This window comes from Ascaphus truei, chromosome 14 (genome assembly GCF_040206685.1).
Source record: "Ascaphus truei isolate aAscTru1 chromosome 14, aAscTru1.hap1, whole genome shotgun sequence".
NCBI lineage: Eukaryota > Metazoa > Chordata > Amphibia > Anura > Ascaphidae > Ascaphus > Ascaphus truei.
Genome location: NC_134496.1, coordinates 20,183,211 through 20,254,994, shown reverse-complemented (window position 1 = coordinate 20,254,994; position 71,784 = coordinate 20,183,211). Strand labels below are relative to the sequence as shown.

Sequence of the window (71,784 nt, the reverse complement as noted above, 5' to 3'; positions counted from 1 at the left end):
TGAGGTGCCGAGCCATATACTATGTCTGCATAGTCAATAATTGGCATTACCATCTGCTGTGCGATACGCTTTCTGACCAGGAGACTTAGGGAGGATTTGTTCCTGTAAAGTACCCCTAGTTTGGCATAGGTTTTGGTTGTCAGGGTATCAATGTGCATCCCGAATGTTAAGTGGGAGTCGAACCATAAGCCCAGGTATTTAAAACTAGTGACAGGTGTTAGGGTGGTGTTAGCGTTGGTTCTAATCAGGAGCTCAGTCACTGGAAGCTTTACAAATTTAGTCTTGGTCCCAAATACCATTGTTACAGTTTTGTCAGTGTTTAAAAACAGTTTGTTTTGGGAAATCCAGTTTTTGAGTCTCAAAAAGTCAGACTGAAGTATGTGTTGAAGGTCAGAGAGGCTATGGCTGTGTGCATATAGGATTGTGTCATCTGCATACATGTGTATTGAGGCTTCCTTACAAGCTGTGGGAAGATCATTAATGAACACTGAGAAGAGTAGGGGCTCCAGAACAGAGTCTTGCGGGACACCACAGGTGATATCCAGGGGGTTGGAGTTAGAGCCTGAGATGGACACATGTTGGGATCTTCCTGATAGGTAGGACTGAAACCAGTTTAAAGCATGCTTCCTTATTCCAGAGCTCTGGAGTTTGTTAAGCAGGATAGCATGATCAACTGTGTCAAAAGCCTTTGCAAAATCTAGGAATACTGCACCAGTGAGTTGTCCCCGTTCCATTCCACACTGGATTCCATTGCAAACTTTTAGCAGGGTAGTTACGGTGGAGTGTTTGGGACGAAAGCCAGATTGGAATTGGCTAGGGAAATTTGTCTTGGTATAGAAATCGCTTAATTGGGAGTGGACACATTTTTCCATGACTTTGGATAGAATTGGGAGAAGTGAGATTGGCCTGTAGTTTGAGACAGTGTTTTTGTCCCCACTTTTGAAGACTGGGACAACTCTGGCAGTTTTCCAGGTCTTAGGGATATGGCCTGCAGACAGGATTGAGTTGACTATGGACGCAATTGGTTTGGCAATGGCTGGGGCACCAAGTCGTAGGAACCTAGATTGTAGTAAGTCGGGTCCACATTGGCTGCTTAGTTTTAGTTTGAGGAGCACTTGTATAATCTCCTCTTCAGATACTGGGCCAAATTGAAAATTGTGGGCAGTGTTGAGAGGGGGTGGGACTATAGGGGTACTCCCAGGATGAGATTCAGGTTTGTGGTTTGGGCTGCGTTTCGCTAATAAGTTAGTGGCACACCCCACAAAGTAATCATTGAATGCATTTGCGATGTCACTGGGGTTTGTCAGAGTAATATCCCCCTTAGTGATATTACTTGGTTGTTGATGGTTAGGAGGCTGGAATATATTGTTGATAACCTTCCAGAAGTTAGCTGGGTTTGATGTATTCTGGTGGAGATTGTCAGAGTAATATTGGGCTTTTGCATGCCTTGTTTGCCTTGTGCACATGTTCCGCATGCATCTGTAGTGATTGAGATCCTTGGTTGCGCTAGTTACTTTGTAGCTTTTCCACAAGGCATCCCTGAACTGGTAGAGTGCTATAAGGTCAGGTGTAACCCATGGAAGGTGGGCCCCCCGTACCCTTATTTTGCGTAGTGGAGCATTGGTATCACAGAGTTTTAAGAACTCAGATTGGAAATAGTCGAGCGCAGAATCAGGGTCGGGAATTAAATCGATTCTGTGCCATGGGCAGTTGGTAAGGTCATCCAGAAACTGTTGTGGGTTAAAGTTTTTAAATGTTCTAGTGAGGAGAACTTTAGGGCTTGAATGGGGCGGTTTAATTTTCCTTAAACAGTACACTATTGCATGGTCACTGAAAATATCAGGAAGGATGCCAGAGGATTGGATTCTGCTGGGGTTTGAGGAGAGAATCCAGTCTAGCAAGGAATGGTTATGCGATTTCAGGTTTATCCGTGTGGGTTTGGAAATGAGTTGCGATAGGTTAAGTGACTTAAGTTGTATCTGGATTTTGTGGTTTTTAGGGTCAAGCCAATTGAAGTTGAAATCCCCAAGAACTAGCAGCTCGAGGGGGCGTGGCCAGGGGTCTGAGCGTGCTAGTCGCAGCTTGCTCTGCTCCTAAGGAAACCGACACCTATACCCGATCAAACCCGAAGATCGGGAGGCAAAACACCCCAAAACACACTTGCCACGGTGTGGCACAAGTTACAACACCTTTGGGCTCTCCCCAGCGTAATTGGAACTGGCCCCGCGGCTGCCAAATCGATCGCAGGTTCCCCCTCTGCCTCCAAGCTGATCCCAAGATGGCCGCCGGGACCGGGAGGCTGCATTAGAAACAGCCGATTCCGGACTCACGGAAGGAGGTGAGGGGTGTCCCTGCGCTTCACCGAGCTAGGCGGAGGTGCGCCGTTGCAGTCGGGGGTCGCCGCTCGCCCCCCCCTCACATAACCCTCTCTAATAAACTTATCCCCACACGCCCGTGCCCTGCCGGAGTAGCAAGATGGCGCCGGCTAAAGTGTGAGGCGCCGACAGCTGCCGATCGGAGGCGCGGCGGAACCGGAGTGGGTGCCTTCCCTTGTGGCTCCAGGGCCCTGTGAGCTCCGTGGGAGGAAGGGGGGGGACGATCCACCCAGAGAGGGGAAGACTTACCACTCAGCGCGGCCCTGTTTGAGTGGTGGCCGGCGGCCATCTTGGTTCACCCATCTGGCACATCACTGCTGGGAGTAGCCGGCGGCCATCTTGGTTCACCCATCTGGCACATCAGTGCTGGGAGTAGCCGGCGGCCATCTTGGTCCACCCAACCAACACAGACACTGTTAAGAGATGGTTGGCGGCCACCTTGCTCCTCCCAAACAGCACAAACTGCATTTAAGTAAATAAAAGATAAAGTGACACTGAAAATAAAGAGCTGGAAGAAAGTGTTAATGAAAATTCACCCACTCTCCCTCCCCTACAAACCATTTTCACTGGGAGTCCCAACATCCTCCATTAACTTTCCACTGGGCCCAGTACAGTCTCTAAAATCGGCCCAGATGAGAAGGGGGAGAGCAAAATCACATGGAACAAAGGCTCAATTAAAAGCAACCATGGAACCGCTTCCAATGCTTGTGTGATCAGGTCTCCATAGGAATGAGGGGGCTTATTCCAATTTAACTTTTCTCTTTTTTTTTTTTTTTTGTGCTACATCACCTAAATATATTCAGCTCTATTCAAAGTCAAAAAACTTACCAAGAAAAAACAACAAACATGCCATCCACTAAACAAAAAAAACCGGTGGCCAGACGTGAGGCATCCCTTTTCTTCAAAAAACAAAATACCAAAGATCAAGAAGCGTCTACCGCAGGCGGAGACGCAGATTCAGATCTAGACTCTGGAGAAGAGACGGACGCTCCACTTACCCGCAAAGAAATGATGGGGTTTGTACAAGAACTAAAAAGCTCTTTCCACTCTGAGATGCAGAGCTTCCGCCGCAGCATCAGAGAGGAGATTGCGTCCATAGGTGACCGCATTGTGGACTTGGAGGAGAAAGTGGATAACACCGCCCTTGCACAGGAGACCCAAATGCGAGACATCGAGGAATTAAAAACTCAAGTCAAAACTATCTTCGAAAAACTGGAAGATACGGAGAACCGGTCAAGACGCAATAACCTGCGGATCAGAGGTATCCCGGAAGAAGTGGACAATGCCCAATTGGATGCTTATCTCACTCGGCTTTTCATGTCCCTGTTACCCGAAACATCGGATGAAAAACTTCAGATGGACAGAGCCCATAGGCTTCCTAGGCCGAAAGGCCTAGACCCAGCAAAGCCACGAGATGTGATCACTCGCCTACACTATTTCCGTATTAAAGAAGAAATACTGAGAGCCGCTAGAACCACCCCAAAGATAGAGCAGGATAATGTTCCACTCCTCATCTTCCCGGACTTGGCTCAAACCACGCTGAATAAACGGAGAATGTTCACGCAGATCACCAACTCACTGCGGAACAATAAAATCCGCTATCGCTGGGGTTTCCCGTGCAAAATTTTGTTCACTCATCAAGAGACGATGTACATCCTACTCTCACCTGAAGAAGGTGAGGAAAAACTACGATCATTGGGCTTACTCGAACCAGAGGATCCGGAGGCCTCTCAAAAGCCTCGTCATTCACCTAAGGCACAACGCCAGGCATGGGTGAAAACACCAACCTCTGGGCGAGCAAAGACCCAACCCACTTGAAGAACTAGAGCTGGATACTTATTTAACACCCATTTAAGATGGCAGACAAGCCACAACGTGGTCTGGACTTAAGGTACTCACCGAGACGTGGCCCACTCCAGTAACCCACCTAAAATCTAACCAACACTTGAGGTACCTGGAACACATCGACCAACTCGGTCAAGCCACAATGACCACGACAAGTCCCAAAATCTAGGTTATTTCCTTGTTCATAGTGAAACTATTCTCCCAAGTTATCCACAAGTTCGAATCATTCAAAGTTGGACAATCAGTTTGAACTAACCCGAACACTTAAAAGGACTGACATACAATGTTTGTTTGGAACTGTTTTCTAGACAAAATTGTATTTGTAATATAAGTTTATATGTTGTCTATAATAGAATTGGTCTCCAAAAGTTCAGCTACCAATTCTCTATTACAGGTTGAAATATTAAAGGTTACGTTTTAGGTAATTTTTCCATGTTATTTATCCCTCTCCCCCTGTAAAATACGAATGCAGAGTCTGCCAAACTATAGTTGCCAGTCAACCCTACTCAATGCCTTTAAAATTGAGAAAAGACATGTTGCTGTAAACAGTTATAGCGTTTAATGCCCCCCATTCTTGCTTTTACTTCCCTGATGTGTAAGATCACACACACAACCCACCCCGTACTCTATGGGGTGATTTTGTTTTCCCTTTTCGAAAGTTTAGCTCCTAAACAACGGAGCACTGCGACATCAAGCCGCTGGGCCACTGCCCGCCCCCCTCACGTTCATTTAACCTGTGAGTGCGAGAGACTTGCACCACAGGTCCTACCATGGCTGGTCCCCCCAAACAATGTTTGGAAGCCGGGGTCCTCGGTTTACCCCTCCCCTCCCTCTCTATCCCTCCCCTCCTCCAAGTTTTGCAAGCATTTGCCACTACCATGTAATAATATGTATATCTCTCGTTGTATATGTTCCCATACCAGATTGTTTCCAAAGACGGATGTACCGACTCTTCAGCTGTATGTAAGTTATCACTCTGTTCATTTGTATTATAGAACCTTGAACCACTACCATGCCGATTAATATAATATCCCAAAACACCAAGGGCTTAAACACCCCCCGAAAGAGACGTATTGCTCTCTCGGAAGCCAAAAGACTGGCAGGAGATATAATCTTGCTACAAGAAACTCATTTGAAAAAAGAGGATCAGTCGCTGCTGTTCAGCAATGACTACCCCCTAATCTACCACTCATCAGCTCCCACGAAAAAAAATGGCGTAGCAACACTTTTCCATAAAAATTTAAACTTCAAAGTAGACAAAATTAAAAATGATCACGCTGGGAGAATTCTAATTATTACAGGGTCACTGGACTCCACTGATATAACAATAGTCAACACCTATGCCCCCAATGAAAATCAAGAGTCCTTTTTCCAGGAACTAACAAATTTAATTCTCTCTGTCCAGAAAGGTCTTTTAATTTTAGCAGGAGATCTAAACGCAATTATGGACCCAAATCTAGATAAATCTCCCAGTCCCCCCCCGCCACAAAAAATAGCCCCCCCCACTCGGGGACTTGTATCTATGACCAAGGATCTATTGTTGGTAGACTCCTGGAGATTAGTCAATAGCAATGTAAAGGATTTCTCCTTTTTCTCTCACCCCCATAATAGCTATTCTCGAATTGACTATATCCTAATAGACCAACAAATTAGCAATAATATTTCCTCAGCAGTAATTGCCCCCTCTGCTTGGTCAGACCACTCTACGCTTATAACCAAATTGGCTGGCCTCACGTCCAAAAATAAAACAAGGTCGTGGTCCCTGAATGAATCCCTACTACTGAACCCACAAAATCTCCAACTAATAGAAAAAGAACTGGCCCAATACTTTGAATTAAACAATACCCCAGAGGTTTCCTCTTTTACCCTTTGGGAGGCCCACAAATCAGTGATAAGAGGCAAACTGATTGCCCTGGCTTCTCAGAAAAAAAAAGAAAAAACAAAACAAATTGAAACACTAACACAAAAATTATCAGAACTAGAATCTACCCACAAGTCAAATCCATCTCGGAAAAATTATAGGCAGATAATCTCAGTGAGGGGCGAACTAAACCTTTTGTTAGTGTCAAACGCAGAAAGAGCTATAAGATGGAGCCAACAGAAGTACTATGAAAAAAGTAATAAAGCAGATAGAATGTTGGCACGCAAATTAAAGCAAAAACAAGCTAAGGCTAAAATTCACAACATCTACACTAAAAATGGCTCAGTATCTCACAACCCCAAAATCATAAGCGATGCATTTAGGGACTACTACGCATCCCTTTACAATCTACCAGGCCCAGTGGGAGACTCGGCTAAAGAGAAAAGAGCAATAAAAATTCGAAATTATCTAGCAAAATGCCGACTCCCTACTCTAGACCCAAACGACATCACAAACCTTGAAAAAACTATAGAGCCCCTGGAAATTATGGAAGCAATAAAATCCCTGAAAATTGGGAAGGCCCCTGGTCCGGATGGATTCTCTAATCTTTATTACAAGAAATATTCCACAACTCTCCTCCCATTTCTTACCAAAGTCTTCAATGAGATGACACTAGGCGCTCCCCCTCCTAGAGACATGCTTCAAGCTACCATAGTGGTAATCCCCAAAGAGGGGAAAGATCCCCTACTGTGCTCTAGCTACAGACCTATTTCGCTATTAAATACAGATTTAAAACTATACGCAAAGATTCTGGCCAATAGATTAAATAGTATCCTCCCTAAATTGATTCATCCGGACCAGGTGGGGTTTGTCCTGGGCAGACAAGCCCTTGATAACACAAGGAGGACAGTGAATCTAATACACGTAGCAAATCTCACGAAGTGCCCATCTCTATTACTTTCTTTAGACGCTGAAAAAGCGTTCGATCGATTAGATTGGCAGTTTATGTCAGCTACGCTTTCGCAGATGGGATTCACAGCCAAAATTTTAAATAGTATAAACACACTATACTCCACACCAACGGCCACTGTAAGGACGAACAGCTCTCTGTCTGACCCCTTTCCAATATTAAATGGAACCAGGCAGGGTTGTCCGCTCTCACCTTTATTGTTTGCCTTAGCCATAGAACCATTAGCATGCCAGATAAGGATGAACCCCAATATTGCGGGTATTTCTGTTGGCCAGGAAGAATTCAAAATAGCTCTTTTTGCGGACGATATTCTATTGACACTTTCAAAACCCCTCACATCCCTCCCTAACCTTTTCCATGTATTATCAGAATTCGGCTCACTTTCAGGTTATAAAATTAATCATTCCAAATCCATGGCCCTTAGTTTAAACCTCCCTAAAGAATTAGTAAAATTACTCCAACTAAATTTTGACTTTAAATGGAATGCGAACCATATTAAATATCTAGGGGTGCAACTAACAAAACATTATTCGACCCTATACAACGCAAATTTTAAACCCTTTTTTGAGCAGATAGTCAAGGACTTAGCCAATTGGAACCCATATATAATATCCTGGTTTGGGAGAATAACCACTATTAAAATGAACATTTTACCTCGACTCCTCTACCTCTTCCAAACCCTCCCGGTTAAAATCTGTCAGAAAGATCTAAACAATATTCAGAAGAAAATTTTGAAATTTGTCTGGCAAAACAGGCGACCTAGAGTCCGCAAAGATATTCTTTATAAGTCCAAATTAGAAGGAGGCTTAGCTCTTCCGAACTTACAAAACTACTATAGAGCAGCTCAATTAGGGCAACTTGTTAGCTGGCATTCAAACACAACCGAAAGGAGGTGGGTCGAGATAGAGGATTTGATCTGTTCCCCATGCAAAATAAAAAATCTTCTCTGGCTCAACAAAAAGTCTAGACCACCCGAGAGTCTCAAGAACCCGGTGATATCCTTTGCCTGTAATCTTTGGGACTCCCTCAAATCCAAGTTTCAACTAACTGGTTCCCCTTCCCTCATGCAACCCCTATTCTCGGACCCCTCCCTTCCTTTTTACACAGAAAACCCACTCTCCCATACCTGGGTTCAAAAAGGACTCACGAGAGTCAAGGATATTCTCACTCAAGGGAAAGTCCCCCCATTCGCTTCTTTACAAACGAATTATGACATCCCCACGGCCGACTTTTTCAGATTTCTCCAGGTTAGGCATTATATCCAATCAGTCTACAAATCAGGTCAACCCCAGGCTTTGACTTTATTTGAAGACTGGTGTCTACACCAGCCCCATATGAAGGGCATTACCTCCAGAGTATATCAAAGTTTATCCTCTATCAAGAGCAACCAAACCCCCGATAACTATATGGTATCCTGGGAAAAAGATCTTAATGTCTGTATAGATCTCGATATTTGGAAAGACATCTGGGAAGCTGCCTCCAAAAATTCATCGTGCGTTGTAATAAAAGAGAATATTTACAAGTTAATATACAGATGGTACATGACTCCTGCCAGACTGCACTCTTTTCTCCCAGGGGTCTCCCCACTATGCTGGCGTGGTTGTGGCGAAGTTGGGGATATTCTGCATATATTCTGGTCATGTCCCAAAATCCAACAAACTTGGACAGAAGTGTTCACCTTAATACACAAGATCCTAGATATCACTGTCCCACATGACCCAGTATATATATTGTTAGGCAAGCCAATAGCCAATATTCCCCGAAAAAAAGCTAGAGTACTAACCCAAATGTTAAATGCTACACGGTGTACAATTGCCAAAAATTGGAAACAACCTGCCCCCCCATCCTTAAACCAAATAAACAATAAAATTTGGCATATAGTTTATATGGAAAAACTCTCAGCCTATCTGAATGGCTCGACCTCACAATTCTCTGAGATTTGGGCTCCTTGGCTTCGCCATGCAGGTATATCCCCATACATAGATTAGAATACTTGGAACAGAGTGATATATGTGACAGTTAAATTGTTGTGTACAATGCTATATTTTTACAAATGCTATCCCTTCCCCCCCTCCCCTATCCCCCCTTTTATATGTTATATGTTTTGTTAATTTTTCTTTTGTATGAAAAAAAATGTTTAATAAAAATTTAAGTAAAAAAAAAAAAAAGAACTAGCAGCTCACTCTTCTCATTCAGAGAGGAAATGGAGCCAAGAAATTGGGTGATATCAGTCAGGGATTGTAGAGGGGCTTTAGGGGGGCGGTAGATGCCAGCAAGCAAGATGGGCTTAGAAAAGGGGAGGCAGATTTTGCCAACTAGAATTTCAAAAGACGGTGGGCTTGGGGGGCAATTTAACAGTGTAAATTGTAATGTGTCTGCAATATAAAATAACACCCCACCTCCTCTCTTTGACCTATCTCTCCTAGAAATGGAGTATCCCTGAATGGCGATATTTGCATCAGGGGTTTTAGGGGATAGCCATGTTTCTGTAAGAACGATGGCTTTGGGTTTATGCATAAGGCACCATGCCCTTAGTTCGTCCAGTTTGGGCACCAGGCTCCGGATGTTTATATGGGCGACAGATAGCCCTTTTTGGAATTTAAAGGTGGAATTCTCAGGGGCATGGGACAGAGCTGAAATGGGAGGACCTGGGTTAGGTTCAATATCACCTGCTAAAGAGAGTAATAGTATGAGTAGAAATTTGGGTAGTTGTTTGCAAGTTGTAAATTTGTGGTGTTTGCCATTAGAGTGAGCAGTGGTTGGTGTGCTGGTTTTTAGAGTTCTCCACCAACATTCAGTAGATAGTGCAAGGCTTTTGAGTAGTCCAGGGTGTATGGTGATGTTGGGTGCGGGCCAGGATGGAGGAGTTTGTAGTGGGTAGAGGGAGTAACATCTCCATGAGGCCAGGAGAAAGAAAAAAGTTGCAGGGACTTCTTCGCAGAGATTTCCCCCGTTCTCTCTTCTTGCCCAGTGCCTATAGGACTGGTTTTCGGGCCTGAGACCAGCACTGGAGTGGATACTGGAGTTTCTCCCTGTTGCTGCCACACCTCTGCAGGCTCTGTCTGCTAGGGGTCTCCCTCCCCACCTTTTTATACACTGAAAACATAATATTGCAAAATTCAGGGCCAGGTGCTGCCTACATGCCCAGGCACTGATTGGTGGGTAGGAAGGTGCTGCCTACATGCCCAGGCCCTGATTGGTGGGTAGAACTGCAACATGACATTTGCAATATAACAAGGATACAGGGAAAAGTCACAGAACAAGTTGCAACAATTCTTCTGCAAACATATTAACCCCTGATTCCTGAGGTTCTGGAACCAAGCAAAGACATACATATATACATAACATATAATACAACACCAATGTATTACTGACAGGTAGGGGTAATGGCAGGCTTAACCTTTATTAACAGCAGCCAGATTTACCCGTACCGTCACACCTCCCCCCTTAAGCGGAGAGCTCTGGGGTAGCGACCCCAACGGGTTCATCCCCAAGCATGACGCCTGAAGGTCAGAGCTAAGCCGGCCCGGGATCATCCTGCCGGGAAAGTCCATCGGCATTGCCGTGCTCACTCCCTTTTTTCTGCTGTACGGTAAAGTCATATTCTTGGAGGGTTAGACTCCACCGCAGCAGCTTGGCATTATCCCGACACCCGCTACAACCAGCTTTGGGGATTGTGGTCAGTAATGACCGTAAACGGACGGCCATACACATATGATTGAAGCTTCCTGAGGGCCCATACTATAGCCAGGCACTCTTTCTCTACCGTAGCATAAGCAGCCTCCCGATCTAATAACTTGCGGCTCAGGTACACGATTGGGTGTTAAACTCAATAGGTACAGTACCCATCTGACTCAACACTGCACCAATGCCAAAGTTAGAGGCATCAGTTTGAATCAGGAACCGCTTATCATAGTCGGGAACTGCTAGGATTGGAGCGCTTGCCAGGGTAGCCTTGAGAGCTGAGAAGGCACTCACACTCCGGTGACCAGGTTACCGTGCGAGGGAGCCTCTTTTTAGTCAGGTCAGTCAAGGGTTTGGCCACAGCACTCTGATTGGGTACAAATTTGCAGTAATACCCAGCGGTCCCCAAAAGGCTAGAACCTGCTTCTTAGTTCTGGGAACCGGCCACAATGGATTCCACCTTGGCGCCTCAGATTTGAGATGCCCCCCGCCTACCCTGTGCCCGAGATATACGACCTCTGCCATCCGTATCGGGCACTTAGCCGGCTTTAATGTTAGTCTGGCCTCCTGGATGCGGGATAAGACTGCCGCTACATGAGTAAGATGGTCAGCCAAGGAATTACTAAAGACCGCCAGGTCGTCTAAGTACGCCCTAGCATATCCCTGCATTCCGTCTAGCAGGCAGTTGACCAGACGCTGGATGGTAGCCGGTGCATTCTTCATCCCAAATGGCATGACGGAAAATTCATATAAGCCACTTGGGGTGATGAAGGCCAACTTCTCCTGGGTCAATTGGATCTGCCAGTACACCCGGCTCAGATCCATGGTAGTCAGATACCTTGCCCCGGCGATCTCGTCTAACAGCTCATCTATCAGTGGCATGGGATAGGCATCCGCCACTGTCTGGGCATTTAACTGCCGGTAGTCTAAGCAGAACCGGGTGGTTCCATCCTTTTTGGGAACAAGGACCACTGGCGAGGCCCAGAGACTCTGTGATCTGGAGATCACTCCGATCTCCAACATCTCCTCCATGCTCCGCTTTACCTCCACAGACACTCGACCAGCGGACTTATGAAGGGGCCTCTGATCATCAGTGTTGACCGGATGATAAGTGAAGTGAGTTCGTCCTGGCTTGCCCGTGAATAGAATCCCATACCTTCCTAACAACTCTCACGCCTGCTTCCGTTGGGAAGCCGCGAGCTGGGACCCTATCCCACGTCTTCTACAGAGCCTCCCTGCTTAGCCTCCCTTAGGAGATCGGACAGAGCTCTGCTTGCCGCATCTCCCGATTGTGGGCTACACACCGCCATGACCACCGGTCCACTTGCATGATATTCTTTTAACTTGTTGATGTGGTTGCTCCGATGTCTACTTAACGCCTGATCCAGAGCTACCACGTAATTTGACTCATTCACCCGCCGAATTACCAGATACGGGCCAGACCAGGCAGCTAGGAGTTTGTTCTGGTGAGTTGGCTTCAAAACAAGCACTGCTGCCCCAGGATGAACTCTCTACTATGGGCATCTCTATCATACCAGTGCTTCTGCCTGGTCTGAGCTCCCTTGAGGTTAGCCTGCGCTAAGCCCATCAGATCTACCAACCGATCTCTGAGCTCCATCACATACTGGAGCACTGTAGCATCCATTGTGGGGGTCACCCTCTCCCATCCCTCCTGGAACAGGTCGAGTGGTCAACGGACCCGACACCCATATGGAAGCTCGAAGGGTGAGAAACCGGTAGACTGTGGCACCTCCCTGTATGCGAACAGTAGGTGCTGCAGGTGTGCTTCCCAGTCCCCACCTTCAGCCTCCACAAATGCCCGCAGCATCTGCTTCAGGGTGCCATTGAACCGCTCACACAGTCCGTTGGCTTGAGGGTGATAGGGGACCGTGTGAAGAGAGGTCACCCCGCACGCAGCTCACTGATGAACTGTGTCCCCTGGTCAGTCAAGATCTCACTAGGAAAACCTACCATAGTAAAAATATTTATCAGCGCCTCGGCCACCTTCCTGGTGTCAATGGAGGAAAGAGCCACCGCCTCCACGTACCTGGTCGCAAAGTCCACGACCGTTAAAATATATATTTTCCCTGACCTACTGGGAGTCACAGGTCTCGATGATGTCTACTGCTACCCGCTGAAATGGTTTCCTATCATCGGTAGCGGCTTCAGGGGGGCCTTCGCCCGATCGCCTTGCCTCCCTACTCGCTGGCAGGCATCACAGGTGTGGCAGAACGCCGATGCCTCCCGTGATACACCCGGCCAGCAGAAACTCTGGGTCAGCTTGGTTCTCGAACGGGTAACCCCCTAATGCCCGGCCAGCGGGATCGCATGCGCTAAGAGTAACAACTGTAAGCGGTACTTAGGCACCATTAATTGACATTTGGCTGTCCATGGTCTCCCCGGAGCTGCCGAGGCTTTTTCCCGGTATGAGTCCACGGCGCCACAGGATCCGCTCGGATCCGGACTCGGGGGACGGTTCAGCAGCACGCTGCTTCATACCATCCAAGCTTGGGTCCATCCGTACGGCATCCTGCTCTGGCCCACTGGCCCTAGTCACACAGTCAGGGATATCAGTCTCAGTCAAGGCAGGCTCCGCTCAACCTTCTCCGGAACGTCTACGACTGGGCCTGTGAAGTGATGGGTTCAGGATTGGGAACCTGCAGGCTGCTAAAGAAGTACAAGTGCTGCAGGAACGTCTGATTACCCAGTGTGTCCCCGCAAAGCAGCATGAGGTTCTGAAGGCTACCCTGACCATCACCAAAGCATCGGTATGGGCTTAGCTTAGAGGCCAGGTGACTCGGTACAAGAGGGAGTACAAGAAGGTCCAGAAACTGAGGCAAGCAGCTGCTGCCCGAGCGAAGAAATCCACAGAGCTCCAAAATATAATGAAGAATGCATTGATGCACACTCAGAGCAAGAGTCAGAAAGGGGGGGGGGGGGGGGGAAGGAGCTCCAAAGGACGCGCAATGTTGTCAGTCTCCTACTTGGAGCTGCTTTTATGTAGTGCTTTGTAGTCTCCTGGCTCTATCTATGTAGACCTACTACTGGCTATATATTTTATCAATACTCTGTGTGTCAGCTTTCCTGCTCTCTATATGATACAGCATTGAGGAGTGTGCTGCATAATGATTCACTGATTTAAAGGCTGTGAACATTTGTTTCACTATGCTGTGAATCACCCTCCCCTCAATACCACAATATCAGTTGCACTATTACATTTATTGGATGGTAATATACTATTATCCTTAAGTGCTCTGTGGTTTATAGGTTAAAGCAGGACTGCCGAACTTCCAGTATATGATCACACATTGAGTAGGCCATATATATATATATATATATATATATATATATATATATATATATATATATATATATATATATATATATATATATATATATATATATATATATATATATATATATATATATATATATATATATATATATATATATATATATATATATATATATATATACTAACTTGGTCTCATAGGTGTCCCAGAGGGGTTCATACCCTGACTATTAGCGTCCTTTGTCTTGCAGTCTCAACTATATTCAGTTGTTTGAGACTATTCCAACGTATATTCATTAACAAGGATGCGTGGTATTGTCAATTTAATTTATTTTTAATTCACCATACACGGCGTTTTGGTAATATATGTTTTATGTAAATCTATTAAAAGTTAAATTTTAAGTAATGTAGGAGTGCAGCATAGTGAATTCTTTTAGGAGACACACCCAATTTGTGTTCTCCTTCCCCCCCCCCCCCTTTCTGATTCACTTTCAGTTCACAGTTTTGCACCCGCATATTTGATTACCATTATTATTCATTTATACCCTTTCAATTTGTGTGGCTCTGTGATCACTCCCTAACTCCCGCGTTTTCTCTAACACTCAGAGCAAACTCCAGAAACGGGATTTTCTCGCTGATGGGCTAAACTTCTTAAAAGGGGAGAAATTCAGAAGTACTACAAAAGCTCTTATCCAAGCAAGGTTGGAAAGAGAAATGTATGTGCGCAAACGCTCTGCAGCGCTCACCACACAGGCTGCCTACAGAGGAATGAAAACGCGTCGGCTAAATAGCCAGAATAAAGCAGCCTGCCTTCTCCAATCCATATGGAGAATGCAATGTCAAAGAAAGAAAGAATGATGAATATTTGAAGCAGTGTGTAATCTTACTCCAGTCAAATGTTAGGAAGTGTCTGCAGCAAAGAAACTACAACAAAAATGAAGGAAGCTGCTGGTGTGATTCAATCCAGATATAGGTTCTACATCACAACCACGCAAGCTGTGCGTTGCTATAAGCGCACCCGCAATGCCATCTCAGTACTACAATCGGCTTTCCACCAACCATACCAGGGAAGCGGAGCAGTCACCCACCCAGTCAGTCACCCATCCAGTCAGTCACCCACCCAGTCAGTCACCCACCCAGTCAGTCACCCACGCAGTCAGTCACCCATCCAGTCAGTCACCCACCCAGTCAGTCACCCACCCAGTCAGTCACCCATCCAGTCAGTCACCCACCCAGTCAGTCACCCACCCAGTCAGTCACCCACCCAGTCAGTCACCCACCCAGTCACTGCGAGGCAGGCGGCGCGTGCAGCAGAGTCCCCCGGTCTGCAGAGAGCTGCACGGGGAAAGACACGGGGGCGGGGGCACGGCCGTGACGTCACCCGGCAGGTTCGCCTGCATTGGCTGAACTGCCGGGGGGGCGTGACCATGCGCTCCATCGCGACTCCTACTCAATTGTCTTGAGAGCAGGAGAAACTGTCGGCGCGGCGGCCCCCCCTCGCAGCTGGCCCCGCCCCATTGTGGGGCGGCTTTTGTCAAAAAAGGCGTCCGCCACAGCGGGCGCTGCAGTAACCAGCGGGGATCTGGCCTTAGAATGGGCTAAAGTAAAGGTTTAGTTAATCTCCAAAGTGGAGTTAGCCTTTATTTATTTATTTTTTTGTATGTTTTTCCTTGTTAAAAGGAACAGGCGCAATAAAGCCAAGATATAATTTCACCCTAATCAGTCTCCATTAAATGTATCCCTGTCTCTGTATCGCACATCTCTTCCGCGCAGGGTCAGAGACAGATATACGCAGGGTCAGACACAGATCCGCGCAGGGTCAGACACAGGTACGCGCAGGGTCAAACACAGGTACGCGCAGGGTCAGACACAGGTATGCGCATGGTCAGACACAGATACGGGCAGGGTCAGACACAGGTACGCGCAGGGTCAGACACAGGTACGCGCAGGGTCAGACACAGGTACGCGCAGGGTCAGACACAGGTACGCACAGGGTCAGACACAGGTACGTGCAGGGTCAGAGACAGGTACATGCAGGGTCAGACAGGTACGCGCAGGGTCAGACACAGGTACGCGCAGGGTCACACACAGATACGGGCAGGGTCAGATATACGCAGGGTCAGACACAGGTACGGGCAGTATCAGATATACGCAGGGTCAGACACAGGTACGCACAGGGTCAGACAGATACGGGCAGGGTCAGACACAGGTACGGGCAGTATCAGATATACGCAGGGTCAGACACAGATACGGGCAGGGTCAGACAGATACGGGCAGGGTCAGACACAGATACGGGCAGGGACAGACACAGATACGGGCAGTATCAGATATACGCAGGGTCAGACAGATACGCGCAGGGTCAGACAGATACGCGCAGGGTCAGACACAGATACGGGCAGTATCAGATATACGCAGGGTCAGACAGATACGCGCAGGGTCAGACACAGATACGGGCAGTATCAGATATACGCAGGGTCAGACAGATACGGGCAGGGTCAGACACAGATACGGGCAGTATCAGATATACGCAGGGTCAGACAGATACGCGCAGGGTCAGACAGATACGCGCAGGGTCAGACAGATATGCGCAGGGTCAGACACAGATACGGGCAGGGTCAGACACAGATACGCGCAGGGTCAGACACAGGTACGGGCAGTATCAGATATACGCAGGGTCATATACAAAAATAAAGGGATGTGAGGAATGGGGAGGGAAGGAAGTGGGGAATGGACTGGGTGCTCCCAAATAAACCAATAATGTTGTTAGGAATACAACTTATATTCACAAATATAACACCAATAGTGAATAAGTGAAAGTGTAAAAAGAGCAGCTCAACTTCCTCTGATGGGACAGTTCCAAATCCCAGGATGGTAGATTTATGTTGCTTGGAGATGAGGAGGAGCGCAGGAAAGTGGTAATATATGTAAGAAAAAAATAACATATATAGTGCAGATTGTAATCCACTGTACAAATGGATAGAATCTATAAAATAGAACTCACAAAAATCGCAGAAAATATCACATGTCAGAGATCCTTCTCTCTCTCTGACTGGAGCCCTTAAGACAGTAATTGCCGGGATGTCCCTCAGTGCACAGGTATGCACTGACGAAGCATCTGGCGAAACGCGTAGAGTTTGCAGTGAGGGAACCTGTTCTGAAAGACTGGCAGAATCCAGGCAGAGGTCTCGTCCAGTGGGAACTTCCGCCCTTAGCCGTGACGCGATAGCGGAAGTGACGCGACGGCTGTGACGTATGCGGAAGTCACAGTAAGAGATCCCAAGACGCTGTGAAGCTGCCTGCATCTGCACCAAAAAGCGAGCAACGGTTCTCTCCCCCACCCGATTTTACATGACAAATGTGAGTGTGATATACTCTTGTTAATTGTGTGAAATACAATGTTGGAATAGTATGCACTATTGTGGCTTCTTTTCTTCATTCTTGCATACCCGTGCACTGAGGGACATCCCGGCAATTACTGTCTAAAGGGCTCCAGTCAGAGAGAGAAGGATCTCTGACATGTGATATTTTCTGCGATTTTTGTGAGTTCTATTTTATAGATTCTATCCATTTGTACAGTGTATTACAATCTGCACTATATGTTATTTTTTTCTTACATATATTACCACACTTTCCTGCGCTCCTCCTCATCTCCAAGCGACATACGCAGGGTCAGACAGATACGCGCAGGGTCAGACAGATACGGGCAGTATCAGATATACGCAGGGTCAGACACAGATACAGGCAGGGTCAGACACAGATACGGGCAGGGTCAGACACAGATACGGGCAGGGTCAGACACAGACACGCGCAGGGTCACACACACGCGCAGGGTCAGACACAGACACGAGCAGGGTCACACACAGATACGCGCAGGGTCGGACACAGATACGCGCAGGGTCAGGCACAGGTACGGGAAGTATCAGATATACGCAGAGTCAGACACAGATACGCGCAGGGTCAGACACAGGTACGCGCAGGGTCAGACAGATACGCGCAGGGTCAGACACGCGCAGGGTCAGACAGACACGCGCAGGGTCAGACACAGACACGCGCAGGGTCAGACACAGACACGCGCAGGGTCAGACACAGACACGCGCAGGGTCAGACACAGACACGCGCAGGGTCAGACACAGACACGCGCAGGGTCAGACACACGCAGGGTCAGACACAGATACGCGCAGGGTCAGACACAGATACGCGCAGGGTCAGACACAGATACGCGCAGGGTCAGGCACAGGTACGGGCAGTATCAGATATATGCAGGGTCAGACACAGACACGCGCAGGGTCAGACACAGACACGCGCAGGGTCAGACACAGATACGCGCAGGGTCAGACACAGACACGCGCAGGGTCAGACACAGATATGCGCAGGGTCAGACACAGATATGCGCAGGGTCAGACACAGATACGCGCAGGGTCAGGTACAAAGGGCAGGGATTTTCTTTCCTATTGTCTGACTTTGCTGCGCTTATTGTATTATTATAATTCACTGTAATGTCTTTGTGAAGCGCCGAGTACAGTGTGGGGGCTATATAAAGATATAAAATTACAGATACACACACATATACACAATGTCAGATACACACACAGCGTCAAAGCAATTTTGTGAAAAAAACACTTTATTACAAAAATATTTGAATACAGAGTTTGGGGAAAAAATGTGCTTTGTGCGTGTTAAGAGATTTCAGGTGTGTGTCACCCTGTCAGGTGTGTGACACACTGCATCACTATCTCTGTATGTAAGGTGCGTGACACACTGCATCACTATCTCTGTATGTAAGGTGCGTGACACACTGCATCACTAGCTCTGTATGTAAGGTGCGTGACACACTGCATCACTATCTCTGTATGTAAGGTGCGTGACACACTGCATCACTATCTCTGTATGTAAGGTGCGTGACACACTGCATCACTATCTCTGTATGTAAGGTGCGTGACACACTGCATCGCTATCTCTGTATGTAAAGTGTGTGACACACTGCATCGCTATCTCTGTATGTAAGGTGTGTGACACACTGCATCACTATCTCTGTATGTAAGGTGTGTGACACACTGCATCACTATCTCTGGGTGTTAGGATTATTTCCCCCGCACCATTAGGTAAAGTATCACACAACCCTTTGCCGAAGGACACAATTCCTTCCACAACTCGGATTTCTCCAGACACAGCATCTCCTGGGGAGAGAGAGAGTGTGTTAAACAACTACACAATTGCACACAACATTTGTATTCTGCTTCTCTCCGTCTTGAGATTAAAGTGGCAATACAGTGTGCGTTGTTTTAATACATGCAGCAGTTCCATGCCTTTAAGGCAATATAATTATCTAAGCTGCCAACCGATCCGTTCTCCCTTGAGCGATCGGCGAAGATCCTGCTTCCCTGGGCACACAATATGGCCGCCTATATCAAAAGAGGAAGTGCTGTGGCTTTGCAAATGGTTGCTATAGCAACACAAGGAAGTTTAACACATCAAAACGTCATAAAAATGCATAAAGATTGGGGGTTGGAAATAAATAAATGCAGCAAGTATCAAACACGGATTTATTTGGAAAAAAAGGAAGCATATGAATTTTAATGTATTGCTACTTTAATGGAAATTCAACAATTACAAAGTACTTTCTCGGGATAACAGCTGTATAACCAACTGGCGCTAACCATTTATATTCAAAATACCAGCTATGGCAGGCAACGTATCTCTGATCTACGAAGTCTACGGGATCCAAAAGGCCTATAATAATATAACGACACCGAGTGTGAATCAGGAAGAGCCGGGTTCAATTCCCGGTGTCAGCTCCTTGTGCAAGTCACTTTATCTCCCTGTGCCTCAGGCACCAAAATCACAAGAGTATAAGCTCTGGGACCAAAAACAGATTGTAAGCTCTGCGGGGCAGGGACTGTGTCTGCAAAATGTCTCTGTAAAGCGTTACGTAAAACTAGCCGCGCTATACAAGAACAAACAATTATTATTATTAATTATTATTTATCTAAAGGGCAATGTATTTGATCAGTGTGGCCCACCAGGGAATAGGAACAATGGGAGTTTTGTATATCCTACAGCTGCATCACTTTTAAAGAAGGTAACAGAAGGGACAAAATGCTACCAATATCTAAACCAGGGGGGCGGCCAACAACACGTCAGATTTTCCTGATATCCCTGCATCAGCACAGGTGGCTCTATCAGTGGCTCAGTCAACTGAGTCACTGATAGAGCCACGTGTGCTGAAGCAGGGATATCCCTAATACCTGTTGGTGACCCTTGAGGACTGGAGTTGGCGTGTGATGAAGCAGGGATATCCCCAATACCTGACTGGCTAGTGGCTCTTGAGGACTGGAGTTGGCCTGTGCTGAAGCAGGGATATCCCCAATACCTGACTGGCTAGTGGCCCTTGAGGACTGGAGTTGGCCTGTGCTGAAGCAGGGATATCCCCAATACCTGACTGGCTAGTGGCCCTTGAGGACTGGAGTTGGCCTCCCTTGATCTATACGATCATAAGGGTCTTGCAAATATATTCGCCGTGGTACAGGTAACCTGGCGATTATGGGGCGTGAGTAATGGGAGTATTTTATACTCTACGATACAATTGGAAATGAAAGCAGTTCTTTCTCCCAGATCATCCCGTCACAAGTGTGTCTCTGGGCAAGAGAAAGCGACATATGGGTGGCAGGACACCCCCCTACAGGCCTGTTAAGGCACGAATCAGAATTGCAGGGCAGGAGAATTAGTGTTTGAGCCACAGATCTAACCCGGGGAGCATTATTACAAGACGTTTGCTGGTAATGTATACGTTCTATTTCTCTCTGACCCTATATATTGTGAGTAATGGTGTAACCCATGTTTTCCTGTGCCAAGCACTGTGAGCCTTTTATTAGATACACGGCTAAGCGTGTACATGTCGCGCTCATATGCTCACACACACGGGTAAGCATCTACATGACGCGTGCTCATATTCACACACGTCCACACGGATAAGCATATACATGACACACGCACAAATCCACACAGGTAAGCGTGTACATGACACACGCACACGTCCACATGGGTAAGCTCGTATATGACACGCTCATATTAGCACACGTCCACACGGATAAGCATGTACATGACACACACACATTCACACAGATAAGCATGTACATGACACACACACACATTCACACAGATAAGCATGTACATGACACACACACACATTCACACAGATAAGCATGTACATGACACACACACACATTCACACAGATAAGCATGTACATGACACACACACACATTCACACAGATAAGCATGTACATGACACACACACACATTCACACAGATAAGCATGTACATGACACACACACACATTCACACAGATAAGCATGTACATGACACACACACACATTCACACAGATAAGCATGTACATGACACACACACACATTCACACAGATAAGCATGTACATGACACACACACACATTCACACAGATAAGCATGTACATGACACACACACACATTCACACAGATAAGCATGTACATGACACACACACACATTCACACAGATAAGCATGTACATGACACACACACACATTCACACAGATAAGCATGTACATGACACACACACACATTCACACAGATAAGCATGTACATGACACACACACACATTCACACGGATAAGCATGTACATGACACACACACACATTCACACAGATAAGCATGTACATGACACACACACACATTCACACTTGGGATGTCTCACCTCTTTGTCTATAAATATAATGTCAGTGGATTCGTGGGCCTCTGGGCCCCCCTGCAGGTATCTCTCCCGCACCTCCTCGGAGTTCAGACTGCACCTGGAACACACACAGCCCCCCCCAACCTCGGTTAACCGGGAGATTTAAAGATGGCTAACATAGCATCACGCGGCCAAGCGCTCCCGTTACCTGACGTAAAATTCTGCACTGGGGCGTCCGGCACTGGTGAGATTGCGGGCGATGCCCAGGAGGAGGGGGTCGCTGAGGGCCGACAAGGGCAGGTTAACCTGAAAGTACACAGGTACTGTAATACACGGGACATATTCCTGTGGGTGGCACAGTAACAGTGATACCCATTACAGCTGTATATTCCCTAGGAGTATCATGCAGTGAGGGGGACACCCTGTGGTCACTGTGTGTATTAGTTTTATATCTCTGGGTATCCTGCAGTGACACAGTGCGGTCATTGTGTGCATTATAAATGTATATTCGCTATCACAGTGGTGCGCAGCACTCTTGGGGGCCAGTGTCAAATTTCTGGGGTTTGCCAAAGGACTCCCGCTGTATTAATCTTCTGACCGAAACCACAGAAACGAACCTGCACTACAGCAGCAGCAGCCTGGCTCCCTCCCTCCGGGTCTCCCTCTCCCCTCCCTCCGGGTCTCCCTCTCCCTCCGGCTTTGGGTCTCTGGCTCCCTCCCTCCAGGTCTCCCTCTCCCCTCCCTCCGGGTCTCCCTCCCCCCTCCCTCGGGGTCTCCCACCCCCCTCCCTCCCGGTCTCCCTCTCCCCTCCCTCCGGGTCTCCCTCTCCCTCTGGCTTTGGGTCTCTGGCTCCCTTCCCCTCCGTGTCTCTGGCTTCGTTCAGTCAGCCTGAATGACGTCATATACATAGTCGGGCATCTACGACGTCAACCAGGCTGACTGAACAGAGCTACAGACACGGGGGGGGGGGGGGGGGGGGGGGGGGGGCGGGAGACCCAGGCTGCTGTAATGCAAGTTAGTTCCTGTAGTTTGTCAGAATATTAACACTGTGGGGGTCCCATTCAGAAGCAGGGACCCTGTGGGGGGCAGGGGGGAAGAGGGAGTCTTGTGTAGTGGACATTTCAATTTTAGGGATCACGGCTAAAGAACGGATTCGCACCACTGCCCTATCACACAGTGACGGTAACACCCTGGATGTGTGGCACTGTCCCCTGCAGTCACCTCGTCCCGTATCTCTGCGAGGATGGATGAGAACAGCTCTCTGATGACCAGCTCCGGCTGCAGGACTTCCAAGGACAGTTCCTCCTCTGGGACATTTGGGGCAACAACCTGGATAAAGTGACAGGGTCACAAGAGTTTCACCTCGGTCCTTCCAACGTCCCTCTCCCACTTTCTCTCCATCCCTCTGCTTCTCCCACCCAATCCTTCCCTCCCCCCCTCCCATCCCATCTCACCTTGGGTTCGGGGTGTCCGCCTGGCACATCCAGTTGCCCCGGTGCCTCCCCCACCTTCTCGCTCCTCTTCAGGAAGACGAAGTGCCCGTCCGAGGTCTGCAGAGCGGCCCCCACCCCCAGCGGCTGAGCCAGGTAGGCCTCAGTATCCCCGTGCTCCCTCCCCCCCCTTTCCTGCAGGTCCCCTACCTCCCCCGACCAATTAGTGCACAGGAAGTCCTTGTAGGAGGTAAGAGCAAGGTGGAGAGTGAGCCCTCTTTTCTTTTTCTTCCTCCCCCCCTCTCTCTTCCCCTTGTACGCTCCCTCATCCCACTCTCTCATCTTCCCTCCCTCACTCACTTTCCCACCTTCTCCCCCCCATGCTTCCCCCTCACCATCTCCCTCTACCCCCTCGTTCTGTCCCTTTTCCCTTCTCTCTCTCCCTCTGTTTTTTCCTCTATCCCCCATCTCTCCCTCTCTCCCTCCTCCGCTTTTTTCCCACCCTTCATCTCCCTCTGAATCCTCCTCTTCCTCTACGCCTTTTCTCTCCCCCCCTTCCAGCTGGATGGAGTGGAGTCTGAATTTGGCTCCGTTGAAGACCCATGGCTGCAGCCGTTTGCGCTCTTCCCAGGACTGCTGGATCCGCTCCTCCATTGGGGGGGGCAACAGGCGCCGCTGGTAGAGGGGGGACAGCTGTGCGCGCACACTGGCCTGGGGGAGGCCTTGCGGGGAGGGACTGAGGAACATGATGGAGATCTCGGGGTCCATGACTGCTGTGGGGAGATAAAGTAGGGGAGGGTATAAGATCCTCCTGTCTCTTGATGGCTTTCCTCTCCTCTGTCCCTCTTTACCCTACTGCAGTTATAAGTCCACCCCATGCACACCTCTCAGTCACGTCAGCTCTATCACCCGCCAGGAATGTCACCCAAGGTGTATGCATCTATAGGTATTTCCAGTCCCTGCCCCTCCCAGGACTCACTGTCACCCTGCAGGGTGTGTATAAATATATATTCCAGCCTGGGGAAGTGTCACAGGAAGGTAGGTCCCTGCGTCACACACACGCCCTCCTGACACGGTGAACCTAGGCGTGAGAGGGGTCACAGCAGTAGATTGATAGCTCTGCATGCAGGACCCCTAGGTGGGCAAAGTGAAATCCATACATAGAAATAACTGTGATCCGGGGCACACACTAGTTGCTGATAGTAGCACCCTTCGACCTGGACTATCAGAAACTACTGTGGGCCCTGGATCAGTGTGTGTATGTATACGTATACATATAGATGCTCCTATCAAAATACTATTCAAGTATGTATTATAAATCAAAGCGGCAGGGACACCATCATTGCAAATCCTCCAAGTTTCGGCTCTCAAATGTCAAGGAATAAAGAATCACATATTTGCCATTATGGAGTTCATATAACCAGGCTGAAGGAGCAGCTCAGTGAGTAAAGAGTGTGGGTGTGTGAGGGTGTGAATATGTAGAGAAGAGAGCATTGACATTCTGGGCCCACCTAAACAACAGTCATCTACAGTCTTAGGCTTTGGTCCAGCTTGCTACTGCAGCGCCCGCTGTGGCGGACACTGCAGGGACGAGAGCCCTCCCCTCAATGGCGCCGGGGCCGCACAACTGTGGCGAGAGTTTTTCCTGAGAGCAGGACTCGCGACGGAGCGCTAGGCCACGCCCCATGGCGGTTCAGCCAATGAGGGCGAACCTGCCGGGTGACATCAAGGCCACGCCCCCGCCACGCCCCCCCCAGTCTCTCTTCCTGCAGCTCACTGCAGACCGGGGAATCGGCTGCACGAGCCGCCAGCCTCGCGGGCGCGCGTGCAGCAGAGGCGCTGGGACCTTAGCCTTACTGCTGCAGAGCAATGAGAAGCCAGGACCTCCTCATTAAACCCTGTGCCATCAAACAACTTGTCCTCTCACTCCAAGAACAAAACCCCACACAGATAAACAACCTGCCGGAAAAACAAATCATCTCAACCGCCAGCGAAATGAAGGAGCAGTATGTGACTATGTGGGAAAATGATATCCAGCGCTCAAAGAAGCTGGAGACCTACCACAGCCTACAGAGAGACTACACTCCGGCACCCTACCTACTGAAGGTAAAAGACCCAAAACAGAGACAGACCTTGGGCCAGTACAGAATGAGCGCCCACAGCCTGGAAATAGAAACAGGCAGACACAGACAGAACTGGAAGCCCCGGGAGATGATACTGTGCCAGCGATGTGAGCTAGGAGAGGTAGAAGATGAAACCCACTTCCTGCTGCGTTGCACACAATACTCTGAAGTGAGGAGCGCCCACCTGGAGAAACTCACAGCTCTTATCCAGAACTTTAATAATATAGAAGAGAACCAAAAAATAGCGATCCTCCTGGGAGGAGATGAAACCACCGCAGGACTGGCTGCACACTATATCAGCACCTGCCAGAGGCTGAGAGACGCACACTAACCCCCACATCCCTGTGTGTAACTGTTACCCATGTACCATGCAATCATTATACCCTACCCCCAATAATTAATGTACTGTGTTATCATTGTAGCCCATCCCCTATTATTCACCCTTTGGCAATACTGAAATGCTCTTTCGTCGTGGCAATAAAGCTTATTTGATTTGCTTTGAATATGAGTAGGAGTGTGTGTGTGTGTGTGTGTGTATATGAGTAGAGGTGGGTGTGGGTGTGTATGAGTAGAGGGGAGTGTGAGTGTGTGAGTAGAGGTGGGTGTGAGTATGAGTAGAGGTTGGTGTGAGTATGAGCAGAGGTGTGTGGGTGTGAGTATGAGTAGAGGTGTGTGTGCGAATAGTGGTGGGTGTGAGTAGAGATGGATGTGGGTGAGGATGAGGTAGGTGTGTGTGGGTGTGTATGAGTAGAGGTGTGTGTGTATGAGTAGAGGTGTGTGTGTATGAGTAGAGGTGTGTGTGTATGAGTAGAGGTGTGTGTGTATGAGTAGAGGTGGGTGTGTATGAGTAGAGGTGTGTGTGTATGAGTAGAGGTGTGTGTGTATGAGTAGAGGTGGGTGTGGGTGAGTAGAAGTGAGAGTGGGTGAGTAGAAGTGTATGTTTGTGTATGAGTAAGGTGTGTATGAGTAGGTGTGGGTGAGTATGAGTAGGCATGTGAGTATGAGTCGAGGTGTGTGTATGGGTATGAGTAGAGGTGTGTGGGTGAGTAGAGGTGAGGGTGTGTGTGTATGAGTAGAGGCGAGTGGGGGTAGCGGTGTGAGTAGGGGTGTGTGTATGAGTAGAGGTGAGTGTGGGTGTGGGAGTATGAGTAGAGGTGAGTGTGGGTGTGTATGAGTAGAAGTGTGTGTGTGAGTGTATGAGTAGGGGTGTGTATGAGTAGAGGTGGATGCGAGTGCGAGTATGAGTATTGCTGCTCTACTCACATAACAGAAGCTCTATACAGAATTAAACGGGTAATTACATGTGTATATCCATATAGTGTGTGTGTGTGTGTGTGTGTGTGTGTGTGTGTGTGTGTGTGTGTGTGTGTGTGTGTGTGTGTGTGTGTGTGTGTGTGTGTGTGTGTGTGTGTGTGTGTGTGTGTGTGTGTGTGTGTGTGTGTGTGTGTGTGTGTATATATGTGTATATATATATATATATATATATATATATATTTATCCATCTATCTATACCATATTATTTAATACGGAAGCAAACAAACCTCTTACCCCTGTATATAAATCACACTGACCACCTCCCCATGCCCGGAAATGTGGCGGCCCCGCCCCCTCTGCAGCTATTGGCTACACAATACCGGCCAGTCCGAGTCCTCACAGCCAATCACACGTTGTCTGGCAGCGGCTGCGCATGCGCGTAGCCTCAAAGGTGACAGCGGAGGACGGTGAGCTCTATACCCCCCACCCCTCCGCGCTTGTTAGTTTGTTCCAGGCTCTTATAAGAGGCACCGGGGTGGGATGCACGAAGCGTGCTCAGTGGGGGGAGAGGAGGGGGCAACAGTGATAAAGACGGACCGTGCAGCGAGAGAGGAGGCGGGTGTTGTTATTCAACCACGGGCGCCACGCCTCCTGGTGACGTCCCCTCACAGTCGGCCAATGAGAACCTGAACGTAGAAGCCTGTGTCCAATCAGGCGTGTGAGGGGATTGTGAGTGACGGGTCAGGCGGCCCATGAAAGCGCAGGGACGGCTTATATGGGGCGTGACTCAAAGTTTGTGATCCAATCAGGACATAGGTTATGAATGGGGCGGTTCTTAGTTACTAATTAGAGCGACCAGTCAGAGCATACGCTGCTGTGGGTTGGTTCTAGGTGCGAGTTATTAGGGCAGCAGAGCCCTGAGGTGATTGTGAAGATGTCAGGGGGGCAATCAGATTAAAGTGTGTGCTGAGGTGGTCCCAGAATCAGAATGCAGTGTTGGAAGGAGGTTCCAGGTGTGAATTAACCATCCAATCAAAATACAGAGATGTGAGGTGGTTCTAGGTCAGAAGGGCCTGGACCAATCAGGGAGCAGAGTAGTTCTAGGTGTGAAATAAGAGGCGAATCACAGTGCAGGGTGTTTTAAGGTGATTGATATGGGGCGCACTCAGCCAATTACAGCTCAGAGGGTTGCAGTACCAGCCAATCACAGAGCAGGTGGGGCCTCGGTCTCAGCCAATCAATCACATCCCTGCGTGCTGATTGGTCAGCTGGGACCACCCAATCTCATGTCCTTCTCCCCCCGCAGGCTTGACATGTCCCCATAATGCTGTCTGGGAGAGTTTGCAGGGGCGGGGTGCGGCTCTACATGACAGGGGCTCAACGCACAGTGGGGACCAGCGCACGGTGAGGACGCCATTTTTATGTCACCCATGGTTTGCAGAGCAAAGTCTGTGTATGTGTGTGTTTATAGGTATATATGTAATACTGTAGTACCTGGATTGGAGTCCGACAGAAAGGAGACAGTACACAAGCATGAGATATCGAAAAGAGTATATTGTGGTAAGTGGCGCACACAGCCGACGTTCCTGTCCTTACAGAAGGACCTTTCTCAAATTAAAAGTTCATATAACCCACGAATCCAGCAGTTGCTGTCCATCTAGTGATCATCTGGTGGCCATTTTGAGCTAATTCGTCAACAATGTGAAGTCGTGTTTCAAGGAGTCCGTTCGCCATCTTGGTGTGTCTTGTAAACCTCTGCTACCAGCTTCATGGAAGCGTCTATTGGTTGCCATGGAGATAGTCTGTGTAGTGACGTAACAGCACATGCGCGCTGGGATATGTATGGCCAGCTGTGATCCTAGAGGACTGCAGTAATTGAACGTGGTGGGTACCATGGGATGTGAAGGTGAGTAGGGGAAGGGAGGGGGGTTTCTCCGGCACTGCCTGCTGACTCAGATGCAGTCGACGTCCTTCTGGACTCTCGCCTGGCATCTCCGACGTCACAGACACATCACTTCCGGGTATCCTGGGTCTGTTCTCAGGGCTCCGTTGGAGCTGCACCCTGTCAGCACTAAACTCTGTCCAACGCGCTTCCAGGATCACGTGAAGTCCTCTGAGTTGTATCCCAGCTTGTTTGTTTTTAATTTAATCACATTATTTACATTAATGTTTACCCTGCGGTACTAATATAACTTTTATAATCACTGTATTTTTAGATATATTGAGGTAATTTACCCAACGGTTTTATTGCGTTCTGTTTTGTTATACAGGAAGGCCCCACTAATACGGCGGGTTTCGTTCTGAGGACGCGCCGTAAAGCGAAAATCGCCAGAAAGTGGAACCAGCGATTTTCGTTAGGTGTGCATGCGCAGACCGGCAATGCGCTGTTTTGCGCATGCGCGACAGAAGGAAACCCATCCATTCCGCGCATGCGCGATCCCTGGGCCGGCCTGTTCTGCGCATGCGTGACCCCGGCCGGCCCGTTCTGCGCATGCGCGAACATGGCGGCCGCCTTTTCGGCACCGCCGTATCTGCGGATCGCCGAGAAGCGGGGCTCTGCTGTATCTTATATATGTCAGAATGTTTGTCTGTATGTCTCATTTCGCACGCCCAAACTATAAGACCTAGAACAACCAAACTTGGAAGGATTGCTTTATGTATCAGAATAAGGCGAGCTGCCATGGTTTGAATCCTCTCGAACCCTCCATCGGGGGAAGCTGCTAGGAACGCTAGGTTCCACGTGGGACCACATCTACTATATATTTTGTAAAGTTATCGTAACCAAAACCAAGCTTCTCTAAACAAGTCAGCCACTGGGTGTTGTACCTGATAGGCCAGGGGTGCGCAAACTGGGGGCGCGAAATTCTCTGCGGGGGTTGCAGGGGTTACAGAGTTTAAATTAAATGCCGGGGAAGCGGCGAAGGCTTCTGTAACTCTCTCTTACCTTGGCTCAGGCGGCTTCTGATGATGCGTCGCCAACACAATGCAACGTCAAATGTTGCTGCGGGGTCACAGTACAACGCGTTGCCATGGCGTTGTGACGTCAGAAAGCCGGAGCCAAGGTAAAGAGGGAGGGGGGGGCACGAGGAGGGCGGGACAGCCGGCAGGGGGGCGCAGGGAAAATAGATTGCGCACCACTGTGATAGGCTATGTATTGACATCATATTGGTGACATCATAGTGCACATAGCCTGGTGGCAGATAATGAGTCGGCAATAAATTGTATACAGAAAGATGAAGAAAAAGTGAGGAAATCAGTTGGTGGTACGTGGGAAGAGAGGAAGAATGCTGGAGAAGGAGAGAGGCAGAAAGAACTGGGGACATCATAAGTTATTAAAGTTAAGTGATTGGGGGGGGGAGGGGTTGGCTTCATAGAATTTCCAAGCAATGCCGGGTACTTTCAGCTAGCAATATATGTGTGTGTATTTATAATATATATATCTGTGTGTCTGTGTGTGTGTGAGGATCCCTACAGATCAAATATACCGGCACAGCACGAGATAATCACTTAAAAGTAGTTTATTGGGTCCAAAATGCACCCATTGGTATGATTATCTCTCGTGCTGTGCCGGTATATTGATCTCTAGGAATCCTCACAGACTATAACTATTTACAGTTTACAGTGCACCACACTTGGCTCTACTAAGGGATTTTTCTCACTGTGCTGCCAATATATGTATATATTATAAAATAATGAAAAAAATGGACACTCGCAGGACTTCAGAATGAAAGGCTCTAAGGTCGTATTCGGCAAGGGCTGTTTGACACGATACACAAACTTTATTTGTGGCTTAGCTCAGACAAGAAAGGACCCAGGCTCTGCAATTGGCACATCAGGCGTGTCTAGTTTGTAGTACTTGATGAAAGAGAAACTAGCCACTAGATAGGACAACAACACCCTTCTTTGTACCTGTAGCCCTCTGTAAACAGCACAGGCTATACCTATCTTCCTTCTACTGTGGTAGGTCCTGTTAAGATCAGGCACCAGTAATCATCATGGGTTTTCCCCCTTCATAGCCCTGCCCTGAGTGGTAGATGCAGGTCTGGACTCTGCTGCAGGCGTGAGCAAGAGGGGAGGTTCTGCTGACATCACGGAGGTGGGGCTAGCTCTATATTTAGCTGCCAACTCCTGTAAGTGACGAGTCTGCTATGGGTCTGCCTGAGTAGTGCGTCCTACCGATCGGTCCGAGGAGTTGGAGGAGACAGGCGGTCTCGCTTTTGCATGCCGTGCCCGAGCAGAGAGAGGAGTGGAGAGACTCAGCCACTTCGAGTAGAGCTGATGGCTTTATAGACTTGGTGCCCCTTAACCCCTGCTTGGGGTGATGGGGAGAATCCAATCCCCACCACGAGGATAACCTCGGAGGTGGGCCGCGGGGTAGTGAAGCCCCCGCCCAGACCATCCTGTCGGAGGTGAGACTTGGAGGGAAGGAGAGGAGGACATAACTGTACGGGAGGAGAGCGGAGTATTTAACAAGGCTGAAGAACATTGTTCAAATATAGTGCTCAAGTGACAAAATATGTAATAAACAATAATTTCTTGATTGAAGGTCATAGGCTGTGTTTAAGGTATATAAATGAGTGAGGTATATATGGGTGAGTATATGTGTCTGACACCTGAATAAATGTCCTGGTGAGTGTGGGTAATGGAGATATATGAGCCCCACCCCCTCACTGCCAATGTGGACTGGTACTGACAACTTGTAAAAACACCAATAAAATACCTCTCAGTACTGTTTGAAGTACAGACTCACGTGACCTTGCCCTTTGTGCCTTCTGGGATGCGTGCTTCTGCCAGTTGAGATAATTCAGGTAGCCACAAGTGTAGAGATGCAGCGCACAGCAAAGAACTGGATCCACGGGACAGCAGCAGTTTGATAAAAGTAAAGTTCTTTATTGAAAAAACATGGTGCAGACAGGAATGGGTGCAGGAAAAAAGCCTCTGTCTCTAACGCGTTTCATGCCTGTGTGGCGCTTCGTCGGAGAGGGATCCAGTTCTTTGCTGTGCGCTGCATCTCTACACTTGTGGCTACCTGAATTATTTAACAAGGCTGTGTGGTTGTGGCTGCTGGACGCCATTACATTGGGAGTCGCGGATCTGCCAATAAAGAGACTATCCTTTTTGTACCAAAGACTGTGTGTGGTTTGGAGGCTATTACCCTGGGACCGAGGGGGTTCTTCTATACAGGTCCTGTCCCATATTCCTGGGAGTATAGAAGATGGAGGCGCTGCACCACTAAGAGATCATGGAGGCTACCACCCCAGAAGCCTGGCCCTGGCTCCCCAATAACATCGCGGGAAGCTCAGGCCCTCCTGTTCCTCACAGGTATGCACCACCATGATGCATGTAATCTGCCCTCACGCACCCTAGACATTACCGATGAGTCTGGGGGGGGAATAAGGGTTACATACACAAGAGAGAAGTGTCTTGTACCACAAGCAGGAAGGTAGAGGAGCAAGACCGACAATGTATTTTCCAGAAGAGCCCGTGACCCGTGCCTGTAAGGCTATCCATGGTCTCGTCCCCCTATACCTTCAGAACTGCCTAAACAGTAACACCCCCCATCGGGCCCTTAGATCTGCCATCGCCCCTCAACTGACTGAGCCTCTGTTTAAGGTCAATAAAGCTTGTGGGAGAGCCTTGTAAGAATCGCCCCAAGACTGGACTAAGCTCCCTGCTGCTTTAAGAAATCAGCTTTACTTCAATTCAGAAAAATCATCCTTTTTAAACAAAGCCTGGCAAACAGACCGTAATACCCTGGCAGCCATCTTTACTGCTCCCGTTCGTGTTTCCCACCCTTTGTCGGTTTTCGTCATTCCCTTCCATGTTTTCGGTATTTCCCGGTTGCATGTTGGGATGGGCGTTCTCCCCAAGTTCCTACACGCGCTGTAGCACTGAGTTTTCTTGGTGAGTAGCGTGTTAGAAAGAAGTTCTAAATAAATAAATTCCCCCGTGAAGAAATGTTACTGCTTCAGAGAGAAACCTCTAGAAGAATGTAACATGCTGCAGAAGGATTACAGAGTTTGCCTCCGATGATGCATGTCTACAAGCCACCTCTTTACAGACTGCAAAACAGTTATACAACTGATATAGAGTGCGACAGTGACAAACGTGTGACCTCTTTATACCTATGTTACATCTAAATCCAACCTTCCTACGGCTCGCATTTCCCACTAGGCTCACTAGGCCCAGGACTAGGGCGGCAAAATCAGGGGGGTGAGGGGGTTGGCATCTTGGTGCCCCGCCGCTTCCATTTTGCAGATTCCGGAAAGCCGGTGCTCCGTCGCCACCCTCCTCCATCAAATGACGCCACCACGTCACATGGCGACACATAGCTGTGACATCAGAGCGTTCCGTTACCATGACAATGCGTTGCGGCATCATTTGACGCTGGAGGAGGAGGGTGGTTGCAAAAAAGGTGGATGCCTAAGGGCGCGCCGTTAGCAAAACCAGCCCTGCTTCTATCCAAGTCTGGCGGCACGGTGGGGAGGAGGAGGAAGCGTGACTGTCACTATTATCACATCCAAATGTACTGAAGTTTGTGGAAATAGCTAATATATACAAGTACACCCCAAGAGACAGCAGCAGGGATGTACGCTATTCTGGGCGATCAGTAACAGATCATTGGCCAGGTCAGAGTTCTTCTATTCTTTTGGCATACAAGGGAACACTTTTCCATGACGGATAGAAACAGGGAGAAAAGCAAATGGTTTATATAATAGAGCCTGTAGACGACAGAACTAAGCTTTCCCTCCCTACGCTTCTAGAATGTAACCAGATGACCGACAATAGAAACCAGATTCCTACACCAGATGGAACATGTTATGAAATCGAATACCTGGTTGGCTTCAGCTCCATTTCGTACACCAAGACGATGACTTCCTAACAAGAATAAGGCCTGTAATATAGTGGGCGCGCCCGCCTGTGCGAACGCGCGTGCACGTGCCGCACACTTTGTGTGTGTACGGGTCCGTGATGCTGAACGACAGCCTTGGAAGGTACTGTGTGTTTGTGTGTGTGTGTTACTGGGTAACTGTGTGTGTGTGTGTGTGTGTGTGTGTGTGTGTGTGTGTGTGTGTGTGTGTGTGTGTGTGTATATGTTTGTGTATATGTTTGTGTATATGTTTGTGTATAGATTGTGTGAGTTAAAAAATTATTAAATAATATTTTTTAAATAAAAAAAAACGTACAGTATGAATAAAAATTATTTTTATTGTGCAACGTTGATAAATATATACACACACACACACATACATACACATACATTACAGCGGCGGTAGCGGCGCAAATACATCATTTTCTGAATCTTCCCTCCTGTCGGCCGGCTCCACGCTCACTGCAATGCGCGCCATAGCATACAATGGCTGGCTAACCACATAAGTGGCGCACGGTGCAGCAAGCACACCCACTATATTACGGGCCTAAGCAGGCCCTTACCCGATTTGCTTTGATACTTCGCACCCTGGAGAAGCAGCCACAAACAAAGTGTTATTTTGGGGCCATTTAGAGTCAGGTCCACCCCTGAAGCGGGTGACTAATGCTGATATATTCTGACTTTTAGCGTGTGCAACCCTCAGAAAACAGGTAAAATCCGAGTTGTATTTGTCAAGTGTTCAATTTGAGGGTGTCTAACTGAATGATGTCTTCTCACTGGACCAGGAATAACAACCTTCTAGGAGTGCTAATCTATTTCAGAAAGGAACCTGTCACCATGACAGCCAACATTAGTTCCACTGTTTTGCTGTTCAAGAGTACAGCAGAATTTGCTTAAGGTTCCTCTGGTACCATAACAATGACTGATGATGAGATTGTTGAGTACAGAATGCGAGTGCACATCTTCAGTATTAGTCTATGTCCCCGTGGCCACCTATAGACTCAGAACTACAGCGGAGGAAGACAAGGAGTACCGATGCCAAGCAGTTCGTAGAAAAAGACTTCTATGTAATCAATGGACTTAAATCAGTGCAGCTTCAATGGTTGGTTTGAAGGAGCAGTCACATTACTTGCACAGCAATCTGCCCGGGTGCTAAAGACTTCAGCAGCGGTGTTCAGATAGGTAAAGCAATAGTGAGCACTCCAGAGGTCTTCATGCAGGATCTGCATTCAACAATTCAGCACCTCTGGAGTGCTGACTTGCTTTATCTTAAATCCATGCATACTGAGGCATGAAGAGACAATCAACATGCTCAAAAGAACACAAGAAATGTGAGCCGCCCCTAATCTGAGGCTCCACAAAATAGCTACCAATAGTGCCATGTTAATGAAGGAATTTGTTTCAGATGACCATGCAAAGGATCTGAAGGACTTGGGCTGAGTCCCCGGTGGCCGCGATGGCGTGCCTGGTGGCTCGTACACCAGTAAAAGCTGCGGTCTAGGGGTAGCAATGGGGGGCGCGGCAATGACGGACAATACTTCACTCCCATTGGTCTACATTATCTGCACTACCATTGGTTGCCAGCCAACGTGACCGCATCATCTCACGAGAAGACAAAATTCTTGTCTTCCCTTCCAGCGGCCGCGCCATCGTGGTTTGTGCGCGATCGCACACACGCCAACTGGGGACGGCCCCATAGAGACCTGTACTTGGTGTGCGGCGCGCGCGCAGCCGTGGCCACCAGGGACTCAGCCATAAGAGTGGGGCACTGATATGACACTGATTCAATGTCACCTCAGGTTAAACTGGGGCCTCAATACGGCCACATTCATGTTGCAGGTGTCAATTGACGAAAAAACATACACCTGACGCGATGTTGGGTCTACAGTGAACAGCCTCTGACCCTCTCATGTTTGCAGCTCCGGTCACCGTACGATGGAGATCTTAATTTACAGACAAGATTGGGATACCCTTCTATCCATTGAAAAACTGCAAGAGTGGGAAATATGAAGAGTATCTACACGCTTACACCTCTGTGTTTCTCACTGCAGGTCAATGGAGAGAAGTCTGTATCTGCTCAGACTTCAATGAAAGCCATAGCAGCAGTGGTAAATTTACAGGTCACGGACCCTAAGGGAAGACATCACGTAGGGTTCATCCCAGGAATGGCTAAGTCATTATCCTAACCAAACACGCTATCCCAAGACTTGAGCTCTATTGGCAGTAGAAATAGTGGAGCTGATGTTAGGCAGAATGTTCTGGGACTGCTGGAGGTGTGCGAGTATCTCACTATGCTTCAGAGTCGCAACAGACAGCAGTCTGACAGATCAGAGATTCAAGTGGGCCATCTTGTCTTACGCAAAGAGAAGCAAGACTAGTGGAACGAGTGAGCAAATGGGACTTATCATCAAAACCATTCCAACCGGAGATGGGAAGGTCCATAGGGTCGCCGTCAAAGGGGCTAGATGAGGGATGGGGAAAACCTTCATCAGACCCAACACAGAGACGACAGTCACGGCTCACGATGAGGGAGAATAATGAATATAGTCAATGTTGACCCTTGTTTGTACTGAGATTTTGTTATGTTACATCGTTAATTAACACAGCATAGAAAATAGTCTTATCTTATAGATATCAGGCGGGGAATGTGCTGTATTCATTAGGATTTGTGGGTATTCTAATGAAATGCTGCCTTCTGGTGTTTGATTAGGAGTTGGCTTAGAATGTGTATATCTGTGTTACACAAAGCAGATCTTTCTCACTGTTATCTACAGCCTTTGCTTAGCACAGACAGTCTGGGGACTATTACTTCAGCAGCAATTACTAGGTGATGTTGCTCTTTTTGTTATGATCCATCTGCTATGAACCAAGAGGAGCAATATGTTTTTAACACGCACATGCACACACAAACACTAATTCACAGACAGGATGTGCATGTTTTCAGAAATACAGTACGCTTCAACTTTTCATTTGCCAACTGCTCAAGCAAACCCCCTCCCCCCCCCCCCAGGAGGTCAGGTTTTCATGATATCCCTGCTTCAGCACAGGTGGCTCAATCAGAGGCTTGGTCTTTGAACTACCTGTGCTGAAGCTGGGCTATCCTGAACCTCTAAAATAAGCACTATGTATTTTTTGGTATACCCCGAGTGCTTATTTTGGAGATTCTTTTTTCTGTGTTCTTTCATATATTACTCACCTTCCAGCACCATTAGAGCTAACATTTACATTGTACATGTATTTACATCGCCGGAAGAAGAGATCAGTGTATCTCGAAAGCTCGCACAAATAAAAGCATTTCGTTAGCCACAGAACGGTATCGTCTATTTATTTTTTGATTAGATATATATAAATATATATGTATTATTACTACATGTTCTGAAGGAGTAGTGGTAATGCCTCTGTCTTTCAAGTAGATGAGATTAGCTCTATGGGGCAGGAACTAATGATTAATTATGCCTGCATACTTACATACACACACACATATATATATATATATATATATATATATATATATATATATATATATATACACTATAGAGAGAGCAAGAGATGTGTGTAGTGTCTATCTCTATACATGTGTGTGTACCTCTAATATTCCAGCTCAGACTCCCTGGATCACTACCAGCTCCTGGGCGTCGGGCGTAAGGCGACGGGAGAAGAAATTAAGAACGCCTTCTTCACACAGTCCAAGAAGGTGACATTGTGCTCCCCTCTACCTCTGCCACACCCTCCTTGTTCTCCCCTCTCTCCTTCTCCTACCTCTGCTACACCCTCCTTGTTCTCCCCTCTCTCCTTCTCCTACCTCTGCTATACCCTTTCTGTGCTAGTCTCGCCCTCTGCTACCCTCTTTCTGTACTACCCTCGTGCTCTGCTATACCCTCTCCCTCGGCTACAACCTCCCTGTGGTGGTTTAGATAACCTAAGAGGACAAAACCCCCCGGCTTGCTTGGTAAATTTTAGATGCTGAAAAAGCCTTCGATATGATAGCTTGGACACATCTATTTAATACCATGATTTGGGACCAAGGGAAGGTTTCTATCGCCAATCAAAATTTTATAGAGTGACCCGCTTGCCGGAATTGTTACCAGTACAAGGATGTCAGATTGGTTTAGTCTGCAGAAAGGCACCAGGCAAGGCTGCCCTCTTTCTCCGTTCTCGTTCGATATTACATTGGAACCCTCGCTATTGCCTTAAGGGAATTTGTCAGGTGCGTTCAAATAGGTTCTCAAACAGTTAAGGCGGCACTGTACTCGGACGATTTGATATTGTTCATCACAGACCCGTATAAAACAGTTCCGGGGATTCTTAACTTAATCTCACAAATTCACTCCTTTTTCAGGCTATAAAATTAATTTTCAGAAGTTCGAGATTTTCTGGTTAAAATGAGAGGATGTAGAACTGGAACCAGGGAAAATACCTTTTAGGGTAGCAAAGGACGCCATTAAGTTTCTTGGCATTGTTATTCCTCATAACCTCTCAAATTATATGCGCTACATTTCAAACCCATCATACTCAAGATTCAAAAAGACCAAGAATATTGGAACATGCTTCCATTAGCCTTATTTGCAGGGATTGCTCTATTAAGAATGAACTCCTTCCCCAATCTCATATACCTGCTACAGATGCTTCCTCTACTAATAAATCACAGGGACATCTCCTTTTATTAACAAAATTTTTTTTAGACTTTGTCTGTTGGAGAAAGAAGTATAGAACAAAGATTGACAGACTGTGGGCTGACAAAGACAGGGGAGGGACCAACTTCCCAAACGTAGAACACTTCAACCCGATGCAGTATGTAAGGGTCTGGTTCTATAACTTATCAGTATACCATACAGTGGTCTTGAATCTGCCATGGCACACCTTATATCATTGGTTTATCTGCCCTAAGACTCCCTAGCAACTTTACAGGAGTATGTAAAAAAGTATTATATTGTTCTATGACTCTCCGAGCCTGGAAGATGCTTAGGAAAAGACTTAAAATTTGCCCCAATTACTCATTGTGTCTGCCTTTTAGAGGCAACCCAGATTTCCCGGCAGGAGGTATGCTTGAAGCATATAAATCTCTCTGCCAAACAAGCGTTTCTTTGTTTCTACAATGGACACGGTTGAGAACAAGTTCTCCACGGCCATAGCAACAATGTTACTTTAAGAACAAAGAGAAATTGCTGCCTTAAAAACACTGTTGGATGGAGTAAGGATTTCCCGGAGGTCGTAGGTTACGAGGCTATGTTCATGGGCTATGACACGGTGAAGAAATGTACACACTCAACAGATTTGAGAGAATGACATTTCAAGTTCCTTCACAGGGCCTTCATTTCTCCATTGATCGATAGCAAAATTGACCCAAACTCAAATGGCAATTGTCTAAAATGTAAACAACCAAGAGCAAACGAAAAAGATATTTATTCCAGGAGTCGTATGCAACCTTCTAGCAGGAGACATCTTCAGCACCAATTGTTTGTGTGGTCCCTCAAAGTTATAGGAGTTATTTTAAGATACATTTATTGTATATTCACAAAATTCAGCAACTCTACTCATGGCAAAAAAAAGTCAATTACATGGGAGGGGGCTAGTTAAAAAACAAAGTGCCGTTTCATATCAGTTTGAAGGAGTTTACAAACACACATTTCAGTTGGTAAAGCAATGTGGAGGTTAGTTACCCTTCCTGGTTTCCAAGCTCACCTATTCCTTCTTTTTCTTTCTTTTCAAACAATTTGTATGTTTTTTCAGTTATATTCAGGGTGGGGGGTGGGACCCCTGCTTTTTTAACATATTTATTAATGACTTAATGTTGCCATTGAGAGCAAAATATTTTACAGAGTTATGTAAGGTAGTAGAATCAGAGCAGGATGTAATTTCTCTCCAGAAGGACTTGGAGAGACTGGAAACTTGGGCAGGTAAATGCCAGATGAGGTTTAATACAGATAAATGTATGGTTATGCATTTTTAGAAACAAGAATAAACAGGCGACTTACAAATTAAATGGGGATAAATTGGGGGAATCCTTGATGGAGAAGTGCTGGGAGTGCTGGTAGACAGCAGGCTTAGTAATAGTGCCCAAAGTCATGCAGTAGCTGCAAAGGCAAACAAGATCTTATCTTGCATTAAACGGGCAATGGATGGAAGTAAACATAATTATGCCTCTTTACAAAGCATTAGGCCGCGGCCATGTTCCCTGCTTGCTGGCGGAAGCGCGCTGCCGCTCAGCACTGAGCCCCTACAGCCGCAATTAGAGTGGCTTTAGTAGGGGCTCACCTATGCTTCCGCAAGCGCGCGGAGGCGTAGGTCTTAGGGGAATTTAAAATTCCCCTGCTTGCCGGCGCGACAGGCCGGTCACGTAAGCGGTTCACCCAATGAGGGCAAACCAGCTCCGTGACGTTACTGGCCCGCCCCCGGCCAGTGACGCGCCCGCCCCCTGACGGCCCCCTGACAGCGCGTGCGGTAAGCAACCGCAAGGCCAGGGAAAGCACCCGCTTTCCCTGAGCCTCAGCCCGCCTCAGCGAGCAAGCAGGGAGCCTGGCGGAGGCCTTAGTAAGACCACACCTTGAATATGGATTACAATTTTGGGCGCCACTCCTTAGAAACGACATTATGGAACGAGAGTGCAGAGAAGTGCCACCAAATTAAAAAAGGGGATGGACAATCTTACTTTTGAGGTGAGGCTAGCGATATTAGTTTGTTTACACTAGAAAAGAGGCGTCTAAGAGGGGATATGATAACTACTGTAAATACAAATATATACTGGGACAATACAAGGAGCTTTCAAATTAACTATTCATCCCAAGGGCAGTACAAAGGACTCAGGGGGTCATCCCTTAAGGTTGGAGGAAAGGCAATTTCACCAGCAACAAAGGAAAGGGTTCTTTACAGTAAGGGCAGTTAAAATGTGGAATTCATTACCCATGAGACTGTGATGGCAGATACAATAGATATCTTCAAAAAAGGTTTGGCATCATTTTAGAAAGGAAAGGTATACAGGGATATACCAAATAAGTATATCCTGTATCTTTATGTTCCTCCTACTTACCAATCAGATTGTAAGCTCTTCGGGACAGGGACTCCTTATCCTAAATGTTATTTTTATGTCTGAAAGCACTTCCCATTATGTGTTATTTGTTATTTATATGATTATCACGTGTATTACGGCTGTGAAGCGCTATGTACATAAATGGCGCTATATAAATAAAGATATACATACATAAGTAACATGGGAAAGATGTTGATCCAGGAAGTAATCTGATTGCCAGTATTTGGAGTCAGGAAGGAATTTGTTTCCCCTTATGAGACATCACTAGATAATGTGTCCACAAGGGTTTTTGTTTGCCTTCCTCTGGATCAAAATACTGTAAGTACGGATATAGGATAAAGTATCTGTCGTCTAAATTTAGCATAGGTTGAACTTGATTGACGTATGTCTTTTTTCAACCTCCTCTACTACGTAACTCTGTAAGTAAGGAGCAGTACATTTCTTCGCAAATGGAAACCATTTATTGTGAAACTACCTTTTAGAAACAAGAGAATTTATCCTTAAGCCAGCGGTACGCAAAGTGGGGGGCGTGCCCTCCAGGGGGGGCTAGAGATCCGCTGCGTGGGGCGCGAGGTTCACAGAGGCCCAGCGCGCTTCCCGAAGGCATTTAATTTGATGCCGGGGACTTCTCCTTACCTTGATTCAGGCAGCTCCTGGTGACGCATCGCCATGGCAACGCGGCGTCAAATGACGCAGCTGGGTCATGTGACGTCGTGTTGCCATGGCAACGTTACATCATGATGTCTGAGTCAAGGTAAGCAGGGGGACAGCCGGCAGGGAGGGCGCAGGGTAAAAAGATTGTGCTCCCCTGCCTTAAGCCATTCGAATACACACAGGAATTTGCAGAGGGCCAGATTGAGACATGAGTGGTAATAACTATTTCTTCTCTGCCATGTCCTCTCCATTCTAATCAGACACACATGTTATGCTTTTCCGTTTCATCTTCATTCTGTTTCTTCCAAACCGTCTTCTGATCTTCTGAAAAGGCCGTTTGAAGGTCTGGATAAATATATCCTGTATTTTTTGTCGTTTTTTTTTATCCATAAGAGGTGTGACAGTTGTTAGTTATTAATGACTTTGCTAATAATAATTGGCATGCTTTGCCTTTGTTTATTCTGCCAGGATATCTGTTGACTCTAGGCTGGCGTATATAATATACGAGGATTTGCTCATGTATATTTGAACCTTATTTTTCCATTGTTTTTGATGTTACGTTAGTATATTTTATTTAGAAAATAAAGTACAAGCCGTAGCTATAGCGTGAGAACGGGAAACCGAATCTTAAATGCGGGAAACCCTGGAAAAGTTCCTCAATTCTCCGATGCCTCTTTACTTGATATAACGAAAGGATGAAGGTATTACTTTGGACTGGTGTTAACCTGAGCTGATTGTGTGCTCATGTCACTTTGTCCTGCAGTCTGTTGCCATTATGTATGTATGTTGTTCCCTTTCTTTCTTTGTTGCACTAATAAAGACATTTCTGCTGTTTCATCCCATACTGCTGCTTTCCACCTGATGTTTCTACTTATAGTCTTACTCACTTTTTCCCCACGTCCCTCTCTCCTTCCAGTTCCACCCCGACAGCGACCTGTCTAACCCCCTCCTGCACTCTCAATTTGTACGTCTAAGTGAGGCATATAGAGTGCTGAGCAGAGAACGCTCTCGCAGAGATTACGACCGGCTCCTGGAGGCTCTTCAAAGAGAGGGACGGGCCCCTGGGAGCCACAGCTCCTACTACAAAGAGAGGGAACCCTCTCCCAGGTATGTCTCCTCTCTATCCCTGCCTGGCCTCATCTATCTCTCACTGCCTCCCTATCACTGTGATGTGCGATATCAGTAAATTCCTCATCTCCCTGATATATACATCATAGGGGCTGAGGGAGGAATGTAATCTCATCCCTAACGATTCATTAACCGTCATATACAGCAGACAATTCTCCCGTCTCTCTATTTTTCTCCTCTCTGCCTCACGTCCCCTCTTTCATTCCCACCCTTTCTTTCTCTGTCTCACTCTCTCCCCTTTCTCCTCCTCCTCTCTCTGCTCTCTCTCTCTGCTCTCTCTCCTCCTCATCTCTCTGCTCTGACGCTCTCTCTCTCGCAAGAAATATAACTCTCAATTTCATGTTCTTTTTGGGGAAGTGGGACATAGAAACGCAAATACACGTGAATATGGAAAATATTGTGTTGATCTAAACAAACAAATATATATATATATATATATATATATAGTGTATATGAAAAACGAGAAAAAAGAAAGCGCCCGATCCTAGTGTAATATGAAAAAAATATCATTTAATTTTCCCAGTAAAAATCCAACAAATTTAAACTCACAAACAAAAATGGTAGATCAAGCATGTAATGAGTTATACTCATTCACCAGACGCTGGAGTCCACTTATCTGCTCGCACGCCTCTCTCCCACGTGTGGTCTTGGCACCTCTGAGCTACTGTCCAGTAGGAGCTTCAGAAAACGCGCAGCTTCTCCTGATGTCGCCCGGAAACAAACCGAATCATACAGGGGTTCCGGATAGGAGAAAAAAAGTAGCAGGACCTTGGGGGATAGATCGTTAGCGCCTGGCAGTGTCTCAGAGTCTTATTAGAGTCCAGGGTGTAGGTAGGTCTGGTGTGATAGCTGTCACTAGCTCACACTATCAGTATATATATATAGGGTTGCAGACCTGTCTTAAGACATGCAAATGAACATACAGTAATATTTACAGTTGCTTTATGCTTTACTGTGGAGGGTTTTTGTCACTTTTTTACCCACCATAACCTTAATAGTAGTGGTGATTACCTAGTCTAGTCTCAAACCTGCTTTGCCATTAAGACCAAGCTGTGTTTAAAACAGCATGCATTGGCTTGAGGATTGGCTTGTGTAATACGAGCTAGAGACAAAAGGTGGCACTGAGTGCTCATTTGCATGTCATTTCCCAGAATCCCTTGCTGCAGTGGAAGCGCTGTATGCTGGGTGACAATGGGGAAAGACAGGGTTGCAGACCTGTCTAAGACATGCAAATGAACATACAGTAATATTTACAGTATATATATATATATATACACACACACACACACACACAGCAAGAAACAGATAATGAACTGAAAGGATAGATAGGAATGGGGAAATAGCAAGGGGTCATGGAGGTAGAGTGTAGGGAAGTGGTAGTTTGGCAAGCAGGAAGACACCCATAATAAATGATAGATAATACTGGTGTACTTCTAAAGACAAAATCCAGTTAGAGTAGAAAGGCAGGAGCAGATAAGAGAACAGTAGCACAAACTGGAAAACAAAACTTGAATGTATGCTTACTAAGGCCGGGTCCCCAGTGGCCGTCACCCCCACCCCCTGCGCCTCCCATTGCTCCCTGCAGAACGCGGCTTTTAGCTATGCACATGCTGCAAGGACGCCAGGCATGCATGCACATGCAGCAGTCAACACTGGGTCCGCTACTTAGGCCAGGTCCCTGCTGGCTACTGCCGCGCCCACTGTAGCGGACCCTGCAGGGACAAGAGACGCCGCACAATGGGGCCGGGCCCTGTGCAAGGGGGGGGGGGGGGGCGCTGCGCCGACAGTTTCTCTTGCTTTCAAGAGAATTGAGATCGGGACTCGTGACGGAGGCGGTTCAGCCAATGAGGGCGAACCTGCCGGGTGACATCCCGGCCGCGCCCCGTCACGCCTCCCCAGTTCACTACAGAGTGGGGAACTCGGCTGCACGGGCCGCCAGCCTCGCAGGCGTGCGTGCAGCGCAGGCAGCGGGGCTGTAGCCTAATGCAAGAGCCTGACAGATAAAATGGGGGAGCTTGAACTAATAGCTACAATATACTGCTGTATGATATCATAGGCATTACTGAAACATGGTGGGATGAAACTCGTGACTGGGCAGTTCAGAGGGTTATTCCCTTTTTCGGAGGGATTGAGCAAATAGAAGAGGAAGTGGAGTATGTTTTATATGTTAAACCGGATCTGAAACCTATTATAAGGGATGATGTTTATGAAGGGAATTATGAAAATGTAGAGACTTTGTCGATAGAAATTAACAGTGGAGGTAAAAGTATAAAGAAAATGTTTGTGGGAATATGCTATAAACCACCAAATATCTGTGAGATTGAGGAAGCGAAAATACTTTTGCAAATGGAGAAGGCATCAAAACTGGGTCATGTTTGTATAATGGGGGATTTTAATTATCCAGACATAGACTGGGGCAATGAGATTATAGCATTACATCAAAAGGAAACAGGTTTTTGGGGGTGCTTAAAGATAATTATATGACCCAAATTATTGAGGAACCAACCAGGAGAGGGGCAGTACTGGATTTGGTAATGTCAAACAATGTAGAAGTAATAGCAAATATTAAAGTCCTGGAACATTTGGGTAACAGTGATCAAAACATGGTCTCATTTGAAATAAATTATCAAAAACTATATTACTTGGTTTCAACAAAGACTTTACATTTTAGAAAAGCAGATTTCAATAAACTGAGGACTAATCTCCAAGTAATACAATGGGATGATGTTGCGGAAAAAAATGTAGAAGATAAATGGGCAGTCTTTAAAACATTGTTAGAAAAGCACACTTATCAGTGTATACCTTTGGGTAATAAGTAGAAAAGAAATAAGTCAAAACCAATGTGGCTAAATAAACAGGTAGGGGAGGAAATGGACAAGAAGATGCAGGCGTTTATAGTCTTAAAATCAGAAGGGACAGAGGCATATCAGAATTATAAGAAATGTAACAAAAAGCTGCAAAAAGGCAATTAAATTAGAAAACAATTGAAAACTAAAAAAAAGGATTGCAATAGAAAGTAAGATCAACCCTAAAAAGTTATTTAAGTACCTTAATAACAAAAAGATTCGAAAATAAAATATAGCAGCCTTTCAGTGTGAGATGGGTAGGCAGATTATTGGAGATAAGGGAAAAAGCAGGAGGTATTAAACAAATTATTTGCCTCTCTAATTACCAGGGAGGAATCAATTTCAATAGTAGTGCCGCAGGAGGAAGCCACAACTGTATTAACAAACAATTGGTTATCTAAGAAAAAGGTTCATAGGCGGCTTGATAAAATGAAACTAAATAAGGCACCTGGCCCCGATGTTATAAATCCAAGAGTTCTCAAGGAGTTAAGCTCAGTAATAGCCAAACCATTACATTTAATATTCAAGGACTCCATTTCCACAGGCTCAGTAGCACAAGATTGGCGTAAAGCAGATGTGGTGCCTATATTTGAAAAGGGAGCTAGGTCACAACCAGGGAATTACAGACCTGTAAGCCTGACATCAATAGTGAGGAAGCTACTTTACGGTATAGTACAGGATAATATTCAGAAATACCTAATGGGTGACAAAATTATTAGTAATAGTCAGCATGGATTTATGAAGGATAGATCATGCCAAACTAACCTTATTTGTTTCTTTGAGGAGGTAAGTAGGAATTTAGACCAGGGTAATACAGTTTCTGTGGTTTACTTAGATTTTGCAAAGGCTTTTGATACGGTTCCACACAAGAAGTTAGTGTACAAAATAAAGCAAGTTGTACTCGGTAAAAATATTTGCACCTGGATTGAAAACTGGTTGAAGTATAGACAGACGGTTGTCATAAATGGAACTTTTTCAGGTTGGGCTAAAGTTGTAAATAGAGTACCTAAAGGATCGGTACTGGGACCCCTGCTTTTTAACTGTATAGAGAGCAAAGTCTCCATCTTTGCTGATGATGCTAAATTGTGTAAGGTAGTAGAATCAGAGCAGGATGTCATTTCTCTCCAGAAGGACTTGGAGAGACTGGAAACGTGGGCAGCTAAATGCAGATGAGGTTTAATACAGATAAATGTAAGGTTATGCATTTGGGAAACGAGAATAAACAGGCGACTTACAAATTAAATGGGGATAAATGAGGTAAATCCTTGATGGAGAAGAATTTAGGAGCGCTGGTAGACAGCAGGCTTAGCAATTTGGATATCTCTGGACTTTACACCTGGCTGCACCTTCGAGGAGACATTACTGGGGAGGATACAGTGAGTACTTTCATGATTTTTATCTTGAGGACTATCCCATTGAGGAGGGGAAGGGTATAGTTTTATGTACCACTCACCACCTTCAGGGAATATTTGTTCTTCACCAAAGAGAATCACATTAGATCAACCACTGATTTTTATTTCTGACATCATTATTCCGCGGATTTATATGCCCCATGTCTCCTGATCATCATACAACGATTAGCATCATATTTTGGACCTAGTACTTGAGCACCTGGACCACTGACGCACATACCCTAGCAATAGTGCCCAAAGTCATGCAGTAGCTGCAAAAGCAAACAAGATCTTATCTTGGATTAAACGGGGAATGGATGGATGGGAAGTAAACATAATTATGTCACTGTATAAAGCATCAGGCTACGACCCCGGTGTGGGCACTGCACGCACGTCTGCCAGGCTGGCAGCGCGTGCAGCTGAGTTCCCCGGTCTGCAGTGAGCTGCAGGGGGAAAGACCGGGGGCGTGTGACGGGGGCGCGGCCATGACGTCACCCGGCAGGTTCTCCCTCACTGAACCGCCGGGGGCGTGGCCTAGCACTCCGTCGGTACTACTCATCACAATTTTCCTGTCTGCAGGAAAAACGCACCGCACGGCTCGGCGGCCGCCCCTCGCAGCGGGCCCGGCCCCATTGAGGGGCGGCTCTTGTCGCCGTATGGCGGCCGCTGCAGTAGCCAGCAGGCACCAACCCTTAGTAAGACCACCTTGAATATGGAGTACAGTTTTGGGCACCACTCCATAAAAATTACATTATGGAACTAGACAAAGTGCAGAGAAGAGCCACCAAATTAATATAGGGGATAGATGATACAATCATAAATAACTAACCAGAGGGAAAGGAGGGAGGAGCGGGTAGGAAGGGGGTATATCATCTGTTTTATGAGGAGAGGCTAGCTAAATTAGATTTATTTACATTAGAAAAGAGGCGTCTAAGAGGGGATATGATAACTATATACAAATATATTCAGGGACAGTACAAGGAGCTTTCCAAAGAACTATTCTTTCCAAGGACAGTACAAAGGACTCGGGGCCATCCCTTAAGGTTGGAGGAAAGGACATTTCACCAAACAAAGGAAAGGTTCTTTACAGTAAGGGCAGTTACAATGTGGGATTCATTACCCATGGAGACTGGGATGGCAGATACAATAGATTTGTTCAAAAAAAGGTTGGTCAACTTTTTTAAAAGGAAAGGTATACAGGGATATACCAAATAAGTAAACATGGGAAGGATGTTGATCCAGGGAGTAATCTGATTGCCAGTATTTGGAGTCCCAAGGAATTAATTTTCCCCTTATGAGATATCATTAGAAAATATGTCACTGGGTTTTTTTGTTTGCCTTCTTCTGGATCAATATACTGTAAGTACGGATATAGGATAGAGTACAGGCATACCCCGCTTTAAGGACACTCACTTTAAGTACACTCGCGAGTGAGTACATGTCGCCCAATAGGCAAACGGCAGCTCACGCATGCGCCTGTCATCACATCCTGAACAGCAATACTGTCTCCCTGCCTGTACCAAAGCTGTGCGCAAGCGGGGAGACTATAGCGCCTGTTACAAATGCATTATTTACATCAGTTATGCACGTATATGACGATTGCAGTACAGTACATTTATCAGTAAGTGGGAAAAGGGAGTGCTTCACTTTAAGTACATTTTCGCTTTACATACATGCTCCGGTCCCATTGCGTACGTTAATGCGGGATATGCCTGTATCTGTCGTCTAAATTTAGCATAGGTTGACCATATGTATTTTTTCAACCTCATCTACTATGTAATATACTGTAGTTATGCTGGAGATGACCTGTTTCATACAGAGATATATTACCCTCCTCCTGTGCAAATCCTGTGTTCTTGAGGAGTTTCCCTTATTTCACCATTCAGATCTTCCCTCTGGAACCTCTTCTTTTTGTCTCCACCAAAAAAACCTCTGGGCTTTAATACCAGTTTTGGTGACTTCCTACCTGCACAGAACCATGTGTCCAATTCCTATTGGTTAGGACGATCCTAATGAATCTCTTTCCCAGCTAAACAGAAAAACTGGTTATCTGCTATCTGCAGGCCATTTGCTGCCTGGAGTTTTCATCCCCCATTGTACATACAACTGTTGTTTACCATTTCTTTGAAGCATAGTGGAGGTTTTCGCATAACTGAGAAAGATGTCTATTGAAGTGTAAATTACCATCACTGTGTTGAGTTTCACATGGTATCTTGCCATCTGTTCACACAAATGTTCATGCGAAGGCTTGTAAGACACAGGCCTATATAGATATATATTCAGTCATATACTGTACACATACATATATACACACACACAGTATCTAGGTCAGACAGTTTGCAATATCAAATCACAGTTTATGCTGAAATTACAGCCTTCAGTTCTGACAATTCCCCACCTGGAGGGCAGGCGACGTATAAAGGAGAGGGCCCCCCCTCAATGGCATGAAGCTGCAAGTATATCACATAACTACCATTTGAAGTTAACACATACAACTAACCTATGTCTTCGACTGAGCCACCTGTGCTGAAGCAGGGAGCCTCTGATTGAGCCATCTGTGCTGAAGCAGGGATATCTGTTGGTGGCTCTTGAGGACAGGAGATGGCCGTCCCTGCTCTGTGCTATCCCATCCCCCTGACCGCTCAGACGGGCGAGTCGGAGACGATTCAGATTACATGAACAAAAGGAGTGAGATTCCCAGATTGGAGGTGAGAAGCCCAGTCACCAGATCTCCATAGCACACAATGCATTGTCCAGCAGTAACCGCTCATACACAGAGGCTCCAGAAAGCTTTGTATATGAGATAACATCTTGTAGCCAGACAATTTGTTGGTTATTTAGTGAGGTGTGTATTATTATTTTGCAACACCCCACCTGGAGAAAGCAAAAACAGAATGGACAGAAGAAAACGTATTTAGTCAAAATCATAAGAACATTTTTTTTATTTTGTCCCGATAAGCTTTACAGGCATACCCCTCATTAACGTACGCAATGGGACCGGAGCATGTATGTAAAGCGAAAATGTACTTAAAGTGAAGCACGACCTTTTTCCCACTTATCGATGCATGTACTGTACTGCAATCGTCATATACGTGCATAACTGATGTAAATAACGCGTGTGTAACAGGCTCTATAGTCTCCTCGCTTGCGCACAGCTTCGGCATATCTAGGGTACCGGTATTGCTGTTCAGGACGTGCTGACAGGCGCATGCGCGAGCTGGCGTCTGACTATTGGGCGATATGTCCTTACTCGCGAGTGTACTTAAAGTGAGTGTACTTAAAGCGGGGTATGCCTGTAATCACTTTATAAAAACCAAACCAAACAACCTTTCCAATCACATTGGACCCTTTAAAGCAGCAATACTAATTTCCCCCTTTGATTTCCTTCTTATTCTTATATGTACAGCGTATGACGATGTATAATTAATTCTGCATTGTTACCTAAACTGGCAATCGTTTGGTGCTCTTGTTATAAGTCTGTAAAAATCCCGATTGTGTGCCTAAAGAAATGGCCGCCTTCTGACTGTGCTGCAGTCTGTGAAATGCTGCAGCTGATATGTAACATTATATTACCAAGTGTAACACATTATTGTTACAGCTGTCAGAGTAATAGACAGTGTTGTTTGGAACACAGCTACAGATCTGTTTGTGATACCTTGTTGCCAAAGGGCAGAGCTCAAAAAGGTGCGTCAGAGCCTGCTTCAAAAGAGGAAGTGGATGTGACTTTCTAAACGATTGCAGTAGCAACCAAAAGGTACATTACAAAAATCAGTAAAAATTGCATTAGGTGTTTAAAAAAATGGAGACCGTATTATCCAATATTACAGAACTGATTTATTTGAAAAAAAAAAACAGGATTTTTCACGTTTCTGCTTTAAACACACTGGGTGAGTGAGCGGTTAGAAAATACATATAGATTGAATGCTGCCGTCACACACACCTGTGTCTGGTTTCCTTTCCAGGTCTACAATAGCAGCATGCAATCCATGTAACCGTGAGATAAACACTTGTTGCCTTTTCAAAATGATACATTGGATTGAAGCTCTGAGGTCTCTCTATATGGGGGGGCTCAACTCAACCCCCCTTCCCCCTCACCTCCCCCAACAGGTCAGGTTCTTAGGATATCCCTGCTTCAACACAGGTGGCTCAATCAGTCCCTGCTTTAGCACAGGTGGTTCAATTGAGCCACCTGTGCTGAAGCAGGGACTAATCAGTCTCTGAGCCACCCGTGCTGAAGCTGGGATATCCTGAAAATCTGACCTGTGGGGGAGGGAGAGTGGCTTGAGGATTGGAGTTGAGCACCCCTGGTATAGATCAGGGATGCACAAACTTTTTAGTCTGTGCCCCCCTGCCTGCTCTCCACCCGGGGGTGGGATGGTGCTGCAGACCCGGGGGTGGGAAGGTGCTGCGGGCCCGGGGGTGGGAAGGTGCTGCGGGCCCGGGGGTGGGACGGTGCTGCGGACCCGGGGGTGGGAAGGTGCTGCGGACCCGGGGGTGGGATGGTGCTGCGGGCCCGGGGGTGGGACGGTGCTGCGGACCCGGGGGTGGGAAGGTGCTGCGGACCCGGGGGTGAGATGGTGCTGCGGTCCCGGGGGTGGGACGGTGCTGCGGTCCCGGGGGTGGGAAGGTGCTGCGGACCCGGGGGTGGGAAGGTGCTGCGGTCCCGGGGGTGGGAAGGTGCTGCGGGCCCGGGGGTGGGAAGGTGCTGCGGACCCGGGGGTGGGACGGTGCTGCGGACCCAGGGGTGGGAAGGTGCTGCGGACCCGGGGGTGGGACGGTGCTGCGGACCCGGGGGTGGGACGGTGCTGCGGACCCGGGGGTGGGACGGTGCTGCGGACCCGGGGGTGGGAAGGTGCTGCGGGCCCGGGGGTGAGATGGTGCTGCGGACCCGGGGGTGGGAAGGTGCTGCGGGCCCGGGGGTGGGAAGGTGCTGCGGACCCGGGGGTGGGATGGTGCTGCGGGCCCGGGGGTGGGACGGTGCTGCGGACCCGGGGGTGGGAAGGTGCTGCGGGCCCGGGGGTGAGATGGTGCTGCGGTCCCGGGGGTGGGACGGTGCTGCGGTCCCGGGGGTGGGAAGGTGCTGCGGGCCCGGGAGTGGGAAGGTGCTGCGGACCCGGGGGTGGGAAGGTGCTGCGGGCCCGGGGGTGGGACGGTGCTGCGGACCCGGGAGTGGGAAGGTGCTGCGGACCCGGGGGTGGGACGGTGCTGCGGACCCGGGGGTGGGACGGTGCTGCGGACCCGGGGGTGGGACGGTCCTGCGGACCCGGGGGTGGGACGGTGCTGCGGACCCGGGGGTGGGACGGTGCTGCGGACCCGGGGGTGGGACGGTCCTGCGGACCCGGGAGTGGGAAGGTGCTGCGGACCCGGGGGTGGGACGGTGCTGCGGACCCGGGGGTGGGAAGGTGCTGCGGACCCGGGGGTGGGAAGGTGCTGCGGACCCCGGGGTGGGACGGTGCTGCGGTCCCGGGGGTGGGAAGGTGCTGCGGACCCCGGGGTGGGACGGTGCTGCGGTCCCGGGGGTGGGAAGGTGCTGCGGACCCGGGGGTGGGAAGGTGCTGCGGACCCGGGGTGGGAAGGTGCTGCGGGCCCGTGGGTGGGAAGGTGCTGCGGGCCCGGGGGTGGGACGGTGCTGCGGACCCGGGGGTGGGACGGTGCTGCGGACCCGGGGGTGGGAAGGTGCTGCGGGCCCGGGGGTGGGACGGTGCTGCGGACCCGGGGGTGGGAAGGTGCTGCGGGCCCGGGGGTGGGACGGTGCTGCGGTCCCGGGGGTGGGACGGTGCTGCGGACCCGGGGGTGGGACGGTGCTGCGGACCCGGGGGTGGGACGGTGCTGCGGACCCGGGGGTGGGACGGTGCTGCGGACCCGGGGGTGGGACGGTGCTGCGGGCCCGGGGGTGGGAAGGTGGTGCGGACCCGGGGGTGGGAAGGTGCTGCGGACCCGGGAGTGGGAAGGTGCTGCGGACCCGGGAGTGGGAAGGTGCTGCGGACCCGGGGGTGGGACGGTGCTGCGGACCCGGGGGTGGGACGGTCCTGCGGACCCGGGGGTGGGAAGGTGCTGCGGGCCCGGGGTGGGAAGGTGCTGCGGACCCGGGAGTGGGAAGGTGCTGCGGACCCGGGGGTGGGACGGTGCTGCGGACCCAGGGGTGGGACGGTCCTGCGGACCCGGGGGTGGGACGGTGCTGCGGACCCGGGGGTGGGACGGTGCTGCGGACCCGGGGGTGGGACGGTGCTGCGGACCCGGGGGTGGGACGGTGCTGCGGGCCCGGGGGTGGGAAGGTGGTGCGGACCCGGGGGTGGGAAGGTGCTGCGGACCCGGGGGTGAGATGGTGCTGCGGACCCAGGGGTGGGAAGGTGCTGCGGACCCGGGGGTGGGACGGTGCTGCGGACCCCGGGGTGGGAAGGTGCTGCGGGCCCGGGGGTGGGAAGGTGCTGCGGACCCGGGGGTGGGACGGTGCTGCGGACCCGGGGGTGGGAAGGTGCTGCGGGTCCGGGGGTGGGAAGGTGCTGCGGGCCACGGGGTGGGAAGGTGCTGCGGGCCCGTGGGTGGGAAGGTGCTGCGGGCCCGGGGGTGGGACGGTGCTGCGGACCCGGGGGTGGGACGGTGCTGCGGACCCGGGGGTGGGACGGTGCTGCGGGCCCGGGGGTGGGACGGTGCTGCGGTCCCGGGGGTGGGAAGGTGCTGCGGACCTGGGGGTGGGAAGGTGCTGCGGACCCGGGGGTGGGAAGGTGCTGCGGACCCGGGGGTGGGACGGTGCTGCGGGCCCGGGGGTGGGAAGGTGGTGCGGACCCGGGCGTGGGAAGGTGCTGCGGACCCGGGGGTGGGAAGGTGCTGCGGACCCGGGGGTGAGATGATGCTGCGGACCCGGGGGTGGGATGGTGCTGCGGGCCCGGGGGTGGGAAGGTGCTGCGGACCCGGGGGTGGGACGGTGCTGCGGACCCCGGGGTGGGAAGGTGCTGCGGACCCGGGGGTGGGACGGTGCTGCGGACCCCTGGGTGGGAAGGAGCTGCGGGCCCGGGGGTGGGAAGGTGCTGCGGGCCCGGGGGTGGGAAGGTGCTGCGGACGTGGGGGTGGGACGGTGCTGCGGACCCCGGGGTGGGAAGGTGCTGCGGACCCGGGGGTGGGAAGGTGCTGCGGGCCCGGGGGTGGGAAGGTGCTGCGGGCCCGGGGGTGGGAAGGTGCTGCGGGCCCGGGGGTGGGAAGGTGCTGCGGACCCGGGGGTGGGACGGTGCTGCGGACCCGGGGGTGGGACGGTCCTGCGGACCCGGGGGTGGGACGGTGCTGCGGACCCGGGGGTGGGACGGTCCTGCGGACCCGGGGGTGGGAAGGTGCTGCGGACCCGGGAGTGGGAAGGTGCTGCGGACCCGGGGGTGGGACGGTGCTGCGGACCCGGGGGTGGGACGGTCCTGCGGACCCGGGGGTGGGACGGTGGTGCGGACCCGGGGGTGGGAAGGTGCTGCGGGCCCGGGGTGGGAAGGTGCTGCGGACCCGGGGGTGGGATGGTGCTGCGGACCCGGGGGTGGGAAGGTGCTGCGGGCCCGGGGTGGGAAGGTGCTGCGGACCCGGGGGTGAGATGGTGCTGCGGTCCCGGGGGTGGGAAGGTGCTGCGGACCCCGGGGTGAGATGGTGCTGCGGACCCAGGGGTGGGATGGTGCTGCGGGCCCGGGGGTGGGAAGGTGCTGCGGACCCGGGGGTGGGATGGTGCTGCGGACCCGGGGGTGGGATGGTGCTGCGGACCCGGGGGTGGGATGGTGCTGCGGTCCCGGGGGTGGGACGGTGCTGCGGTCCCGGGGGTGGGAAGGTGCTGCGGGCCCGGGGGTGGGAAGGTGCTGCAGACCCGGGGGTTGGAAGGTGCTGCGGGCCCGGGGGTGGGAAGGTGCTGCGGGCCCGGGGGTGGGAAGGTGCTGCGGACCCGGGGGTGGGAAGGTGCTGCGGACCCGGGGGTGGGAAGGTGCTGCGGACCCGTGGGTGGGAAGGTGCTGCGGACCCGGGGGTGGGACGGTGCTGCGGACCCGGGGGTGGGACGGTCCTGCGGACCCGGGGGTGGGACGGTGGTGCGGACCCGGGGGTGGGAAGGTGCTGCGGGCCCGGGGTGGGAAGGTGCTGCGGACCCGGGGGTGGGATGGTGCTGCGGACCCGGGGGTGAGATGGTGCTGCGGACCCAGGGGTGGGATGGTGCTGCGGGCCCGGGGGTGGGAAGGTGCTGCGGACCCGGGGGTGGGATGGTGCTGCGGACCCGGGGGTGGGCTGCGGTCCCGGGGGTGGGACGGTGCTGTGGTCCCGGGGGTGGGACGGTGCTGTGGTCCCGGGGGTGGGAGAGATCTGCCTCTGTGGAGCGGCTGCAAGGACTTCACAGCACGGTACAGCATGAAGCAGGCTGCTGGCTTCTTGTCTCAATGTGGTGAGTATATTGAGTGAGCGTGTGAGTGTGTCTGAGTAAGGGGGCAAAAGAGAGTTGGGGGGAGAGAGTAAGGCGGCAACAGATGGGGAGAGAGTAAGGAGACGAGAAAGAGGAGGAGTGAAGGGTGAGAGAATAAGGGGCAAGAGAGAGGGGAGAGAGTAAGGGGGCAAGAGAGAAGGGGGAGAGTGTGAGGGGAGAAGAGAGAGGGAGTGTAAGGGGGAAGAGGTGTAGAGAGCGAGGGAGCGTAAGGTTGGGAAGAGGGAGGGAGTGTAAGGGGGGGAGAGGGAGTTTGAAATGGGGGAAGAGAGATATGAACGAATGGGGGGGGGGGAGAGATGGACGGGGGCATGTGGAGAGGGCTGGGGTTCCCTAGAATTTCACAATCTAATTCTAGGAATCCTTAACCAAAAAAAGGTTGAAATCCCTGCTCTATACTCAGAGCTTTCAACAGCTCACCCAGCAACAGCTGCTTTGTTCTTGGAGCAGTAAACACAGCAGGGGGTAGATCGGCGCTTAAAGCAGTGGCCAAACCAGCCACAATCCCATGGCATGTACAGCATCTGTGTTCTTGTGTAAACTTCTATGGAGTATTTCAAACGGATCTATCCTCATCATTACATCCACTAGATCAGGGGTGCTCAACTCCAGCGATAATAATAGGGAAGAGGGAGGGGGCTCTTGCTACAGTCAGTATGGTTGGTGAGAGGTGCCGGGGGCTAGTAAATAGACAAGACCACTGGTCTCGAGAGGACAAGAACAGAAAAGGCCCCCGTTACCTAGCACGCTACTCGTGTATAAATGGCTATATTCAAATCTAACCTTTATGAGGTATGTATTCAAATAATGTGACGCGTAAAACTAGCAGAACATAAACGACACTGACATTAATAATAGGTGAAGTTGCAATCCAGATCACAGTATGGTACAGTGTACTTGTCTGTACAGGTGTCTTAGATTGTCATGAAATGTAAACCAGATAGAGTATAAACACACGGAATAGAGTCTGGTATATCCACAGGTAGCACCCCAAACGTAACGCAAGTGCTTCTAAATGAGATCTTTTAAAATATCTTTGAAGTCTCATAGGAATAAATATTGACCGTATAATACAAGGTGCTGTTGGTATAATAAGCTCCTAAGTATCGGTTTGGTATATCCGACTCTAAGAACCAAGTAGTGCAGACTGTATGAAAGACTGTGATAAAGGCTAAACCTCAAAACCTCTCATTACAATTCGGAATTGCTTAATAGCATATATTGGTGCACCCCAATTTCCATATAATAAGGATTCAATAGGTTCTAACTCTTATGGCAACTATGAGTGCCTATGGTATTAGGAAACTGCCACTATGTAATGTGGCAGAGCATAATGGTAGATCAATATATATATATTGATCTATCAATCTCGGTATTCACACACCCGAGTGGCACCACGCGGCTGTGCGGGCAGACCGCGTGTGTAAGTTACACCGATAGATGCAGGGCATATGAAATTAAAGGTTTTGAGACCCTTTGTTGTTGCCCTACCCTCTTACTTGAAGAGTAAGGTTCTAGCAAGACTTGATGATGCAGTTAATGAAGATGACACCATCATTCTCATAAGCATCGACGTCGAGGCTGTATACACAAGCATTTCAAGAGGCAGACGCATTACGTGAGTGGTTCGGCCAATCGCAGCAAACCAGCTCTGTGATGTCATGGTCACTCCCCTGCCACGCCCCTCCCCCCCGCAATAGCCTCCTACACTATGAGCACAGATCGTGTGTGCTACTGCAGCAAGAGCTCGCACTCACAAGCAAGCGGAGTGTATGAGCGCGGCCTGACAGGCATCTCGCAGTCATACTCCGTCCTGCAATCAGACTTTCCTTCTCTTTCATGCACAGCTTCAATCCACTTCACACAAAACACTTTCATCATGGTTGGGCACGTTACAGGCAGCCGCACAAGCATTCCTCTTTCCCAACTGTTCTTTGAAATCACTTATTTGCCTTCTTATACAGAGTGAATGATCAGTCTCTGTGCTGCTGGAAGATGCCACAAAGGACCCAATTGGCCCCCTGTGCATCCTTCAGCTTTTCCACAAGCCGCTTATTCTCCCTGCCAAGCTCCCTATAACGGCCCAGCGGGCCTACTGCGTGGTTTGCCTACCCCACCATAGAAATTTAGACGACACAGTTTTTTGTGGAAGTAAAAATGGTCACAGCTTTATTGTTTAACAATACTATCAAATAACTGTCAGGCCATAAATGACGACACGCGTCAACCGGGAGACACAGTCTCCGCCGTGATGGACACTCTCGCCCCTTACCACGGCCCCGTCATCCGTACACACTAGGTCCCCCTTTTCATGGCCGCGTGGGCCTACCCGCATAGGATAGAGCCCAGCTACCTAAGATTGGTGCCAGGGGTACAGCGACCGACCGCCTGCGTCGGCGCCTCCAGCCCGCACGATCTTCTCCGGGGGACCGTTACTGGCGGCCCATCCGCATAGGGTGGAGCCCCATTTCGGGTATTCACGGTGTCCCTATGATGACAGGCCTGACAGTTCCGCCAAAGCTGTAACGATGGATCTGCTAACAGATTCATAAGAAATGGTTAGACATAACAGCATTCTTCCTGGGATGGGTGGGTGGGAAAAAACAGGATTCGTGCATTCTCCCTCGCGCTGCGGGTTTAAATAGCCGCCCTCCTGCTCCCCCCTCCCCCCCGCTGCTGCGCGTGCAACTCCACGCTGCCTCGTGGTGAGGGGGAGGGGAGGAGAAAGCTAATCCCTGCAAACTCCGGATGCCCGGCGGCCATTATGAGGGCTCCGGGGCCATTTTGGATCCTCTGCCCTTTTTTCTCTAAGCAAGTGTGCTGCTTCCCTACTCCCACAGCAGCAGCACTGTTTGCAGCAATGTTAAGAGATTCAATTGCATTTTTTTTTTAATCCTGCACTTTTTGTTCTAAATCCTGTTTTTGCACACTTATAACTTTATACTGTTCCCCTATCCAGCGGGCAGCAAAAATCAGTGCAGTCTTTCCCTTTGATTTGGAAAGGTGCTTTTGTATTGTATTGTATGTCTTTATTTATATAGCGCCAAAAGTGTGCTCAGCGCTTCACTAAGAATACAGTACAGGGAATTATAATAATAAGTGCAGCAAAATCAGACACTAGGAAAGGACATGTTCTGCTATTGATTGCCCACGTCACAGAATTCTGAAGCTGAAACCACGGATCTAAGGGCTGGACCCCGCTGGCTACTGCAGCGCCCGCTGTGGCAGACGCTGCAGGGACAAGAGCCCTCCCTCAATGGCGCCGGGCCCGCTGCGAGGGGGGGCCGCAGCGCTGGGGCGCGAGTTGCTCGAGAGCAGGACTCGCTACGGAGCGCTAAGCCACGCCCCCCACCGCGGTTCAGCCAATGAGGGCGAACCTGCCGGGTGACGTCATGGCCGCTCCCCCGTCACTCCCTCGCCACGCCTCCCCCCTGGTCTTTTGGTCTGCAGCTCGCTGGGGCCTCAGCATGAGGCTCTTTTCATGCATTTAGCAATAACTTCCGGCTTTCTGACCGTTGCAATCTTTTTCCATCAGACCCTCCATTCTGAAATAATAATAAATGATGACTCAAATTGCTCCACACCCATAATTGAACAACAGATGAATTTATCCACAATACTGTTCACTTATAAATGCGTTTGTCTCGCACGCTGATACCCCACACTGTACGCCGGTTCGCAGTGGCGGGTGTAAAATGTTTCCGCCTCCTGCAGTGCCGCCCTCCTCCGCCTGCAGCGTCGTGACGATGCGTTTCCATGACAGCGCGCCGTCATGTGCCGCCACGTTGTCATGGCAACGCGGCACAATGCGCCATCGCAGCGTCCTTTGACGCCGCCCTGCTGCAGAAGGAGAAGGTAAGCGACCGTTAGAGAGGCCCCACGCTCTCCCCCAGCAATCGGTGGAGAAGAGAGCGGGGCCGATGTATATGGGTCAAAGAGAAAAAACATAAAATGTGTCGCCCCAAAATTGTACCGCCCCAGGCCCGGGTCTAATAGGAAATCTGGCACTGCTGCTTCAGCAATATAAATACAATTCTGTATTTCACGTTCTTTTTGGGTAAGTGTCACATAGAAACGCAAATACACGAGAACATGGAAAAAAGGATGTATTCATGTAAACAAATGAAACTGCTGTTAAAATATTATATATATATATATACACACACACACACACACACGTTTGAAGTTATGGTGGGTGAAAAAGGCAACAAAAAACCTCCACCGTATTGCATATAGCAAATAAAAAGATCACTTGTGAGCACATTCACATGTCTTAGGCAGGTCTGCAACCCTGCCTTTCACCATTATCACCCAGCATACAGCGCTTCCACTGCAGCAAGGGTTTCTGGGAAATGACATGCAAATGAGCACACAATGTGTTCCCATGCTGTGTTTTTAAAGCTGTTTTAACAGCGAGCATTTGATTATATGGGCTCCATGTAACAATGGTTCTTCAGACAATAGGTGACATATTGGGTGCACATTTGCATGTCATTTCCCAGAATCCCTTGCTGCAGTGGAAGCACTGTATGCTGGGGATAATGGTGAAAGGCGGGGTTGCAGACCTGCCTAAGACGTGTATATATATATACCATACATTTTAAGTTATGGTGGGTGGAAAAGGCGACAGAAAACCATATATATATATGATAAATTACATCATGTTACGATATACTGTAATTATAAAGTGATGGTAGAGATTACATGTTTCATACAGGGATATATTACCCTCTTGAGGAATTTCCTTTATTTCACCATTCAGACCTTCCCTCTGGAACCTCTTCTTTTTGTCTCCACCAAAAAACCTCTGGGCTTTAATACCAGTTTTGGTGACTTCCTCCCTGCACAGAACCATGTGTCCAATTCCTATTGGTTAGGAGGATCCTAATGAATCTGTTTCGCAGCTAAACAGAAACACTGGCTATCTGCTATCTGCTTTCTGTAGGCCATTTGCTGCCTGGAGTTGTCATCCCCCATTGTACATACAACTGTTGTTTACCATTTCTTTGACGCATAGTGGAGGTTTTCGCATAACTGAGAAAGATGTCTATTGAAGTGTGAATTACCATCACTGTGTTGAGTTTCACATGGTATCTTGCCATCTGTTCACACAAATGTTCATGCGAAGGCATGTAAGACACAGGCCTATATAGATATACAGTTTACAGGTTCTTATTGTGACAGTACACCCCGTACAGCGTACTGGCACCATTCTCTCTTACCTTCTCCTGCTGTTTATCTCTGGCAACATCTGGTAACGCCGCAACGCCACATTGCCATGACAACATGATGCCACCCGGCATTGCCATGGCAACATGGCGCCATGACGAGCAGTAGGAGAAGATAAGAGGCTCGGTACCAGCACCTTTTCTATTACAAAAAAAGCACTGGATATATATTCAATCATATACTGTACTAAATATAAATATATATATATATATACTAGCTGATATACCCGGCACTGCCCGGGATTTAATGTTGTGGCTCCCCCTATCTCTCTTTCTCCCTTCCACTGTCTCCCCCCTCTTTCTCCCCCGTTCACAGCAATACGCCCCCCCCCCCCTTCAAAGCTCCGTTACAACCCCTGTTCACAGCTCTGGTCCCCCCCCCACCCCAGTTCACATCTCGGATTTCCCCCCCCCCCTTTTGCCAGCTGTGATTCCCCCTGTGTATTTGTCAGCTGACCTGACTGAGGGGGGGGGAAGTGTGTGTCAGGACTTTGACTGAGTGGGTGGGTGACTGAGTGGGTGGGAGACTTACCTTGACCGGGTGGGTGGTGGTTCCTGGTGGCAGACTGTTCCCCTCCTGGCCCTGATATCTCCGTGGCTTCTACCTGGGGCAGGAGGTGGGGTCGGGAAGTTGGCGGGGGGGGGGGCAAGAGTGGCAGGCTGGGGCAGGAGGGCCGCGCCACGCTTCCCCTCTGTTCCTCTTTGGGAGTGAGGAGGGAGGAGCGTGGAGTTTGCAGCTGGTTTAGGAGGGCTGCACCGCGCTTCCCCTCCGTTCCTCGTTGGGAGCGAGGGGGGAGGAGCCTGGAGTTGGCGGCTGGTTTAGGAGGGCCGTGCTTCCCTTCCGTTCCTCATTGGGATCGAGGGGGTAGGAGCCTGAAGTTGGCGGCTGGGGCAGGAGGGCCGCGCCGCGCTTCCCCTCCGTCCGGGAGCCGGTTGGGATCGAGGAGGGAGGAGCCTGAAGTTGGCGGCTGGGGCAGGAGGGCCGCGCCGCGCTTCCCCTCCGTCCGGGAGCCGGTTGGGAGCAAGGGGGGAGGAGCCTCAAGTTGGCGGCTGGGGCAGGAGGGCCGCGCCGCGCTTCCCCTCCGTCCGGGAGCCGGTTGGGAGCGAGGGGGAGGAGCCTGAAGTTGGCGGCTAGGGCAGGAGGGCCGCGCCGCGCTTCCCCTCCGTCCGGGAGCCGGTGCAGGGCGGCGCACGTGAGGGTGATTGTGATGGGGGGGTGATGGGGGGGAGGGGCCGGTGGGGAGGTGAGCTGGGTGAAGAGGACAGAGAGAGAGAGAGTGTGTGTGTGTCAGTCAGTCAGTTGGGTGAGGCCGAGGGGCAAGAGAGTGGCAGTTGGGTGACGTCATAGAGCCACCAATCTGATTGGCCAGAGGCTGAGGACCAATCAGATTCACCGCATCTAGCACCAACCATACACATTTCGAATTTATATATTAAGATATTGACGAGAAAATGTTTGTGAGTCCCAATCATAATTACGTAAATTCCATAGTTTTTCCATGATAACCTTCTTGAATCAAAACCAGTCTTTTCTTAAATATCTAAATATCTTATATTAACCAATTTTATGTCTTTTGAAACAAAATGATGTACGAATTAGACAAACAATGAGTTATTAAAAGTCAGGGTATGTGAAAAAGTTATCTGGTTTTATTAGCTAAATTAAAGGGGATCATTAGAATCAGGTGTCTAAATAATTAGATCTTCAGGTGTGAGTAACCTATATAAAGATCAGAAACTTTGTGAGTTTGGTCTTCGCTATCCATACAGGGGTGTTGAACCACGTCATGCCACGATCAAACGAAATCTCTGAGGACCTCAGAAAAGCAGTTATTGATGCTCATCAGTCTATAAATGGTTGCAAAACCATTTCTAAGGAGTTGGGGCTCCACCAATCCACTGTCAGACAAATGGAGAAAGTTCAAGACCACAGTCACTCTACCCTGGAGCGGTCGTCCTACCAAAAACTCTCCAAGAACAAACCAGCAAATCATTCAGGAAATCATAAAGAACCCAGGAGTAACATCCAAGGATCTGCAGGCCACTCTCGCCTTGGCTAATGTGAGTGTTTGACTCAACTATCAGAAAAAGACTGAACAAGAATGGTGTTCATGGAAGGATTGCCAGGAGGAAGCCACTGCTCTCTAAAAAGAACATTGCTGCCGTCTGAAGTTCGCCAAAGAGCACATAGATGATCCACAAGACTTCGGGAACAATGTTCTCTGGACAGACCAGTCAAAGTTTTTGGCCTCAATGACAAATGTTATGTTTTCCAAAAACCAAAACTATGTTTGAACAGAAGAACCTCATCCCAAGCATGGCGGTTGGAGTATGATAGTTTGGGGCTACTTTGCTACCTCAGTATCTGGACGACTTGCCATCATTGACACAACCATGAATTCTGCATTGTATCAGAAGATTTTAGAGGAGAATGTCAGGCCATCCGTCCGTGAGCTGAAGCTGAACAGAAAGTGGGTCATGCAGCAAGACAATGATCCTAAACATATAAGCAGATCTACAAAGAATGGCTGCAGAAGAAGAAATGCCACGTTTTAGACTGGTCTAGTTAAAGTCCGGACCTAAACCCCATCGAAAAGTTGTGGCAGGACCTGAAGTGAGCTATCCATGCAAGGAAGCTCTGAAATGTCACTGAGCTGAAGCAGTTCTGTAAGGAGGAATGGGCCCAACTTCCTCAGACCTGATGTGAGAGACTGACCAGCAGTTACAGGAAATGCTTAGCTGAAGTCATTGCTGCTCAAGGAGGTGCCACCAGGTACTGAATCTAAAGGGTCACACACTTTCTCACACGCAGATATTGAAAGTTTAATCATTTGTGGATAAATACATGTTGAAAAGTATCATGTTTGTGTGTCATTTGTTTGATCATGGTTTATCTATTATTATGATCTAGATTAAGATCTAATAATATTTTAGGTTTGAAATACACAAACCTTTTCTTGCCACTGTGTGTGTGTGTGTGTGTGTGTGTGTGTGTATGTGTGTGTGATGAGACCCATTAAGCTCGAAACGGCTGTCTGTGGGTAGGTTTACTGGCTATGCATCTTAACCCAGGCTGTGCTCAATGCTGTGATATGCAGCAAGCATAAACTTATAGGGGACCATGTGATATGTTTTTGAAGCAAAAGGTGGCACTGTGTGCTCATTTGCATGTCATTTCCCAGAATCCCTTGCTGCAGTGGAAGCACTGTATGCTGGGTGGTAATGGTGAAAGGCAGGGTTGCAGACCTGTCTAAGACATGCAAGTGTGTATGTGTGTGTAAGCAACCGGCACTCCAATAGTCGTCATGTAAGGTAGGTGCATGTCCCATAAAAAAACAATAAATATACGAAACCGTTCGCACGAGAATCAGCAGACAGCACTCACATTGAGTAATAAAATATATAATGTAGAAAACAAGACTCACCTGAAGAGATATACCTGTTATCTGTATATAGTACTCAATGTTTCTACCCTTTCAATATTTCAATACAAAGTTCAAAAGAAGTTGGAGTGTCTGCAGATTGTTTTCTTCCCCATCACCTCCCCTATTCCCCATTCCAGTCAGTCGGCGAATAAGGCTTGTCCCTAGCACCAACACCCACTGTACAGCTGGTAATCAGAGAGGAGGGTGTGATACTCGGTGCAGCACCTCTCCTCAGGTGTTTCACTATCTGTGGGACTTGTAGCTGTCGGGAGGAAGGAGTAATATCCAACTAAGCACCTGAGGGGGAGAGTGATACTTTCTGGCATACGAGAAAACACGTGAGACCCGGTGAAATATCGGAGGAGACATACGGTGGGACATACTGCTGGGTAACCTACGGAGGACGGTGTAATACCAAGCGGAGTGCCAGAGGGGAAGAGAAGGAGTGGGGCACTTAAAACTGCTGAGGCTCCAATGAGAGATCAATTTGGGAGACGCACTACAGCAGATCGGGTCACTGTCCTTGCCTGTGAGATGCCCGGTGGGACAGCCAGCAAGACACACAAAGTCACAATCTGAATGAATAACATTGTGTTTTGTGAGAAACTCTCATTGTAGTTTCTACATGTTGGCTTTGGGACTCTAAGCCAGAGGTATTACCATTGTGATATAGAGAGAAAACACAGAGACACTACATGCTGCTTTATTGCATTGACTCTTTCTCAATATTGTGGAACATCACTGACTTTTGACTCTATTTGTTCTAACCTCTATGTATCATTTTTAGAATAATACCATTTCCAATAGTGTATCTGATACAGTATCTACACCTTATTAGCCCCTTAAATAATTCTTATTAGAAACACGTATACAACAGTTTCTTGTTGCGCCAAATGCAATATTTTTCATATATATTGTGATGCCCACACCACGTTGTAGCATCTTTTAGTCCCAGATAAAGGCAGGAAACGTCGTACTCTTACATGAGGTTTATTTACAGGGATTAAATCATATGCTAACAGGCCCACTGTCCTTTTAAGTTAAAACAAAACATAAAAAATAACACCTATTCCCTTTAGGGAAAGCAAACTACACTGTAGCTTTAACCCTCACTAGTTGGATGGCCAGCTAAACTGGTTCCCATCCAAAATATGCCCTGGCATATGCAACAATTTAACACAGTCTGCATACAATAATAAGGGTTTTGCTTATCTTAGTCCTTTTGTAGCAGGAGTCCCTGCTTCAGCACGGCCTTGTCGTCCCTTTTTAGGGGAACTCAGCCCCACGTTGAGCCCAGAGAAACTCCTCTGTACCAGCTTCCGCAGTTGGGGAGCACTTCCTATCTCTCCCCCCCCCCCCTCCACCTTCTCTGGGGAAAATAGTCTCTCAGCATAGCAGCTTTCAGTCTGTCTTTTAAACCACTTCCTTGTTCACTCAGACCAGGCAGATTAACTCCATTAGTTAGCAGCTGCTACTGGCTTCTCTTTGAGGAATTAAACCTCAGTGGACTGGAAAGCACACATACTGCACTGTTCCATCACCTACAGGACAGTGATGGTATCTATATACAAAGGTGACACATTGTGTGCTCATTTGCATGTCATTTCCCAGAATCCCTTGCTGCAGTGGAAGCACTGTATGCTGGGAATAATGGTGAAAGGCAGGGTTGCAGACCTGCCTAAGACATGTGAATGTGCTCACAAGTGATCTTTTTATTTGCTATATGCAATACGGTGGAGGTTTCTTGTTGCCTTTTTCACCCACCATAACTTAAGACGTGTATATATATATATTATATATATATAAATATATAAAAACACAAACATAACCGCATCAAAAACCAATATATATAAACTAGATCAAAAACCACAAATATACCAAAATAAAGGTATGTGGCGGTGCTATGGGAAAGCAAATATTGTAACACAAGAGAAAGACAGACAGAAAAATCCCAAAACAAGCATTCTGGTCAAATGAAAAAAATAGAATATGTGTGTGTGCTAATATACACACACACACACACACACACACACACACACACACACACACACACACACACACACACACACACACACACACACACACACACACACACACACACATTATCTAGGTCAGACAGTTTGCAATATCAAATCACAGTTTATGCTGAAATTAAACTTAAATTCTTACACACTCTACCCCTCTCCTCTCTCTCATTCTCTCACTCTCTCCCCCTCTTCTCACTCTTTCCCCTCCTCTCACTCTTCCCCCCCCCCCTCTCACTCTCTCCCTTTCCCTCTCTCTCCTCCTCCTCCACTTTCACTCCCTCTCTCCCTTTCTCCCTCTCCTCTCTCCCCCTCCACTACCTCAGTCTACTGTCACACTCTCACTCTCACCCCCCCTTCTCTCGCACTCTCTCCCCCTCCGCTGTCTCTCCCCTCCTCACTCATCTCCCCGTCCTCTCTCAGGCCTTCAGAGGATGCCTCACGTTACTGGTCTCAGTTCGCTCAGCAGCGGGAGGAGCCGGCGGACAGGAGGCAGCGCAGGAACGGGCGGTTGGTGTGGTATTGTGTGCTCATAATGTCGGGGAGTATGATTATGCACTACATGGGCTTCCGGTACGTATACATGGTGTGCTCATTTGCATGTCATTACCCAGAATCCCCAGCGGCAGTGGTAGTACTGTATGCTAAGAGATAATGGGGAAAGGCAGGGTTATGGATCTGTCTGAGAAGTGAATGTGCTCACAAGTGGGATTTGAATTAGGTATATGTATGTATATACAAATGTGTGTACCTAACACCCCGTAACATCCACACCCCCAAACCTTAATAGATACAGCTGTGCGGTTGGACTTTACCCTTTGTTCCAACATTGCCCATCATTCCCTCTAAAGTTTAAGCTCTAACCTTTACAACAAATACTCACCTATTGTTCCACGATTTATAAATAATACTACCTATTACGCATTTACATCCCGGGCAACGCCGGGTCTCTCAGCTAGTTCCCTCTAAAGTTTAAGCTCTCAGGATCAGGATAACATCTGTACCTGTGTGTGCTTGTCTGTCCTTATTTGGTATGTTATTTCTATTACTCTGTACCCCCATTGTACCGTGCTACACAATATGTTGGCGCTTTACGAATAGATGACAATAATAATGTGTATGTGTGCATGTATGTATGTATATTTGTCTGTGTGTGTGTGTGTGTGTGCATATATATATATATATATATATATGTATGTATGTATGTATGTATGTATGTATGTATATATGTCTGTATATATCTGTGTGTATATATGTGTGTGTGTGTGTGTGTGTGTGTGTGTGTGTGTGTGTGTGTGTGTGTGTGTGTGTGTGTGTGTGTGTGTGTGTGTGTGTGTGTATAAAATACCTAGAAAAACAAATCTTGAGAGAAATATGGAGGTGTCTACAAAACCTAGCAGAAAAATATAGTTTACTGTTCAGAAATATCTAGAAAAGCCTATCCAGAAGATAGACAGGCAGAATATCCAGGGCGGGGGAATAGAAAGGGGCGATATCTCTAAAAACCTGCGGAGTATCTATAGACAGGCAGAATATCCCCAATCTGGTATGAGTGAAACGCGTGGGGCTATGTGCGGAGTGCGGTTGGAGTGTAATTAGCTCCTCTGTCTTTCCTCATTACAGAACGCTAAGAGAAATAAATAATACCTTCATAGACGAACAGCAGCAACGGATCCTAAAGCTTTATAATGAGGTGAAGGAGAGAGCCAGGTGAGATAATCCTCCATATAAGCACACACCCCTTATAGGCACGTCTTCTCACAGGTCTGACATGCCCTTTTTTTTTATGGAGGTAACCCCTGTTATAAGAATATCTCCACACAACCTCTATGTGCCCCTCTATGAAAGTAACCCCGGTTATAAGAACACCCTCCTTCTAAGAATATCTCCACACAGCCTCTATGTGCCCCTCTATGAAAGTAACCCCTGTTATAAGACCCCCCCCCTCATCCACTAGAGCCCCGACGTACCTCTACCCATAAGGGGGATCCCCTTTTATAAGAACACCCCTTATAAGAACATCTCCACACAGCCCGACGCGCCCCTTATGGGGAGAAACACTCCTCAGAGCCCAGACGTGCCCCTGCTTACGTTACCCTTGTTATAAGAACCACCCCTTTATTAGGAACTTTTGTCCCTGTAGGGTGAACGGGGTAAGGAAGCAGCAGGAGATTCTGCGTCAGAAACACGCAGAGTACACCGAGAAATATGGCGGTCGCGGTCGGGCCGATGGGGCCGAAAGATGACGGGTGAAGAAACGAAGGGGGAGGAGGGTTAGTGCGGATGGGGTGAGCGTCTACTCCTGGGGTGGGCGACTTCAGTCCCCACCAACAGGTCAGGTGTTCAGAATATCCCTGTTTAGACTGAGCCACTGATTGAGCCAGCTGTGTTGAAGCAGGAACTGATAGAGCCAGCTGTGCTGAAGCAGGAATATCCTGAAAACCTGGCCTGTTGGTGGCTCTTGAGGACTGGAGTTGCCCACTCCATGTTTACCCCCCTATTCCAGCCAAAGTGGGGGGAACGATACCCTCCCTGAATAAAGACTTTAGATTTAGGAACCCAGGAACTGTCCCACTGACAACTTTCGAGAGTGATCTGCAACGGGTGGCAGTATAAAGCGGATTTTACCCAGAATACATTGCTGGCAAATATCCTGTACTCTGGTTGTTACAATCCTAGCGGCGTGCGAATCCTCTTTTTTTGCGGTACTTTTATATATGGTCGTTGCCATGGTTTAATTATAAGGGCCCTATAACTCGGCTGCATTTTCTTGCAGTCCCAGCAAGGAATGTTTTAATGATGATTAAGGCGGGTAAATCCTACAGAAAGTGTATTCTTATACTGTAGGATGTTTTATAGCTTCTGCGCCTCACTTTGTAGGACGCAGTCTGCCTCGTATATTCTATTTATACAACAGGACTTCTACATGGTCTGTGTCTCCGTTTGTACACACACACTATCGTATACACAGCCTCACACACAGTGACACACGCACTGTCGTATACACAGCCTCACACACAGTGACACACACACATTGGCAGAATGTGCTATGTTGTTTATTTAGCAGCCCAGGGACACTGGCTATAGTACCCACTCTACATCAGTGCTTTACAACATGGGTTCCGCGGGCGTCCCTAAAGAGGTCTCTGCAATTTAGAAAATTGAACCAAATACAGAAGAATTTACAATGCATTTGATCTCAGACGTGCTATTAGAGAGGGTTGGGGTTCCTTACAATACTGTACATCTGATCTCAGACGTGCTATTAGAGAGGGTTGCGGTTCCTTACAATGCATCTGATCTCAGACGTGCTATTAGAGAGGGTTGCGGTTCCTTACAATGCATCTGATCTCAGACACGCTATTAGAGAGGAGTACAGAAGTAAAACGGGATGACCAAAAATTAAAGTGTTTATTGAAGCTTGGCAAACATATGAAATGGTACCAGAACTGACACACTAACGCGTTTCACACGCAAAGGGCTTTATCAAAGAGTGACATTACAGTACTGCTTGCGTCTTGATATAGAAACCCCCTCCTAAGAGTAATGAATGAGGAACTCTGTACTGCTGTGCACCGGCATTTATTCTCACCGTGGGAACCACTCTACTCTGCTATCAGCGCATGAGAGCACGCACAGCGAGAGCTTCCCCCAACGAGACCGTGAGTTAAAACACTTTCCACATTATGGTGCATTATACCAGTGGGATCTTATGTGTATTTGAATCCTAAGAGCCGGTTGAAGTGGGAGCTCTGAGTTGAACCCTAGCGCAGCATCAGGCTACCAAGATTCATTCGTGGGAATGGGGGTAGGGTAGACCACATTGGTATATGTGCAGCATCTAGGGATCTCCTATGTCCGCGATAGGACGCACCCGTCACCGGATGCTAACTGCTTTCTCCCCCTGCTCCACTTTGTGCAAGCTCAGCCGAGTGGGGCAATCGTGATTGGAGTCTTACCGGGGCACTCTATGGAGACGGGGGTATGCCGGTGGTCATCAGCTGATGTGAGACATCTTGGGAACTCCCGTGTCCACGAATGAGGCTCCGTCTGATCTCTCCGTCTACTCCCCCTGCTCCGTATCCTGTGATCCGTATAGAAAAAAAGACCAGACTGACTATGGACAAAAATAGAAATAAATGAGTCCGTGTGCTACTCACGTCCACAGATTTCGTGTGTTCCGTGTTGGCGTGCCTCAATCCCAATAGAGCCGATAGAGAAAAGTGGTTTAAGGTTTGAGTACGGCAAAAGAGATTGGGCTGGAGGTGGGTAAAATTAAATGATTTATTTAATAGGCATAAAGCCAAAATACCGACATAGAGGTGAATCCTCTGACACGTTTCCTGCCTTGACGGCACTTTATCAAAGAGTGATTTTGTGTTCAGAGACAAATCTTTAAATAGGTGCCTCCCTGCTACAACAATCACTCCCATTCCGCCCTTGCCAGGTGTAAATAATAGGGGTAGTCCAATGGGGGCGATTGAAGCTGCCTCAGAGAAGCACCTATCCGTGACTATCAATACATCTACAAGTTACCATACATTATTCTTCCTATCTCTCTCTAAGGCCGAGTCCATAGAAGGACACGCCGCGCTGAGCTGTGCGGATGCTCCGCGCTGAGCCCCTGCATCCTCAATGAGGATGCCTTGAGAGGGGGCTCACGCGAGCGTCCGCAGGCGTGCTGACGAGTTGGAGGTTTCAGCCGAGCGCCAAGCTGTTTTTCAGCGCGCTGCCGGCTGAAAACCTCCAATCACAGCACAGCAGCGTCAACGTCACGGCGCCGTGACATTGACGTCAGTGCGTCGCGGGCGATTGGCCCAGCGACGTCACTGCCCCGCCTCCAACCACCTCCCCCCGGCTCCCTTCGCGCACGTTGGCTCGCCTGCAAGCCCGTGCAATCGCGCTGACTGAAGCAGGCGAGCCTCAGCGTTAGCGCGCCTCCGCTCTCCCCACACCTCTATGGCCCGGGCCTAAGACTGAATGTATCAGCAGTTATAAAAAAATGCAGCAATAAATGCAACCTAATGATACAATGTGGTTAGTATAACAACATTCAGGCCAACAATATATAGAGATGGTATCCATGCCAACTTGGACAAACATCAAATCTGAACAAAAAATATAAATAAAACCAACACTACAGTTAAAAACATACAAAACCCTGCATATAACATATATAATGTACTAAGAATAGGTGATCCATGAAGTATATATCTCGTTCTTTTTCTGAAAAAAACAAACCCCCATGGGTATGATATATAGTGTAATGAACTATATAACGTTGGTTGCAGTGCTCTGTGATCCAATACAGATTTTTGTCTGAAGACTACATGCAGTGTGCTGTCTCTTTTTTGTTGCTGGACCCCAATCTGGTATATATATAATATATATATTGGGGTCCAGCAAAAAAAGAGACAGCACACTGCATGTAGTCTTCAGACAAAAATCTGTATTGGATCACAGAGCATTGCAACCAACGTTTCAGTCACCTAGAGGCACAACCCTGATGAATGTCCCTCTGGGTGATATTGCAGTGCCCTGTGATTCAATACAGTTTTTTGTCTGAAGACTACATGCAGTGTGCTGTCTCTTTTTTTGCTGGACCCCAATCTGGTATATATATATACATTTAATGAATCACCCATTAGGTAAATCTATGGAGTATATTCCAGTGAAGTCTATTTATTCAGGTGGAGAAACCTGGTGAATCCAGTTCAATACTACAAAGTTATCACAAATATATCTCCATCCTGTAGATCTACCAAACGATCATTGATCCAAATTCCTATATCAATAATGCCAGTATATATATATATATATATATATATATATATATATATATATATACACAGTGGTCGACAAATCACCAAATAATCTACTCGCCCAACAAAAAAATCTACTCGCCACCTAGTACCAAACGTGTGATGCCTGGGCCAATAGGAGCTCGCCACGATGTTAAATCCACTCGCCCGGGACGTGCAAATGTATAGGTTTGTCGAACACTGTATATATATATATATATATATATATATATATATATATATATATATATATATATATATATAAAATGATGTAATGAAATGCCATAAAATCGTCATATTCTTAGGGATGAACTTAGTATATATCACATTTAAAGATTTTGCTTCTATGGTATCGTGACTCCCATCCATCAGCATATAAATTGTATATTGAGCACCTCCTAATATAATTATACATAAAT

At 48.3% G+C, this 71,784-nt stretch overlaps 2 protein-coding genes across 11 annotated transcripts; one reads left to right on the top strand and one right to left on the bottom strand.

The window, feature by feature from the left end:
• Positions 1–18,630: 18,630 nt before the first annotated feature.
• Positions 18,631–27,221, bottom strand: NUDT22 (nudix hydrolase 22). Of its 4 annotated transcripts, none has more exons than XM_075570030.1 (6): positions 27,134–27,221; positions 23,184–23,932; positions 22,951–23,058; positions 21,938–22,035; positions 21,754–21,847; positions 18,631–19,204 (listed from the first exon to the last, which is right to left on the bottom strand). In XM_075570030.1, exons 2-6 carry the CDS (start codon positions 23,925–23,927, stop codon positions 19,109–19,111), a joined length of 1,140 nt encoding a protein of 379 aa, XP_075426145.1. In that variant the 5' UTR covers positions 23,928–23,932; positions 27,134–27,221; the 3' UTR covers positions 18,631–19,108. The 4 variants fall into 4 exon arrangements, with proteins under 4 accessions (XP_075426145.1, XP_075426144.1, XP_075426143.1 ...); XM_075570029.1 differs by lacking the exon at positions 27,134–27,221 and adding an exon at positions 26,824–27,127; XM_075570028.1 differs by lacking the exon at positions 27,134–27,221 and adding an exon at positions 26,831–27,127.
• Positions 26,966–68,489, top strand: DNAJC4 (DnaJ heat shock protein family (Hsp40) member C4). Of its 7 annotated transcripts, none has more exons than XM_075570033.1 (7): positions 26,967–27,003; positions 27,843–27,940; positions 37,008–37,101; positions 42,005–42,195; positions 65,988–66,137; positions 67,188–67,274; positions 67,708–68,489. In XM_075570033.1, the coding sequence occupies exons 2-7, from the start codon at positions 27,861–27,863 to the stop codon at positions 67,808–67,810; spliced, it is 705 nt and encodes a 234-aa protein (XP_075426148.1). In that variant the 5' UTR covers positions 26,967–27,003; positions 27,843–27,860; the 3' UTR covers positions 67,811–68,489. The 7 variants fall into 7 exon arrangements, 6 of the variants coding, with proteins under 6 accessions (XP_075426151.1, XP_075426148.1, XP_075426152.1 ...); XR_012787967.1 differs by lacking the exon at positions 26,967–27,003 and adding an exon at positions 27,403–27,549 and having other exon boundaries at positions 65,891–66,137; XM_075570032.1 differs by lacking the exon at positions 26,967–27,003 and adding an exon at positions 27,413–27,549.
• The last annotated feature ends 3,295 nt before the right edge of the window (positions 68,490–71,784 follow it).

What these genes read in the sequence shown, in the direction of transcription:
- DNAJC4 (XM_075570033.1), top strand. Translation starts at nt 27,861, where the DNA reads ATGCTGTCTGGGAGAGTTTGCAGGGGCGGGGTGCGGCTCTACATGACA. An exon ending in GAGAGGGAACCCTCTCCCAG is followed by an intron (nt 42,196 to 65,987) that starts GTATGTCTCCTC and finishes GTCCTCTCTCAG; the next exon opens with GCCTTCAGAGGATGCCTCAC. An exon ending in GAGGTGAAGGAGAGAGCCAG is followed by an intron (nt 67,275 to 67,707) that starts GTGAGATAATCC and finishes TTGTCCCTGTAG; the next exon opens with GGTGAACGGGGTAAGGAAGC.
- NUDT22 (XM_075570030.1), bottom strand. Translation starts at nt 23,927, where the DNA reads ATGGACCCCGAGATCTCCATCATGTTCCTCAGTCCCTCCCCGCAAGGC. An exon ending in GCGGACACCCCGAACCCAAG is followed by an intron (nt 23,059 to 23,183) that starts GTGAGATGGGAT and finishes CACTTTATCCAG; the next exon opens with GTTGTTGCCCCAAATGTCCC. An exon ending in TCGCAGAGATACGGGACGAG is followed by an intron (nt 22,036 to 22,950) that starts GTGACTGCAGGG and finishes GTGTACTTTCAG; the next exon opens with GTTAACCTGCCCTTGTCGGC.